The sequence below is a fragment of the Cibotium barometz genome, chromosome 58 (genome assembly GCF_041138505.1).
Source record: "Cibotium barometz isolate CiBa-2024 chromosome 58, ASM4113850v1, whole genome shotgun sequence".
In the NCBI taxonomy this organism is placed as follows: Eukaryota; Viridiplantae; Streptophyta; class Polypodiopsida; order Cyatheales; family Cibotiaceae; genus Cibotium; species Cibotium barometz.
Genome location: NC_141103.1, coordinates 18,430,437 through 18,502,525, shown reverse-complemented (window position 1 = coordinate 18,502,525; position 72,089 = coordinate 18,430,437). Strand labels below are relative to the sequence as shown.

General features: G+C 40.9%; 1 protein-coding gene across 3 annotated transcripts; it reads right to left on the bottom strand.

Annotated features, from left to right (window-relative positions):
- Positions 1-16,162: 16,162 nt before the first annotated feature.
- Positions 16,163-65,875, bottom strand: LOC147605992 (protein BONZAI 1-like). Of its 3 annotated transcripts, none has more exons than XM_086792377.1 (18): positions 65,525-65,871; positions 64,576-64,683; positions 64,253-64,493; positions 35,812-35,859; positions 35,540-35,688; positions 35,378-35,426; positions 30,867-30,923; positions 30,566-30,757; positions 30,334-30,474; positions 30,189-30,250; positions 29,993-30,092; positions 23,237-23,348; positions 18,697-18,773; positions 18,478-18,612; positions 18,136-18,300; positions 17,906-18,019; positions 16,947-17,043; positions 16,163-16,864 (listed from the first exon to the last, which is right to left on the bottom strand). In XM_086792377.1, exons 3-18 carry the CDS (start codon positions 64,388-64,390, stop codon positions 16,746-16,748), a joined length of 1,755 nt encoding a protein of 584 aa, XP_086648503.1. In that variant the 5' UTR covers positions 64,391-64,493; positions 64,576-64,683; positions 65,525-65,871; the 3' UTR covers positions 16,163-16,745. The 3 variants fall into 3 exon arrangements, 2 of the variants coding, with proteins under 2 accessions (XP_086648503.1, XP_086648504.1); XM_086792378.1 differs by lacking the exon at positions 65,525-65,871 and adding an exon at positions 65,462-65,480; XR_015265014.1 differs by having other exon boundaries at positions 17,906-18,003; positions 64,253-64,683; positions 65,525-65,875.
- Between the last annotated feature and the right edge of the window lie 6,214 nt (positions 65,876-72,089).

Below are 72,089 nucleotides of genomic sequence, written 5' to 3'. Positions count from 1 at the left end.
AAAAAACACTTTTAAATTAAAAATAGATTTCTTTATACATCTTTCTATGCATAAAATCAAAATTAATGAGAGTAACTCTTTTGAATTAAAAATAGATTTCTTTATGCATCTTTCTATGCATAAAATCAAAATTGATGAGAGTAACTCTTTTGAAATAAAAATAAATTTCTTTATGCATCTTTCTATGCATAAAATCAAAATTGATGAGAGTAGCACTTTTGGAATAAAAATAAATTTCTTTATGCATCTTTCTATGCATAAAATCAAAATTGATGAGAGTAACACTTTTGGAATAAAAATAAATTTCTTTATGCATCTTTCTATGCATAAAATCAAAATTTGATGAGAATAACACTTTTGGAATAAAAATAAATTCTTTACGCATCTTTCTATGCATAAAATCAAAATTTGATGAAAGTAACGCTTTTATAATTAAAAAAATCTTTTATGCATCTATTTATGCATAAATTTAATTTTAATGAAAGTGACACTTTTATAATAAAAAAATTCTTTTATGCATCTATTTATGCATAAAAATCTATTTTGATGAAAGTAACACTTTTATAATCAAAATATTCCCAATATGCATCTTTCTATGCATAGAAATTAATTCTAATGAAAATAACACTTTTATAATAAAAATATTTCTAATATGCACTAAAATAACACTTTTAGAATACACCAAGAGGTGGGGATTACTCTTTTTGAATAATAAAAAGATAAAACTTATTTCACCAAATTTAAGAAAATTTTGCCATAACCTCCTTTGTATGGTGGCTGACCATTTTTTAATTTTTTCACTCTAAAATTTACTAGAAACTATCCACCAAGATGATTTAAATCATTCTAATCTAATCAGTTTTCACTTTATTAAGAGTAAACAATATGAAAAGTTTAATTCCATCAATTTGATTACACATCTAGGATAAAGAAAGGCTGAATTCAATAATGAAGAGAAGGGGGAAAGCCTTTCCAGCAAGGCATAACATCCATTTTCATTTTAAAGAAAGCAAAAATCAGAAAACCATAACTTTGTATGGCTGACCATTTTTTAATTTTTTCACTCTAAAATTTACTAGAAATTATTCAAGATGATTTAAATCATTCTAATCTAATCAATTTCCACTTTATTAAGAGTAAACAATATGAAAAGTTTAATTCCATCGATTTGATTACACATCTAGGATAAAGAAAGCCTGAATTCAATAATGAAGAGAAGGGGGAAAGCCTTTCCAGCAAGGCATAACATCCATTTTCATTTTAAAGAAAGCAAAAAACAGAAAACCATAAAATAGAATAAGAAAAAGTAGAATTTCTAACTTACTAGGAGTTTTGTGAGCTTTCCTTTGGCTCGAAGGTTTGAGGGATCTACTCTTGTTTGCAACAAGAGTGGCCACCAATTCTTTTGAAGAGGAAATGGTCAAAAACAAATGAATTATCAATGAATTCAATGTTTTTTTCTCTGGGAGAGGAGGAGTAGAGTAATAGTGCATAAAACACTATTAACCATTTACAAAGGGGGAGGCTTCATTTATAGGAAAAAGTGAGCCTCTAACCAAGTAAATTTTCTAAAATTTTCCAGATCAGTTTGGTCAATTTTTGACCATTTTTAGGTCAGTTTAGCTTACTTTTTGGATCTAGTTGAAGCAGGAGAGAGAAGAGATGAAAATATCTCATTATTTGTGAGTTTAAAACTCAACCACACATGTGAAATAGGCACATCCTTCATGAGGGGAATTCCCCACACTACTGAGGTGTCAAAAATGCATCATTTCTTCTAAATATCTCTTCTTTTTTAGCTAATAACCTTGTCCTTAGTCAACTCTTCATCTTATGTGAGCATTTACTCAATTTTGGGGGATTTTCTTTTATTCTTCCATTTATCTCCTCCCTACATTTGGATTAATCTAATTCGTGTCCATAGGAACCTTAATTCAAAAATTTTAGAAAATCTGGACCCTTTGGCTAAGGTCCTTTTTACCTGATTTCAATTTGAATATCTGTTTCAAGGGAAACCATTTTAGACACTAGGAGGATTTTTATATCCAAAAATATCTCAATTTTGAATTACCTCCCTCTAGATATTTTCTCTCTCTAGGTCAAAACAGGGTAAAACATGATCTTTCTTTTATTTGAGAGAGGGGAATAATTATTATATCAAAAGGGGAGATTCTTACACCTGCACACCTCAAAAGCCAGAGGGAGGAATCTTACAACACTAGTTGGTGAGATAATTATTTTCTTCCTATGGGGATACTAATTGGCCATGTATCCTTAACTCCACTATCCCCTTACATGGACCCTTTTCAACCAAGGCCTTCTAAAAAGCATAGGATAAGAAGTTTGAGTCCTCTTTATAATTTGGAAATCTAAATAGGTTGATACTCCTATGATAGAAACCACCACATTAGTCACAACATCTTTAGGTTTCACACCTATTTTATTTGTTCCCTAAGGTGACATTATACTTGCCTGAGGAGAATAGATGTCCACTTCTTCCCCCACTAGATTAGCTACTAGCTAAGCTAGCACATCACTCTTTCTCCTTCTAGCATTTAAATGCCACTTCTTAACTCTCTCCTCGAGAAGAAGGGGCCGATGAATCAAGTTTCCCATAATTAATGTTTGCTTTCAGCAATCCCATATCTTCTTCCACAATGAAATAAGGCCCTTGACCCTTGAAGAGTGGTCAAAGCTAGAAACTCCCAAGTGCCTTCTTCTTCTTCAAACTTTGGAAAGAGGCTTGTTGCCTTCACCCTTTTCTTTCATTTGTTGCTCTTCAAAAAGGATTTTTATATTCTACATCTTTATCCTTCCTCTTGGGTCTCTTCGCTTGAGCACATACATCAACAATATCTTTACCTTTATCTTCAACAACACAATTCTCTTAGTGACATCTATTAAACATACAATATTGGAGGAAGAAGAAGCTCTCCTAGGACAATCTCTTTGAATGCCCTTTCTCTTGGGACGCATAGCATGTATAAGTCAATAAAGATTAGGATGGCCATGATTTCTTACTATGTTTCATGCATCTACTTTCTCAAAGTGAGGCCTTATTTCATAAGCTTATAGAAGGTCAAGATGCAAACAACTAATCCACCCTTTCTGTCGTGAGTTGAGACACCATCGCGTCAAGTGCATTAGAGGTAGACAAACTTTTTTATTATTCATCACTAGAGGCAAGAAGAAGACATACCATTGGTGTAGGAGCATAAGAGCTTAATGCATGTATTATTGGCTCACTTATACCTTGGTCTATTATCTAATAATTTACTCCTTATCTCCTAACACATCTATTATTGGCTTAAGCACATAACAATGTATACCCTAGTGTTGTCATATATTTTTAATATTATAAAATCCACTACCATGTAGATTGATACCCATTGAGAACCCATCCTTGGTTGTGTGTGACCTTCCAGCAATCCACCTTGAATTTCCATCATTGATGTTATGGAGGAACCTTATGTAGTGTGCATCCATCACTGGCACCAAACCATTAGTTTGGTGACATTGAAAAACCATCCTTGCTTGTATGGTCCTCCACTAATCCACCTTGAATTGCCATCTTTGACATGTTGGAGTAGTGTGCATCCATCATTGGACACCTAACAATTAGTTAGTTGATGCCTATGTTCTTAATATTGTTACCATGGCTGTAATTCTTAATATTGTTACCATAGTTAGTTGATGCCTATGTTCTTAATATTGTTACCATGGCTGTAATTCTTGATTCTAATCGTGTTGTTAACACTTTCACTGCTTCATCTTACATCCATGGCACTACTATCACCACTTTTCATTAAATTATTATTTGAAGAGGCAATTAAAAAATTCAGCAAACAACCAAAAGTGAGCATGACAAAAACCCATGTGGCTCCTTGTTCACAGTTGAGTTATGAAAGCAAAAGTGAGCATGACAAAAACCCATGTGGCTCCTTGTTCACAATTGAGTTATTAAACCAACTGAGTATAGTGTTGTTCCCTACTTGATTTTATGAAAGTAAACGCACACACGTTCCACTATCACATATGGGGTCAAAAAATCAAACTCAAACTCTCTCTTTTTAATATTCATAATTTTATTCATACTCTCAGCATGAGGCCTGGCCTTTAACCATGCAATGTGCCATATCCATGAGAGATATGTTCTTTCTCTCAGCCACACCATTTCGCTGAGGTATATAAGGTACTATGCATTGATGTTTTATATCTCTTTTAGCCATACATACATGAAACTCCTTTGATATATACTCCTTCACTTGTTCTATACGAAGGGTGCAAACTTTACATGCAAGTAAATTTTCAGCCATAGAAACAAATTTTTTAAAGCCTTTAAAAACCTCTAACTTTGTCTTTAACAATATACCTAGGTGTGCCTGGAGTAGTCATCAATAAAAGTCACAAAGTAGAGATATCCCTTGATCGATGGTGCCCTCATGGGATTGCATACATCACTATGTATACGCTATAATTTCTAGGACAGCCCTAATTGATCCATTTTTTGGGATGATTCTCATTTACATCTTGCCTAAGCTAGGGGCCTCAATATTTGGAAACTCTGATACCTTCTCTTACCTTGGTTGTTGAGAGGTAATGTGCTTGCTAGCACCACTATCAAAGTACTAAACATGCTGATCTATCACTGACGTACATACATAATGGATCAAAGGATCATAGATGTAGTGCACAATGTGTTATGACCCATGTTATTTGAATAATAATCATGGTCATTTAAATTTGTATATATTTTTTATGATGCCTATTTCTCATCATGAACACGTTAGGATTGATTGATGTGATGTCAATTGATTGTTACTACTGACGTGGTTTATGTTTATGAGTTTAGGTGATGAAGGGTACCGATTTAGGTGTTGCACAGTGCGAGGGTACCGATTTAGGTGTCGCACGGATGGTGGATTGAGTCATGGCGTGTGGACCGATTTCACAATATTTTGTGGCTGTATTATGGCATTTGATATTATTTTAACATCAGTGTGACGTGTGTGTGTGTGCATGCGTCAATTTATTGTACAGTGTGCGTACGAGCACTAGTTGATTTATTTTGTAATGTGCATATGTGCACAAGTTAGATTATTGCATTAGAAAAATAGTGCAAACCTTAGAAGGTTTGAGAACAAAGGTTAATTGAGGACAAAGGTTAATTGAGGACAAAGGCTAATTAAATGGCAAAGTCCAAATATGGATGTATACTTTATTTTTGGCTGAAAGCCTACTTTTTGGAATATATAAAAATACCCACGCGAGAAGAAGCCACTCACGTTGGGGGGGGAAGATTGCACCCAGTCTTGTGTTGCCTTTTGTTGATGGTGATGTATTTCTTACTCTTATCTTATGTTTTGTTTTATGCTTTAATGTTCAATTTAATTCAAGTAATTGTTTTGATATTTGATTTAATTTTTATGAGTCTTTTGATTATTCTCTTCAAGAAAATTAAAGGTCCGGTTGCAGTGGTATCAGAGCTTTGGTGAAATTTAATTTTCTTGAAGGCGGTGAAAAAGAGGTGAAAGAGACAAAAACAGAGGTGATTTTGGTAAATTTTTTGAATTTTAATTGAAGTAGAACACGTTTAGGGATTTTTGTTTATGTATGGATGAAATTAAGCTTGTTTTTGACCATTGGGTAATGAGTCTCCATCAAGCTATTGCCCAAAGGATAAAATAAAGGTGGTAAACCATTCTCAGAAACCATGAAACCTCTCTCAAAATTGAAAAGCGATTTTGCTAAATTCTTGACCAGATAGTCAATCCTACCTAGCTTTCCAATTGCTAAACCATTGAGGGAGGAAGCAATCTATAATGGACGGTATATAATTCACCAAGAGCTAATTAAAAGCTCTGTGAGAGAAAATTTCTGAAATTGATCTTTTTCTCTCTCTCTCTCTCTCTCTCTCCCTCCTTCATACCCGGGCGGCAAACACTGCAAGGAGAGGAAATTTTCAGGTTGCTCGAAAAAAAAACAGAAGGCACTGAATTTCTCTCCATCCCGCCGCGACGCCCTGGCGCTGCGAATTTCAATGGGCTAGGAATTTTTATTTGTGTTTATTTAAAAAAAAAGCTTAAAAGCTTTGTTATTACAAAGCTTATATTAGCTATTAGCTTAATATGCCTATTTTTATTATTTTTTTTTATGAGATGCTGTGCGAAATTCAGTAGGCGCTGAATTTTTTTTTTAATTTTTATTTCTCCCTCCATCTGGCCGACGGCCTGCGCCCTGCGCATCCTGAAGGGCCGGTTCATAGATTTTAAGATATATATATATATATATAAATTTTCAATTGATTATTTTTTCAATCTCTCTCTTCCTCCTTTATAATCGGGCGGCCAGCGTTGAGAATTGAGAAATTTTCAAAAGCCGATTATCTATTGTGCTTAAGGAGGCTTAAAAGCTTTGATTATTACAAAGCTTAAATTTAAAAAGCTTTATAAGTTTCCAATGTTTACTTTTATTTTTATTTTTATTTTTATAAGAGATGCCGTGAGAATTTTTCTTTAGTGGGCTGTTTCCTTTTTACGCTCCAGCCTTTGGCGTGCTAGGTTACAAGTTTTAGTAAAGCTTTCATAAGCTTTTTACTAAGTTTAATAAGTTTAATTAAAAGTTTATTAATCAGCATAAAAGCTATATATATATATATATAAGTTGCAAATATTGAAATCATTATGCACTAATTATAATTTCTTCCAAAGTTTTTTTTAAAACAAATTTGAGTTGATCTTCATGAATTCCAAGATGATTGAATCATTTCATTTGAGCTTTTATTAAGCTTGAGTTTAACTGTGTGTTGGATTTAAATTAATAGAAAATCATGTTAAGTAAAGCTTTTATTATTAAGCTTAATTAAGAAACTCTTTGAGCTTTAATTAATAAAGTTTTAATTTTAAAGAATACATGGATTATTTCTTGAAAAATTATGCATTTGTGTATTGAGCTAACTTGGCAGGATTCACATCTAGCTCGACGTTCCATATGAGATAAGAAACCCTATCTTTTCTTTTGTTTTAAATTTTTTCTATTTTTTTTTAATTGTCAAAAAATGGGTGAATATCCACAATATTATCGTACTATTCAGGAACAGCTTGATTCTCTCTATATTCTTTTGAATCAAGAACGAGAGCATCGGGACAAATTTCAAAGAAAGATTGAACGACGTCTATCTAGAATAAACAAATATATTAAGAAGAAAGTTAAAACTGTGGAAGCATCTGACATGCATAGTCTGACCAATGACATCGTATCCAAGCTGCCTATTGTCAAGTGTTTCAGGTGTAAGATGTTGGGACATTATGCTAAATCTTGCCCAACTAGAAAGAAGAACCAAATTGCACAAAAGGACATACTTGACACCGAAGAGGTTAACGCACTCGACACATTAACCAAAGGTGGAGGTATGTGTTCAAAATTATTTATTGTATACAATTTATTTTTTGCTTTTGTATCTGTTTTCTAAATATTCTTTGCTTCTAGACCTAGTTAGAAAACTTTAGTTCCTGAAAAGAATTTTAGATACAGTGACCTAACTAGAAAGATCGAGACAAGATTAGTAAAAGTTATCTTCAAGATCTAGTTGCCTAAATTCAAGTAAAAGTGATTGCTAGACATTTCATAGAAGATTAAGACCAATTTGAAGATTCAAGATCCAAGCAAGTTTCTCCAGTCTTTGATTCAAGTTATCAATTGCTTCACCAACGAATTTAGTGATGATGAGAAAAGTAAAGAAATAGCTCTCAAGTGATGAGAAAAGTAAAGAAATAGCTCTCAAGTGACAAGAAACCAAGCTTAAGTTGTATACCAATCACAATTACGAAGTTTCTACCAATTCAAGTAAAGTTTTGTCTTAATTTTCAAGTGTTCTAGTTTAAGATCTATCCAAGTATAAGATTCTTTCTAGACCAAGAATTGCTCTAAGTCAAAAATATATTCAAACACAAGATTTAAACCCCTTAAGAACAAGATTTATTCAAGAATTACAATTATGATTAATTAGTTGTAAGAACAAGATTTATTCAAGAATTACAATTATGATTAATTAAAGACTAATTTAATCTAAGCCAAGATTCATTACTAGTATATCAAGTTCTTGCTATCAACTAGGACGCAAGATGTCTAATTTTATTCAAGTTTTGATTTCAAGTATAAGATTAAACTTAAGATCAAGATCCCCTTTAGATTTCACAAGTAAGATTTACAAATTCAAGAATTATAGACCTATTCAAAGATTATAATTTTTAAAATTTAGTTAGACAATTACAAGATTAAGATTAAGATCAAAAACAAATCTCGAGAATTCATCAAGATTAAGATCAAGAACAAATCCCCAGAATTCATCAAGTTATTGACAGTAATGTAAATGATTATTTTTCAACTTTAAGTTGATAAGAATTTCCATTTCGACCTAATTTATTTTTGGAATAAGACTTGTAGACTAATTTTGAGGATAGAGAAAAGTTATGTCGGAATGAAAGTTTCAGAGGGAATTAGCTACTCCGTCTCAAACTTCTATTCTTAAGGTAGTGTCGTGTAGAATTAATCTATGGTATGGGACATTAGATTGGTTTTACATACCTACCCCAGACGTATCTATGTCTTCTATCTTTCACCAACGAGTGTTTGTATGTGGAAGGTACCTAAGTGGTATGGGACACTTAGATCCCTTTTACATGCGTTCACTTGTTTGGTTTTATTTTATTTTCAGAAATTGTTTGATGTGATGATCTTGTCTTCCACTTGTACCATGAAGCCATCCACTCATTGATTGCACAACTGAGGACAGTTGATTCCCAACAGGAGGGACTGTTATGACCCATGTTATTTGAATAATAATCATGGTCATTTAAATTTGTATATATTTTTTATGATGCCTATTTCTCATCATGAACACGTTAGGATTGATTGATGTGATGTCAATTGATTGTTACTACTGACGTGGTTTATGTTTATGAGTTTAGGTGATGAGGTGTGCAAGGGTACCGATTTAGGTGTTGCACAGTGCGAGGGTACCGATTTAGGTGTTGCACAGTGCGAGGGTACCGATTTAGGTGTCGCACGGATGGTGGATTGAGTCATGGCGTGTGGACCGATTTCACAATATTTTGTGACTGTATTATGGCATTTGATATTATTTTAACATCAGTGTGACGTGTGTGTGTGTGCATGCGTCAATTTATTGTACAGTGTGCGTACGAGCACTAGTTGATTTATTTTGTAATGTGCATATGTGCACAAGTTAGATTATTGCATTAGAAAAATAGTGCAAACCTTAGAAGGTTTGAGGAGGACAAAGGTTAATTGAGGACAAAGGCTAATTGAGGACAAAGGTTAATTGAGGACAAAGGTTAATTGAGGACAAAGGCTAATTAAATGGCAAAGTCCAAATATGGATGTATACTTTATTTTTGGCTGAAAGCCTACTTTTTGGAATATATAAAAATACCCATGCGAGAAGAATACCTACTTTTTGGAATATATAAAAATACCCACGCGAGAAGAAGCCACTCACGTTGGGGGGGAAGATTGCACCCAGTCTTGTGTTGCCTTTTGTTGATGGTGATGTATTTCTTACTCTTATCTTATGTTTTGTTTTATGCTTTAATGTTCAATTTAATTCAAGTAATTGTTTTGATATTTGATTTAATTTTTATGAGTCTTTTGGTTATTCTCTTCAAGAAAATTAAAGGTCCGGTTGCACAATGAATGCCTAATCATCTTGGGTATAGTTCATTATTTATTGGCTCCTTCTTTTCACCACTTGGTGTGCTGATGTATCGACCCACAACCATGCCTAACTTTTTCTTCTTCTCCTTCTCTAGCCATTTTTTACATTCATTGAGATAATAGTCTTACTTCCTATAGTAGTTGCATTTCCATTTCTTCTTAGGCTTATCACCCCTCTTCTTAGTAGCCTTTTCAGAAGACTGGGCTTAGTTAATCCCTCTGAGATCTTTATTCCTTGTGAGAAACTGATTCATTAAATCTCTCTCATCCATAAGCTCGGACTCCTAACTACTTATGCAAGTAGGCCACTTGTGTCTCTTACACACATGGTAAAGTGCAGCAAGTGAATCCTAAGCATGCTTTATAGTTTTACATGAGCAAATATGAGGAATAATGCTCCTTTTCTCACTGAAAGTGCCACTAATGCATGTGTGTGTGAATCTTGCCATCCCACTTGGCTTGTTCTGCTATATGTGAGGTGTGGAGGTGGATGCCACACTTACATCAGAGGCAATAACAACATTCCAAATCCCTTTGGCATTAAAACATGTATAGGACCATGATGGTAATCGGTCCCATTAATCTTATCCTCAATGGAAAGAATCCCAAATATATCATTGCTTTGTAAATAACTAATCTTTGATATATAATGCAAATTTTCCCAACTACTTACATGTACTGTCACAATGCCAACTAAATGCAATTAATATGGCTGCCAGTACATCACTAATGACAAAAGAAACCTACAAAGTGCATGAAAAATTATAGTGTAGAGTTTGGAAACGATACTTAGCAGGAATGCAAAAAATCCATGATAGTGTATGAAAAACTACAGTGTTTGTAGAGTGTGGAAATGATACTTAGCAGGAATGGAAAATTATAGAGTGTAGTGTTAAAATGATACTTAGTAGGAATGTAGAAATCAATGATAATACTGACATAATGCTATTAAAGCTGTTGAAGATGAGCTCAAAGATGCGATGTCAAAGATGATGATGGCCTTAACTGCACACCAAATGCTGTGAACAATACCCAAAATCAAACATATATAGTATAAACTAACACTCCCTTAGGATGCTTGTAAAGACAATACAGCATGTGAACGAGCCCTAAAATGCTCCAAAACGCTTTGAAATGCACAAAAAATAATGTTAATAATGCACTATATGGTATACCTTCTCCACCTAAGATGATAGCTCAAGCTAGACAATTAAAAAAGAGAAACTCAAGGAGAAGATGACAAGGGGGTGAGAGCTAGAGAACTTGTAAATTGTTGGAGTCGAGATCGATGTAGGAACATACACATAGATGCAGCAAGCAAGGAGAGATAGATGGAAGCACAACACTCAATGTAGATTGATGAGAATGAGTGAAATACAAGTGAAGTAACATGATAAGGTCATTTACACAAACTCATAAGAGTGCGTACAAATGCTCGGGGAGAAAGAACCTCTTAAAGAGGGCCCTAACACATTATTAGTCTACGTCTACACATCACTACTATGTAAATGGCTACAGATATAAAGCCTATAGAATGGATAAAATTAATACCTTCATTTTTATAGGGAAGGGCTCTTAAAAGTGGATAGAAGAGAAAGAGGAAGAAGTGTTGAGTGATTGGATTAAGTTAAGTGCAACCTTGTTGGATGAGTTCTTACGTGAGGAGAAGTGTGATCAACTACCAATTGAGGTCTCACATATTTCTCAAAGCATTGATTTTGTGAGGGTTATGGTGAATGGACCACTAAGTTGAGAGAGCATGTTAAAAATTATTTGCAAAGAGTGGGGTGAAGGAAGCCTCATTAGTCATAGTAGTGATTGATGGGTTGATCTTACAACAGTAATTCATCTTTGGGTTGAAGCCTAGGATATAGTAAATGGTCAAGTATGAAGGTGCAAAATACTTCATTGGGGCCTTGAAGGTAGCATACATTTGGAATCAATTCTTGAGGAGGAGGATGCAAATCAACCAAAGCCTTAGGTATTGCCGCTTTTACCTAAACCAAAGTGGTCATCTTCTTCTTAATGGTCCTAAAGTGGTCACTTCTAATGAACAACAATGGTTACAACTTCCTCTAACGATCCTAAAGTGGTCACCTCTAATGAACAATGGTTACACCTTCTTCTAATGATCCTAAAGTGATGCATTAGGAGATAAATAATAAATTATTAGAGAGTGAACTAAGGTATAACTGAGTTAGGAGCTAAGGATATTTATGGAAGGCCCTTATTATTATGGCCTAATATATAAGTTATTTTCTCTATGTTATAATGGACTTTGTATGCTTATCCTTCCTTTGTGAACTCTTCTCCTTTTTCACTCTTGTGGATGCTTCTTAGGACTCCCCCTTGTTAAAGCCTCTCTTCGAAATCTCTCTTATGATTTCATGTTCTATGGTTCTTCTTAGTATTTTAATTATCATACAAGCTACTCCATTTTGATTTTGTGAGAGGATTGTGGAATTTGTTACTTCAAATTTCTTGCTTGCATCAAGTGAAGTGTGATTATGAAAAGTAACTGAACCTAGTGAGATGAGCGAGAGATGATCATAGGAGAAAGAAGACAAGATAGCTTAAGGATTTTTTAAGATTGAGGACTAAGATTTTGAGAGAGAACTTGAACGTGTTTGAATGAAAAAATCATTTTCCATTGTGATTATACTTGTGTTGTTTGAATAAAGACTATTCATAAAGAGTCATTTTTGGACCATCGAAAGGGAGATGATCACTCATGCAAAAAGACTCCAAGAACAAACTACTTCTTAGTGGAGTAGGTAGGTCGAGAACAAAGGAAGTGTTGATAGTAAGAATATGAGTAAATAAGTTTCTAGTGTTTCTCACCATAACATTACTCAAGTTCTAGCTTTTCTAGGTGAAAGAAGAGGGAGAAAAGAGTGGGCCTAGGGTCACCTTAGGCCTTGTCTAGCCCACCATAATAATGTAGCCGAGCATGTGACTAGTTGACCATGAATGTCAAAATTTATATGTATGCCAATGTGAGTCTTAAGTGTAAGTGTTACTAGCTCCGCTTTGAAATGGTCTCATCCATAAAAATAACGTTTTCTCTTATAAAATGATTAAGGTGATGTGATTAGTGTTTAATGCAAACAAAAATAAAAGGATAGTTTGATACTCAAGTGAAGGAAAAATTAAAGATAGAGAGTAGTACATTGCTTAACTTAAAAACCTCAATGTAACTTTACAGTAGCCCCTAAGGCCCATATTAAACAATTATGCCATAAATGTCATCATTATGCTTATGCTTGTCTATTGAATAAAAAACTCGATGGTATGGAAAAATGTTGACAAGCTTAGTGGCGAGCAAATATAGGCAAGCCAATTTGAGCTCATTTGATTTAATCTAGAGATGGTCTTGGTAATCCCTTTGTTTCTAGCATTGATGTGGATGACTGGCTTAGACAAATTTTGAGCTACCTTTGTGGTTAATTGCTTGAAACAGCAACAAGAGATATTATAATTTACAAGAGAAATCATATGGAGTATGTAGGAGAGAGCATAATCCTATCCTTTAAAGAGACAGTCAGCTAGACTCATGGAAGAAGGCTAATTGGTTTACTTGAAAATTCTTATCTTCGAAATTAGTTTTTTCTCCAAGTGACCATTCATAAGATGATGTGCAATTCATGGGTAACAAAGGAACAAAGAGGCTGAAGTGAAAAAGAAGAGAAGAGGACAAGGTAGAGGAGATCTTTCAAAGCAACAAATGCAAAGCGAGGTATGAGACAGAAGTGGGTGCCTTTTTATACTAGACTTTTAACGTTTACAATTACAAGGAAACTTAACCATATACACGTGTCAAACTATTATAACCACACCACATTCCTTTACATGCATCTTTTGTGAAAAATTCCACTTTAAGGCTCTTCATGGCCTATGCACAAAACCCTTATATGATATATCATTGCCTCAACTCGAACACACACACCAAACTATGGCTCTCTCAACCATTTCGTGCCACATCACGAGCATGAAATCTCAGGCTCCACTATCAAATCCAATGTCAAAGACGTTGATGCGGCCTTCTTGAGAGGCCTTTCCAAGCAACATGGTTTTCATGACCCCAAAACACAAAGTATGCCTCCGCTTGGACACCTTCACACCAATTATACTTTGCATGTATGCTTCCATCACATGAATCATGTAGACGCACCACATATAGCCCACATGTGTTGCTTGTAAGCCCCATGTGAAGTGTGAGTCCCCTACCCCTCAATAACTCTATAAATCTACAGTGAAAGACTACTATGAGAGTAGAGTATCATACTTAAGACCTCCATGTATCAATATCCAACAACTTCTGGCGTGATTGAACTTGAATTGATCTTATACTAGGAAATGAGCATGATTCCTCCAGTAAGTGTTCTCTTCATAATTCCCACAAGTAGGACCCATCAACGGCTCCCATGATTCCTCAAGTAAGTGTCCTCTTCATAATTCCTATAAGTAAGACCCATCGGAAACTCCCGACAACTCCCGAAGGCTCAACACAATGTCGTAACTTTTCAATTATAAGGATGATAAAAATCCTACCAAGATCCGCTAACTCTCTAAATTTAAAACTATTCCTCTTCTTGTATGACACATGCACATAAGTAATACATCCAAATACTTTCAAGCGTTCAATGTCGAGCCTAAAACTTATCCCAATCTCAAGAATACTCTCATGTATGTTACTTTTCCTTAACTCCTTGTAAAGATCTCTAGTTGCCCCCTTATCCAATTTTATATCATTAGGCCCAATCTTTAACCCAATAGAATCCATCAAATACTGTAGATACCCAATCCTTATGTACCTCATCCAACACTTACCTAACCAATTGTCCTTCCCTTGGAGAAAGTCCAAATTCCTCTTCTAATTGCTCAAATTCTTTCCGTTCCACTATTTGACCAATCCCAACAATCTGCAAAACTTCTTAGTCCTTTATTATTCAATTTCTTAAGCCAAGCGATGTCCTCGAGAACTAAAGGAGGATTGAACTTGAAAGTCCACCATATCCCAAACTTAACAAAGAACATCCTAATACTCTGCAAGATTCATCCCAGACCATCAATCCCAAAGTCTTCCATTTGTTGCGTAACATCTTACAAAGAGGAAAGCCTGTATCTTGTAGGGGGGCATAAGAAAGCAACTTATTCCTCCATCCTAGTCCATGGCACCAACCTTTTGATCGAACATAAGAATCTTCCACTAGCTCCCTTACCAGCTTGGTCCATGCTGAAACTTTTCTAAACACTTGTTCTTTATAGCTCTTTTCTAAAGACTCATATTTTCTAAACTATATCATATTCAAGGTCACGGCAGAACATTTCATTATTTTGACATGAAACGTTTCTAAAACGAATTAAACGTTTAAAACACTGGTAAATGGATAATGAAATGATAGACCAAAATGATTATATACATACAATCTGAAATAAGAGGAACCAAAATCTGAAATTTTATATTTGGACCTTCAATTGGGAAGAAAAAGTGCAATTTTTCCCTATCCAATTAAGGGGCCTAAATGTAAAATTTCAAAATTGGACCTTCAACTAGAGACTGCAATTTCTCCCTCCAATTTGGGAGTCCAAATATGAAACTCTATATTTTCAAATTTGGACCTTCAATTAGAAAGCAAGTGTAATTTTTCCCTCCAATTGAGGACCCAAATCTGAAATTTCAAATTTACACCTTCAAACTCATTTACGATTTAGTTTAATATTTTACATTCAAGAAAACAAAAGTACCAAAATCCAATAGTGAATAACCAAACAAAGTTTAACACTACGATGCATTGTTGATTGCTACATGTTACATAAATAAAAACATAAAATGCCTCATAATTGTCGAAGCCACAAGCACAAATTGCAATAATGTTCGATACTAAACGTTTTTATTTCTTCCTTGTTGATTTTTCAACAGCCCTAAAACGTTGGACGAAACATTCATGATTGAAGCGTTTCAATGATAAACTCTGTTTCACGTTTCGATAGCTACGCAACACGTTTCATGGTGACCGATCTAGTCAAAATTATCATCCTATTATCATATTGTGAAAATTAATAATCCCACGACTTCAAGTCCTACCAATCAAAAGCTTATCTTTGCTATTTTCTCCACTTATCATTATTAAACATAACTTTTGAAAAAAAAAACTTGTTCATAGCAAAGGAGCACTCAAATCTCAATTAAAAATATAATTCACAAAAAGCAACTTGATGGTTTCACACAAGCACAATTTGTTAAAAATCATTAATAAGATTAGAAAACTATTAAAATGAAAAACACTCATTTACAAGTATATGCATGCAGGTACACATCTGCACATGCATGCAAACAATGCTCATCTACCTACTTCACCATCCCTTAATTCCGCATCCTACTTACATTGAGTGTAGGTCATTATAATGCACACACAACGCGATATTTCTTTTATACTCTTCATATAGTGTTTGTTTCCGATAATCAAAAATAGTACATACAGGAGGGTTAGGATTCGGACTAAGATACCTTGGTGACCAAAAAATGTTACATAAAACAGGCACCGGCAGCTCATTAGCGTTTTATCTCATTTCAATGCATTTATACATCCGCCCAATGATTCCAAGTCAGTGGTGGTAAGGCGTAATCAGGAGATTTCTTTCAAGTAAACAAAATAAGCGTTCACCCCTGACTTGAAGTAGGGATTCTAATCAGCTTCCAAGCCAATCTCATACCTCTTATCCAGCTCTAAAAGAGGGAAATGATGTACCTTCTCAATCAAATGCATCTAGCCGATGAAATCATACCAAAAGCAGCCAATGAGTTGATTACAAAACAGGTCTCCCGAGCAGCAGCCTCCATAAAGCTCGTATTCTTGAATATCACACTAATACACCCAACAAACCCCTCACTCAGCTCAAGCATGTGCTTCTCTCGATTGAGGGAGGTGGACATGCCATGCCAGCATCTGGGGCCGCATGGCTACAAAGCGATTTATGAAAAAACTCCCAAAAAAAAAAAACCGAACTCATTGCATGCTGGCTGCGGCCTCCTGCCTTGCGTTGGGAAGAATATTCATGCTTTGCATGTATTCCAAGAACTGTGTGGGAAGCTCTGCAAGTAACATGTGCGCGAGAGACACTGCACCTGCAGTGTATCATGCCCTTTCAGGGTTAGTGAACCTTGCAAAGAAGAACTCAACAAGCAAGCATGTTTAGGCAATACTAACCTGTAGCATTCCGCAGTGGCACAAACTGTACAATATCCCGCACTGCGACCCTGTTTCTATCTGACGACTGCAATCTCCCTCTATCTGCATCCAAGTACTGTACAAGGATGCCTGTTGTTAACTCTCTCTCTCTCTCTCTCTCTCTCTCTCTCTCTCTCTCTCATGTGGGCATGCTCGAGAATGCATAGCATGTGCATGTACATGAACATGTATGTGTGTACTCATAGCACGCACAGAGAGAGATATGGGTATAAGATATCTTCCACGAAGAATCAATTTGTAGGTGCAAAACTGACCATCGCAAATATATGGGTATAATATATCTTATCAATTTGTACTGACCATTGCAAATAAAGACATGAAAACAGAAGATTCACAGGCTGCATCGGAAGATGCCCAAAAGAAAAATTCAAGGTTGAATAAATGCATGCAGGATAATGTAAGCACAATGTCTCCAATAGCCACGCTTCAGGGAGAGAGAGAGCCAAGGAAAATCAACAAATTTAAGACATCTATGCAGGAGATGCAAGAACTAAACATAAGGATCTCAGAAGGGCTGCAAGAAACAAAAACAAGAATGTCAACATGTTTGGATGAGCAGCAACGTTGCTTGCCCAAGTCTTCGAAGGCTGCACCAATGGCCAAACAAATCCTCCATCACCCCTCTCCACATTTTGAGTTTGTGTGTGCTCTGGCTCTAGTTCACTACAACTTGAAGCTGGCAGGTTTAAGCTTGTACTCATAGACTTACACGAAGATCTCCCAAAGAAACCTGTGCATGTGTGCATGCATAAACTTCCATACTGAATCTTTGAAAGTGAGAAACACACTCAGCAATGATGGAAGCTCTTTATAGGCCAGGGATGTACTTTATGACATTTAACACCATATTCAACACATCTTTATGCAGAAAATTTATGCTTCTCCAGAAAACGAGATAGTACAAAAAACACTCATACCTCCATCTCTGTGAAGTCAGCCCCACCAACACCGACTATGAGCACCGACAAGGGGAGCCCAGATGCTTTAACCAATGCATTGATGCTCTCTTGCAGATCTGTAATAACACCATCCTGATAATGCAGGTTACTGTTAAGTTCACATCAACCATTGAAAATCCTACATGAGATATTTGCATATATGGACATTGGTAGCGTTAATAGAAGACAATTCAAAATGAGGGAATTACTGTGATTATCAGTAGCACAAAATACTTATGAAGATTGCTGGCTGCTGCCTGAGTAGCTATCAAAGCAGCCTGGTTTATAACCGGACCAAAGATTGTAGGGCCAGCCAAGTATATATGGCGTATTTCTTCTAGATATGCCTCCAAAATCCCTGCAACTCCAACCACCTGTACAATCAAGGGAAAACAAGTAGCAGTAAAGACGTGATACTAGCCCAGCTGTCTGCAAACAGGGAGGGGGGGGGGGGGGTGTTGGTTCTTTCCAACCATTTGGTTATTGAGAAATCACAAAATAAAAGCTCAAATACAACGCTTTAAAAATTTTCCCAGATTTTTTTCCCTTGCCTCTTCTGAGTGCTTGTTGAGATTGAAGCAGTGAGAAACTGGCGCATCTTGAATAGGTCTGCCTCCAAAACCCCAGACGGAAAATCGCTTATCTGAATCATAGTACTCCAACACTTCTCCCACTGCGCAAATAGCCTAAGCACACCAAGTAGAATCTATTCTAAACAAAGTGCACACCATAGATTCTTGCATGAGAAACGTGCAACTAATGGTCCTTACAGCTTGGTATGCATTTAAACGTCCTGTCGGATCGACATAATGCAACGAATCTCTTTGGTATGGGTTTCCATTTGAAGCTGCAGCAGCACAACTACAGAACTGTCAGCCATCTTATCTTCAAACACAATGACATTTAATACAGAGATCAGAGAGAGAGAGAGAGAGAGAGAGAGAGAGAGAGAGCGCTGTGTTGAAGCCTGTGGGAGAGAAGTAGAAGGGGTATTGACTGATTGGATCAAAGTAGATACAAAATGAGTGTGTAATAATGTGGTGGGAGCTGCATTTGGTATCTGCAAAGCTATACTAGAAAACATCTCAAAGGAAACGAAGCCACTAGAATCACTAATTTATGGCATAATCATCTGAAAATCTACGTTGAATTTAGAAGGGTCCCTCTTTCATTGGACGCATCTAACTCTGATCATCATATCTAACAGTGGGACTCACTAAGATCCTCCTTTCTGGGGTCTCAGGTCTCACGATGTGCTTTGCCAAGTCATATGCAGCTACTTGTACCCTGAGGTCGTGGTTGCTCTAGGTGCCCTGTAGTCATGCAACTTTGTAGTACTTCATCCTCAGCATTTGCTTCTCTAGCTAGCCAAGTGTTGACCTGCACTTTAAAAATAGCTCTTCATTATCTAGCAAATTATCTTCATCACCCAATTTTCTTCTTAAGCCCCTTACATATAACACTAGAAGTCCTTTATATCCCTCTTCTAGCTTAATTTGATTGGAGCGTCATCTATCTATCTAAGCACCATAAATGGACCACAATGCCTACAGGGCACTTGCCCATCTTCAAGGTTACGAAGAATTACGTGCCTTTTTGAAGACACTATCATCGTTAATTAACCGTACCCATCTTTTTGGTATGAGTCTACATATGCCTTGCTGCATCTAGAGACATCTTAATGATGTGTCCCAAGACAGCTTAACCATTTGGTCCTTATCCTCCAAAAAGTTTTAGCGAAGTGTACCAGTACAAAAAGTTTTAGCTAACTGTACCAGTACTTCCCACTACTGAAGCTCTAGGCTGAAAAGCCTATAGATGAATGCCTTGCATTGTTTTAGGCAAACTATAATATTGGTATATACTCTTTCCAATTAGTTTGCCACTTAATAACATATGCATGAAGCATATCCTCATTGATTTGATTGACCCTCTCTCTATCCGGCCATTCATCTATGGATGTCCGTTTATGCTAATATGTAACCTCACATCTAACCTCTAAAGATGACCCTCCAAAAAGACCACCAAATTTACTATCGTGGTCTCTGACTAGACTGGCTGGTAAGCCATAAGCTCAGACAAGCACTCCACGACTAGTCAAGCTAATTCAAGACCCTTCACATTCTTCCTTGTTGGAATAAAATAAGTCTCTTCTGTCAATCAATCAACTACCTTCCACACATAATCATGTCTCGTTATGTTACAACCCCAGGGATCTCCTAAACACAAAACACAAGTGATCAGAACAAATCCCCTGAGAGGGGTGGCAGGCTAGCCACCTCCCAACCGTAGGTTCTATGCTTCGAACCACCCCCAAGTCAAAGGCTAAGGTTTGACCCCCACAGATGCATGCCAGTCTGTCCCATGGAGGCCTTCGACATGCCGATCTATGCTCTCACGTACGTGGCCGGAGTCTTGATCGAATTCTGACCAATAGTGAGATTATGACAATAATAATCCATCTTCACTTATATAGTGCCCCTCTTGCTGCTATAAATAACCATCATGTTATAAATAGACACTACACATGGATTAATTAATAATAACCTTAGCCACCCGTATTAGCTTGCTTTCTCCTAATCCTAGGGCTCCCCTAATCTTACTAGATTAGGTCACTAATCTTGAGGATTAGCACTAGGTACATAACTATTTTCCCTCCTCATATGTTTCCACTCTTGGAAACAAAATTGATCTAAGAAAGAAAAATTTATGATGTAAACTAGCAAATGTCTCCCAAGTGGAGTCCTCCTCTGTCCTAATTTAATACTCATGAATCAACTTATTTCTAAGTTGCCTTTGAATCAATCCCTGGTTCATGTGGAACAGAAGACGAGTTCTCAACCTCAACAAGCTCCTGAGGTGTCACAATGTATCCTTATTCCCAGCATCTCTTTCAGTCTACTGACATGAAACACTGGACTTGCCCTCCTAAGATATTCCCACTCTTGGAAATAAACATGGAAAACTCAAACTACATCTAACAACTGACTGCATAATCTATTTCACCATGTATGCTCTTTCCACTCATAACTCTCCCATAGGAACTGACCAAATCTACAAGACATACCAACTCGAGCCAAAGTCATGAGGAACACAGCAATCCCTCGATCCAACTCTGAGGAATCAGATAATCTAACATCACAGAGAAAATTGTCGTAGCCAATCAAATTACCTATCCCATCAAGATTGGGTAATTCCTTATACCTAGGAGATATTTAAAATAATACCTTCCCTCTCTAAAAGCCACATAACTATCAAATATCCGAACACTCCTCATAAATGCCCTCTGAAAGAGTTCCTATCAAGACTGTGTCCAAACCAAAACACCCATCCATGACATAACTCTCCTTCTATACCATATCCTCTGCCCAATGCACAATTGTGGAATTGGTTGTCAAGCAAGTCAATTCTTTCTAGGGCTCTATTTGCACCTAGAACTACATCTTCAAGTTCTAATTCTCAAGGGAATCGCTGCTGAGGTGAATATGGCCTATGAGGCCCAATCATGCTAAGTACACATGTGTAGACAAGAAAATGAAAAAGGTAAATTAAAATGTCCTAGCATCAGACTTTGTGTGGATACCCTCTCCCCCAAGTACTTCATGGTGATAGAACCCCTCCTTGATAAAAGGGGCAATGGCATTAGTCTTCCTTTCAAAGACGTGTGAATGTCAAAACATCCCTCACGGACAAGATGGAAGCTTCTGCTAAAAGTAGCGAAAGTTGGATATTGACAGAAAAAGAAAGAAAGAAAGATCTATTAACGTCTACAAAAGACCCAAAGCACCTATGAGACCATGAATAGTACAATGATACCATGGGTGTACAGTGCCATGGAAAAACTAAAAAAGAACGTGAAAACCGAAAACTGAAACATGACTCTATAAGCCTCCTCATGGGAGATGTGGCTATGGTGAGGGCTCTGGGTCGGAGGTGCCTCACATGTAGGATGGAGTAGGCTGCCCACTTAAGACTTCCTCTAGGACGCGAATATGGCCCATGTGTACAGCTGGTATGAGCTGATCTCGATGTGGCAGTGTCAGTGTGGGTGGCTGATGTGGATGCTCGTGCCATGAAGAAATCAGTGATGGATCTTTGGGCAACATCTTGAATGGGCTGGGATTGTCTCTCAGCATGTCCTCTCAATACTCTGCCCCTATGTCATCTCTCAGCTCTATCAGGTACATCCCAAGAAATCTCCAGTCCTCATACTCCATCACCCATGCTAGTGACCCGAAACCCTCCTGTAAAAGAGGCAATGAGATCTCCCCCGTATCTCATAATACGCTGGGCATCTGAACATATAGTGAGCCTCGTCCTCTACCACCCCTATGGTGCATATTCTGCATATCCGCTTCTCTCGTGGGATGTCCTTGACTATCCCAATCTCTACTCCGAGGCTATGGGAGGATACTATAACATGACCGATCGCGACGCACAGCGTGTGACATCTGGATCTGCACATACCTCAGGATCCCCTGTAAAACTCACGTTTTGTCCCTCTCTCTGATGATGACACCGAAATCTAATGTATGTGTAGGCTGAGTAGATCCAACTGGATGATCCAGTTGATCTATCGTGAGAGATTGCAGTGTGGGAGTCTAGGCTGTAATGAAATGGGGGTAGATGACCCATCTGCGATCCATGTTCATGAAACCATTCAACTACCTTGGAGTACCATACCTGCTTTGATAAGGGTGGTGTCACTCTCATGCTCCCGCTCCCTCTGAGAGAGAGAGAGAGAGAGAGAGAGAGAGAGAGATTTACTGAAAATCCCAGCCTCATCCTGATCGCTTGAAGTCTCCACCCATCTCTCCAAGTCCAATTGCAACTAACCTTGGCTATTATAGAGCACAGAGCAGCCATAACATCTCCCCTTTGTGATGGGAGCTCGTCATGTAGCGGAAGAATATCCTGGATCTTCAGTTGACAGGTGAAGGGATGAAGCCTCTGAGATCTGGGGCATCTGGCTCTCAGAAGGGATCCCGTGTCCATGGGGCCAGAGCATCCCACATCTGCTACTCCGATCATCAACTTTTTTGCAAAAGCACAAACAGTCTTCAAAACTGTGAGCATCCTCGACGCATGGTGTGAACTAGGTGAACTAGATCCAAAGGCTGCAATTGCAGGCAGGCTGCCTAGTTAACTAATCAAAACATCAACTGGCACAATGGTAACATTGGGGGATTGAATCTTAATACTAAGATGCGTATTTCCAGCTTAAGCAGCAGCTAAATTCAAGTTCCCTACATGTTCACACCGCACTTCAATTTTAGAAAGCTTGCAAACAAAAAGGTAAATGGCACTCACCGGTAAAGTCAATGGCAACAAGAAAGCTCAACTCAAATCCTGAAAAAATATAGTCCAAAAAGCTATGCCGAAGTGATATGGCGCATTGCTGAATATGTAACTTTCCCCCAACCTGGCAACATGAAGAGGCAAGCTGTAGTCACACACACACACACATATACATACATACATGTAAAACCAGAACAAACTATTTTATGTTGATAGAGATATTAATGATCGAACTAAAAATCATATCAATACTTCGAAATATTTAAGCAATGCATATCTTCATAAGTTTAAATACTCATTCATAAGAAAAGTAAATTTGTCTTTTGAAAATCTTGTTATTTATACTGATAAAGAGATCAGAAGCCACCTCCCTCAGCTAGCACTGGAGTGCTGTATCATGAGAAGGAGAGGGAGCGGGAGAGAAAGGCCAGACTGCCCGCCATCTCGTGGAGAAGACGGTTGCCACCCTTACCAAAGCAAGTATGGTACTTGGAGGCAGTTGAATGGTTTCGAGCACATGGATTGCAGATGGATCGTCTCCCCCCATTTCGGTGCAACCTAGACTCCACACACCTCGGCCTCTCGACAAGAGATCAGCCGGATCATCCAGTTGGATCTACTCGCCCTACACATTTGCCACACTTTGGTGTCACCATCAGAGATAGGGACAAAATGTGAATTCTACAGAGAGCATTTTTGGAGACTCACCAGGGATGAATTCATTGATATCCCAAGGTACATGCATATCCACATGTCACATGCTATGCTCATCTTGATTCGTCGGTCAGAATAAACTCCCACCACCTCCGAGTAGAGACTGGGAGAGCTCAGAACATCTCACGAGAGGAGCAGATATACAAAAATAGCACTATAGGGGAGGTAGAAGACGAGGCCCACCATATGTTCACATGCCCAGCGTAATATGAGATACGGGGGAGATTTCAATGTCTCTTCCGGAAGGGGTTCGGGCCACTGGCACGGGTGATGCATAAGGACCAGAGATGTCTCGGGATGTACCTCATAGAGCTCCGACGACATAGGGATGAAGTATTTAGAGGACAACTGAGAGACATGGCCAGCCCACACAAGACGTTGCCCCGAGATCCATCACTGATTTTTTCAGTACACGAGCATCTTCGCCGCCACAGGGAGACCATGCTCAAGCAGCACCTAGGGAGTCAGAGCCAATGAGATGCATCTCACAAATCCATGACAAATTTCTTCATATCGCATTCACCCACCATCCAAGCTCATACACGTCAAAGACTACCCCACCCGCCCACAGGATCTACTGGCCCCATGCACCCGTGGTGACACTAGTGAGAGAGCATGATCCCACCTGAGAGCCTTCAACCTGTACGGGAATCTAGGCCTTCACCTATCAGCTGCAGATCCACGACATACTCCGCCACCATGGAGAGGCCACTCAACAAGCAAGGGACACCATCACAGCTCTACACTCGTTTACGGAGGATGGTACTATCATAATATCATTGGATGAGGAGATCCGGGCACATTCCATGAGTATCTTTGGCCACCTTGCTATGGGGTTTTCACTACCACATGTATATGGGAGGCCTGCAAAGTACCCGTGTCTTCTTTTCATTTTATTTTCACTACATTTTGTTTCCATGTTCACAATCTAAACATGGAACTTTTGTAACACATGTTGGTCTCATAGATCCATGGGGTCTTTTGTAGACGTTAATAAAATCTCTTTTTTTCTTTCTTTCTTTCTCTCTCTCTCCCCAGGGACAGACTTGTACACATTGCATCTTGCTAGTAGCTACTTTCCACGGAGGCATCCACTTATGCCCAACCCAATGGACAATCACCATACGTGCCTCTCGAGTCTCTATCAAGACATCATGGAATACTCTAGATGGGAGGACATTCTCCTACTAGGGGATTTCAATGCAAGGAAAGAGAGCCAAAACATTCACTCAATGGTGTCACGAGCACAACCATGGACATGGCTAATCCCATAGCTAATCCTTGATTAGGAAGCAATTTACAATACATAACAGAGGCTCCATCAGGCACAGTAGAAGTCCCCAAAAGGCAGCCCATCAGTCGACCAACTCGAGAGCATCAAACAGACACCTTCAACAGTATTTACTAATATTTTGTGAAATTTTTAGTCAGCTTGTCACACGGGTATTTCCCAAAGCCTATAAATAGGAAGCAAGTGTTCGTTCTTGGGGCAAGTCACAGTGAGTCTAGGTAGGGTCTTTGTTTACCATTTTGGATCTGTGCACCTTGCTTGGGATAACAGAGTTGTTTTAGTTTATTGTTGCTTTTTAACAAGAAAGCATGTCCATACCATTGGTTGTATTGATTAAGTTAGGTCGCTTCCATAAACTTATTCATTGAAACAGTCAGAGTGTTTTATAGTAACCTCGCATTGATATCATAGGAGTAGAATAGCAATCGAAAAAGCTTTATAGCACTCATTTCTCAACAAATACTACATAGCCTACATATCCGTATATCTCTCTCCTCTCCCTATCTCAATCCGAAGGTGATGTAGCGACACCCTCAGCTCACCAATGGCAATTCTAGTTCGCGCATCCCAACTGTAGCCCATTGCTCTTTGCTTCTTCTCCTCCACGCCTCCTCTTCGCTCCTTCACTTCTCCTCCTCCACGCCACCTCTTCCTTTTCCCTTCTCCTCTTTCTCTCTTCTCCTCCACAGTCCACCCCTCCTCTTCCCTCCTCCTCTTTCTCTCCTTTTCTTGCCTTCCAACTTTCTCTATTTTCTTCTCACCTCCTCTTTCTCCTCTTCCCTTCCCAACTTGTTTCTTTCCTCCTCTCTCTGTCCTATTCTTACCCAAATTTTAAAAATACCAAAAAATCTACTCCCAAAATCATGAATTTCATACCCAATCTCCCAATATCATGAATTTCACATTATCTTCCCCAATCTCTCATTAATTTGGGCATTTTCATGCTCAATTTTAGAAATTTCAGATTTCCCCTCAAATTTTCAGCCTTAAATTGCAAGTCACAACCCTTCCCCATCATGGCTCCTCGCAAATCCCCTAATACGCGTGACATTTGGGGGGATTCGGCACAAAATGTGTGGTTTGCGAGTTTTGTGGAGAAGTTCAACGAGGAGCCGCAACCCGTGTGAATGCACACTACACATCGGAAAAGTCACAAGGAACACATGGGTGTGCTCATGTTCCGAAAGGTGTCTTTCTTGCCTACGACGGTTCACCATCAATGTTTGCAGAAATATGCGCACTTCTCCATTTGCCTTTGCCTCCAACGGCCATCAATGCAAAGGTGGAAAAAGCCAAGCAAAAGGAGGCATCAAGAAGACCGAGTGTGGGAGCAGCAACATCGTCACAAATCTCTCAACAAGGGCCCCTTCATCCCAATCATGCATCTTCTTCTCAAGTTCCCGTCACTCTCGATTCATCTAATAGTGGTGAGTCCTTGCCTGATGTCAACTCAAGTGATGTGCCGCCCATTGCCATCCCTTCTCCAAGTTCATTGGGCTTTGTTAGTGGTGCTAGTCGGTATGAACGGATATCAATGTCCTCCCAAATGCACTCTAGGGCAGCCACAAGGAAAAGGAAAAGAGAGCCTCCAAGATGCCAACTGACGCTCGATGCGGGACATACTCCATAGTTAAAACAAGAGTCCAAATTACTAAGCATCGTTTCTTTTATCAATGCAGCCTTGCCTTTCATATAGCTCGTTGCCCAGCATACCACAAGTTTTATAATGCACTTGTGGGGCCACCAACGGCGAGAGCTATAGGCCTACATCCAGTGAATGCCGTGTCTTTGAGGACTACTCACTTGACAGATCAAGTGAGGAAGATTAAGGATGAGCTCGTCAGATTGAGAGCTTATTGGCAACGTCATATAGATGGAGTGACATGGTGAGTCACAAACTACCAAGGCTCGACTCTCCACCACTATGCTTCATGTCAATGTTCTATGAAAATATTTCATAAAGGTTTGAACTTTGTAAATTGATGATCTCTCCTCTTTCTTTAATGCATGGTTTTTCTATGGTCAACGACGCCGTCACATGATAAATATTTTGGTATCATCTTGAGCCGGCACCACATTGTTGCATGTCATTGATGCATATGCTCCTAGCTTGATTATTACTGAGTGGATTCATGGCCACATTAGGCAGGCCATTGAGAAGATGGAGCCACAAAATGTGATCCAAGTTATCAAACAATAGCTCCAATTGTGCCAAGATGGGTGAATTTGTGGAGAGGGATTATCATGCCATTATTTGAGTCCATGTGCATCACATTCTTTGGATTTGATGATAGAGAACATTGCAAAGCTAGAGTGGTGCACACTATACTTGATAAGGCTACACAAATCATTAGATTCATAACAAGAAAGACTCAAGCATTAGCTCTCTTTAGAGCTATATATACAAGTATGATCTCTAGGTCATTTTGGCCTTTTGAAGACATTAATAAAACTTTCTTTCTTCCTTATACACACCGAGGTGACACCCTGTCTCTCTCTCTCTATTAATCTATCTATTAAGGTTGCTAGTAGGAAGAGGTCTAGATTGGCTATAAGCTAATAATAATAAGTAGGAGCTATTTATGACTAAAAGCTTTTAAATAAAGCAAGAAAGCTTTATAAATAAATGCAAGCCACTTATACGAGGTTATTACTATATAAGTGACTTGGGGTCACTTATTGGACACGAGATCAAGGAGCCACTCAATAGCCTAGGGATACTATGGAGCGCGCATGATCTCTAGACCATGGAGCTGTCAACGAGCGGGTGGCTTAAGCTTGGTGGTAGGTGACTAGACAGACACGCGACAATCTAACGTCAGGCTCAAGGGTGATTCACGGTATCGAACCTATGATTGGGTGGAGAGTTGCTAGCCACGGTCTATCGTGTTCACGCAATGTAATCGACGATGAGTTCTATGGAAACCTCGCCATGGTTTCTCAAGTATGTCCTCTATCTTTTTCCACACTAGTTCTATGTCAAATAATCCATGGGCATGGTCCTATAAAGACTTCACATTTGTGACAGCCTAGAACATGCCATCTATGACGAGAGGGCTGATCCAAACTCGGTTAATACTATGGCATGTGACTCTGATGGCTTACTCCTGGTCATGAGTGAGGATTATAGCCTACAACCTCTCCACTCTCACCCAGTCCTCTTCTCCCAAGACTGGGCCCCAAAAAGATGCCTCATGCATCATTGCGGAGCGGACCAAAGTATCAAATAGTCACCATTTGGTAATAAGTTCTTGGAAGTGGGCCTAAAACACCATCTCTCTAAACGTGCAAGGGCAGCTTATCTCAGCACGACTGAATGCATGGTAAAAAATGGGCCAGTGAAAGTGATCCCCAAGATATACATATGATTTGACCAACTCAACCTTATATCCACTGTATGATAAGAATGTCTAGTTGCAACCTAATAGGAGGTGTTAAAAAGCATCATCTCGATCTTCCCAAAATTTACTATGAGATCCCGCTCATTACAAAATGTCTGCAATGCATCCAGATGTCATTGCAATCCTTCAGCTAAGTCCAAAATGAGGACACTCATCTCCGTATAAGAGAATGGGTATCCTCGTCTGCGCTAGCCATGAGCCCTTGATCGATGGATCCGGAGATCTCATCTACGTATAGCGCAACGAGTGTAGGAGAGAGTATAACTCCACCCCTCCCCGAATCATCTCAGGTGCAAAGTGGATCTCCTTTTAAGTGCCCAAGAAGTCGTGATCTGGGGACTGAGTCAAAAAGCCTTGCAGAAATCCACAAAGCAACAATAACCCTGCTGCCGGTATGCCCTAGCCTCCTCAATGATGGCCCCGAGGGTAAAGATATGAGCCAATGTCAAATCATACCTCCTAAAGCCGGGTGCTGTTTGCCTCTGCCTCTCTGGCAAAGTGCCTATCTTTGCCTCCAATACAGCCCCATAGATCTTGGCCAAGGTAGTAAGACTGCATTTGGCAGTAATTCTTTGGCTGCAAGAGCACAAAGCGATTAGGCGACCAGCTTTAGAATGGAGAGGACCTTGCTTGCAACCAGCAGTGCTTTGCAACTAGATGAGGGAGAAGACTTGCACATGTGCATGGCATAAAGACTGAGGATAATTATTTTCTAGAGAAAAAAGTTGGCCAACATCAATGTACTCTCAAGGGAAGATGGCAATTCTCAGATTTGATTCCAAGACATCCCAATGCATTTAAGGCAGTTGTTTCTAAATGTCAAATACAGTACGAATGAAACGGCCATGCGAGTCATGGGCAGTACAAATTCACATGCAGTTTTTGCTTAAGGTTGAGACAGCTCTTCAATGCATGTTGCAACCCATGAGAGAGAGAGAGAGAGAGAGAGAGAGAGAGAGAGAGAGAGAGAGAGTTAAGAAGATAAAATCAATAAAGATATCTATATAAATATATAGAAAACTATATATTTATTTGAATGTTTATAATTTAAATATAAAGAAATAATAATTTTATATGTATGTGTTGTTTACAAGGTTATATACATAGAAATTACACAATGTTAGGTGGAAGTAAAATAAAAAGGAGAATGTTAACGAGAAGAAACAAGTTATGAAGTGTTGCACATGCTCCTGTGCGCGAATGTGGGACAGAGAAAGAGAGAAATTTGTTTAGAAGCGGTCCCTACTGAAAATATGCTATTGCTTAGACGTACTACCTTTTACAAAAGCCTTGCACTCAAAGCTTACCATAATACATGCAACAATGCAGCATGGCCATATTTTGCCTCACAGGAGCACAAACCTTCATTGATGGATACCCAGAAGAGTGTCGTTCCAGGTTTATTCCAGTTGGTTCATGCTTTACAATGTTTTGAAGTTGATTCAATGATGTCTGGAATGCCCTGATACAAATAAACAAAATCTCATGAGCAGGCAGTCTATGTGGATGCTCCTTTGCATTGTCCAACACAATAAGCAGCAGCTATGCTTAGCCTCACCCAATCAAGTCGTGCCTTCCATTGCCATTGAAGTTTAAGCACTCAATCTTAAGGGGACAGTCCTGCAAAATTCCAGGAAAAAATCAGCTTTATAGACCCTCAATATGGATCATTTGAAACATTGCATGCAAAAGTAAGCTTCTACCATGTCACCATTGCACAGCTGCTGAAGAGTAATTCTGATCCGTTTCCATGTCGGATTCAAGCTATTTTTCTTCACTTCCGTCTTGTAGACCGGTATGAAAGACCCATCCTCGCTTCTCTTGCTTATTGACAAAAAAGGATCCTAGCCACACCACCACAAGTCAAAGCATGGGCTACCTCTTAAGAGCAAGGCCTCCTATTACATAGGTAAAACCATCCAAGAGAAAACTTACACTCTTTGAAAATACATCTTTATTGTCTAGTTCAGAGCAATGAACACTGATCTCAACAACAGATTTCGAATTGACCATCTCCTCGGCCCTCACAGTGAGTACACCGAGGTCTGGCATTCCAGCCACTTCTAACCCGTGCTCTTTCAAGGGTTGTAATGCTCTTGTTACACTCTGACCAGGTGTGGTAACAATCTGCAAGAATAGAAAATCATGAAAAAAGATCGTTTGTAGTATGGGAAAGTGTCAACAACATGGGTTAATTGCACCTGAATATTCAAGTCAAAACATATCCCATAAATACCTGTGACAAAATGCATTCCATCTCCCCAAGAAATTGCTGCTGCTGTAGTGGAATGTTCTGAAAAAGAAACACATTTTAAATGCAATTCACGAGCTCAAAAAATACTATTGGAGCTAAACAAACTCGATCGCAGAATGAAACCCCTTTCTTTCTCTACCCTTCTTGACCTGAGAGCTCACCACCACATGTTCAAGCAAGCCAATTCAACCATGATCCTGATTCATATACATGTTGAACAAGCTCTTGTATGTACTGTGAAACCATCACATGACCTGTCATGTGAAGCACCTTCCCCTTACCAGTGATCTATCCATGCACAAAGATTACATGATTCAAATGATAAATGCACGACATAGTTTCTTTTAGCACTAAAACTATAACCAAGTATGCCACAAGAGGCAAGTGGCTAAAGCTAAAGCCACTAAGAGGAGTTACTTCTGACAGGTATGACTTATGACCCATATGAAAAGTTATTAGCAAGAGAGTGATAGATTCAATGGTAACCCCTAGATCAGAAGTAGACATGCTCTCTAAAGCGTCAAAGCGACTACTTTTGTATGGTGTGATGCTACCAAAAAAAACATGTGTCCAAGATTCATGGAGAACAAAGAACAGTGAGGCAGTGAGGCTGCTGCCAAAGCCAGCGTAATAGGTAGATCATAGTTGGCCTCCAAGCTGTTTGCATCCCAAAAGTGTACCCAACGTTTATAAACAACAATATGTCCTGTATTCTGGAATGAATTCTTGCCCTCCTGCTCCTCACGCTACCATGTGGCAGTGCATTATCCCACAGTGGGTTGGGGTCTAATTGACTCCTGTATATAGGGCTGGTCTCCCCTTGTCCCCCACCTTTATTAGTGGTCTCATGGGATGTTTGGGTTGGTGGAGACCCGGCCAAAAAAACATGTTGTGTCAAAGATTCATGGAGAACAAAGAACAATGAGGTTGCTACCGAAGCCAGCGTAATAGGTAGATCATAGTTGGCCTCCAAGCTGTTTGCATCCCAAAAGCGCACCCAACTTTCATCAACAACTGTTATATGTCCTGTATGTTGGGATGAATTCTTGCCACCCTGCTCCTCACGTTGCCATGTGGCAGTGCATTATCCCACATAGTGGGTTGGGGTCTAATTGACTCCTCTATATAGGAGGCTAAATAGCCCTTGGTCTCCCCTAATTCTCCCACCTTTATGGTGGTTCACGGGAACTTCAAGTGGGGGGGGGACCCAACCGGTTGTTGGCCTCCGTCTGCGTGCTACACCTCCACTCTGCACATGGTACTCTGTGGATCCGCATTCTTTCATGGTATCAGACCGTCGTCAACTCCTGCTCGCATCTAAGGGCGTGTTGGAATGAATTCTCGACCTCCCACTCCTCACGCTGTACTCCACTAGCCTCCATCCGCGTGCTACACCTCCACTCTGTGCGTGGTACTCTACAATTCTGTGTTCTTTCACTGTATTGACAGGATTCCCATAGGGACAGGTGCATAGCCAATGCTTTTCCTCTTCGAAGCTGTTGATTGGTCTTCTCTTGTCACTTTTCCCACGCGATGTAGTTCTTTTTTAAAAAAACTCTTAAGAAAAAAAAAATAAGCTTTTAATACTACTAAGGTTTTGTACCTTACACATTTTTAGTTTATATATCTTTAGTCTTTTTTCTTTAAGTTGGCTTTCATACTGTGAGCCTTCTCTATGTCAACATTCATAAAACTCTTCAAAAATATTTTTTAAGCTTTTAACACTACTGCCGTTTTGTACCTTATACATTTTTAGTTTACAAGATTGGTCGGTACGTCAACCTAGTATACTGTGAGCCTTCTCTATGTCAACATTCATAAAATAGGCATCGCCTACACCAGTATACGCCAGCTAGTCTGTTTTTCCTGCATCTTTGTGAAGAAGACTCTGCTGCGCACCACTTTGAAGGCAGCTTCATTGAAAAATCACGCCTACTCCCAAAAGCAAGCTTTCCAAAAAACCAGAAAGTACACTATTTAATTTCAGCTTGTCAGACACGAGATCTCAGAACAGGATTTTCCAAGTTTCATATGCAAGTGCATTGCTCATGTTTGCATGTGCTAACTAGATGATTTACTAAAAGTATGCCTTTTTCGTGTGCTACCTGTGGTGTCATGGGTTACCAGTGTGACTAGAGCCCTAGGATGGACACAAGTTTTGAGAACAGAGATTTCCAAGTCTCATATGCAAGTGCATTGCTCATGTTTGCATGTGCTATCTAGATGATTTACTAAACGTATGCCTTTTTCATGTGCTGCATGTGGTGCCGCGGGTCAGTCTTGTAGCACAAGGGACGGCCATAACTACTAGCTGCAAGACCATGTGTGTGCCATTTTATGTGTTCTAGAGGACGTAAACATTTCTTAGGGGGAGGAAGTGTTACATGACTTGTATTGACAGGATTCTCCTAGGGACGGGTGCGTAATTGGGAGTCTTTTTTTTCAAGTAAAATTTTAAATTAGGTATATTCTAAATACATGTCTATTCGTGCGTGGCTATATGGGTTTTTATTGAGTGACCGACCCAAGGAAAAAACTATGTCCCTCTATAATCACAAGAAGGTTCAAAGTGTATGCTGCAGAGGGTTTCCACCAATTATCCTACATTAAGAAACGGGGTGTGTGGCTTCTTGCATAAATTGAGCTCAAATTCATGAAATTCCAATCGTAGCTTCAAGGAAAGTGTCATGCATAATATACACAATCTGTAAAAACTGGAAGAGATGTAAGTGTGAGGTGAGATGAGCATGAAAATGTCACATGGTGGATAAAAGACCTGGCTGAATTTTTTCCATGTCTTCCTTTTAGAGGGCTGTGAGCTCATCCTTTGCAAAGGCGAAGGGGTTACAAAGAACCATGAGAATCTCGCCTTTCAAGGGGCTGTGTGCTGATCCCTCTGTGCATCTAGTAAGCACGTGTTTAATTTCCACTTGGAATTTCTGGATAAGGCCCAGAAATCCTTTACTTGTGGATTTTGGTTCAGGAAGCTTAGAGGCAGCTAGTTGTTTGGAGCTTGTTACGAGAAATCCCTGTGGTGGAAGTCTCTCAAGTTGTACTCCCCTATATCTCCTCCTCATCAGCTCGCTCTCTAACTAGGCAATGGCCAATGCTATGGAAGAACAATGTAAGCAATGTCTCACTTTAACTTCCTTGTCTTCCAGACCTCTCATGAGTCTATCTCTATGCCTTTGTATCTCATGCAAGAATATTGCAAAGCATCTTTGGTCCTTACATTTTACAAAATGTTAGAGGGCCAAAATCATCTCTGAAAAGGAGATGGAAACAGCCTCTGGTTTGTGGTATATTGGGCATCGAAGGATGGCATCTCGACCTCATGCAGATCACAAATCTGGCATACTCGCAGCTCTCAATTCTCTCATGCAAGTGCCTTCTCTCTCCCAGCTTCGATGAACATGCTCGCAGCTCTCAATTCTCAAATGCAAGTGCCTTCTATATCCCAGCTTTGATGTGAAGTATGTGTTGCGTAACGCTCCAATGAACCATCGAGATTAGAATTGCATGCTGAATGTGAGTTCCCAAGTATCCTGGCATCTAGAGAAGCACCCCTCCTGTGAGCATAAGAAATCGATATCAATATAGGGTCAATGTGGAGGGGTAGGGTCTCTGGCTGTATCCATGTCCTCTGGATGTATTTCTGTCAACAAATGAACATTCAACAGTACTAAGGGTTCTTAGCAGGAAGATAAAGAAGAGAGTATCATACACAAATAAAGCAACACAGAAAGATTGAAAGACAACTTTTTAAATGCGCACACACACACACACAAAGCACAAAGCACATTGGCAAAACCCTACATTATGTTATTGAGGCTTTACAAGGAGTGAATTATTTTGTGTACATCTCAGACCAAAAAAGAGTCCAAGGACTAAGGTTAATCTACCACAACAAATGAACATTCAACAGTACTAAGGGTTCTTAGCAGGAAGATAAAGAAGAGACTATCATACACAAATAAAGCAAGACAGAAAGATTGAAAGGCAACTTTTTGAATGCACACACACACACACACACAAAGCACAAAGCACATTGACAAAACCCCACATTATGCTATTGAGGTTTTACGAGAAGTGCACACACACACACACACACACACACACACACACTGCACACACAAAGCACATTGGCAAAACCCTACATTATGTTATTGAGACTTTACAAGGAATGAATGATTTTGTGCACATCTCAGACCAAAAAAGAGTCTAAGGACTAAGTTTAATCTATCTATCACAAAAAAGAAAATTGCACAAATTTTCTATATAGCCAGAAATCCAAGATGAGGTAGGCCAGAGAGAGAACAACAGGGAAAAGTGTGTGTGTGTGTTTCTTTTTCCTTTTTCTTTGTTTTTTTTTTGGGGGGGAGGGAGAGAGGAAGGAGGGGGGATGTGGAGGGTTCGATCTACAAGACAATCTGGTCACTTTCCAAACCAGCTATCATTGTTTCTTGTTCAAATAAGTAAAAGCCATACATTACCTTAGTTGAAACATTTTTGAAACTTGTATCCACGTCGTACACTCTAAACCTGTGGTCACAACGGACAAAATTTCCAAATTTGATGGGGGAGAAGAAAAGTAACACACAATTCATTCCCAGGTGATATAATATGAAAGTCTTAAGCATTTTCTTGTCACTTACAGCAAAACCTGGACCTCCTCAAAACTGTACAAAACAAGCAACTTTGTAACCCATTTAGGGCTCAAAGAGTTCAAGAAAACTTCAGTTCGCCCCAGCTCCTCCAAGGTTCCATCTTTTCTCTTGATGTAGAGAACCGCCATAGGATCGCTCTGGACATAAGACAAATAATCTTTCAATGATTCAAGGATGCAAAAACATTGTGTATGAGTGTATATACGCCCACGTGTGTCAGCCAGTGTGAGCACACGCACGTGCTTTCTTGATGCACGTACCTTTGACATTACATCTCTATCTCGCAACTTTGAAGCTGACAATGATAGCTGTCAACAAAGAGTAAGTAATTAGAAAAGTTTATCTAAAAAAGTCAATGCAATATTCGCTATGCAAGAAAATGGCAAGGTCTCTGAAGCATTATCATGAATTGATGAGCTAAGAATCTTAAGAAAACCCCAAAAAAAATACTTCAAGTAATTTCAAGAACATAAGAATTCACAATTTATCCTTGGTAGTATGTTAGTTACAAATATAGCAATTTCCATAATCCAAAATTACCCCTCTTGAAGTTACACATGTTCTCAGCATGCATTGTCACCTTGTCAAACACCATCTAAAGCAAATTGTGTTCCAATAGAATGCTTTGGCTTGAGGTATACTAGAATGTTATGCTATTTCCAAAAATTAACCATGAATATTTTTATAGACTGCATAGCTAGTCACAAAAAACAATAAATCAGAAGGAAAATACAACTATTCAAATTGTACATAGTGATATAAGCCACCTTTACATTTTCTAAGACCCAAGAAAAGATCCACCGAACAACTTGAGAGCGTGTCCTTAATAAAGGTCTACATATAAACAAAGTTAATGCCTAAACCATTGAAAGGTGGCCAATGTGGTGATAGCTCAAGTGGTGAAGGTGTTTGCCTAGGACCAAGAGGTCTTGGGTTCAAAAACCCCTTTGGTGCTTCCTCGGCGGCATCGCCTACAGGTGGATAAATAAGCGCCTACGGGCAGCTGTCTACAGACGGCTAAATTTGGTAACTATGGGAGGATCTTGGGCCAAAAGGCCAGTTCAAAAAAAAACCATTGAAAGGTGGGCCAGAATTTGCCCAGCTGTAAATCAGTCCGAGCCAGAAGAACGCGACCAGCCCTGTAGCAGCATGGGAATCAGTCCACCAGCTGAGATGCACCTCCAAGAGCAGTCAACCAGCTCTGTAGTGTCCCACAATCTAATTCCCAAATTGGAATTAGGGTTTTCCAATTGGGAAACTCATTTTTGGGTCTTATCCTGCCAAATCAGGCTGTTTAGCAGCCACCAAGCAAATAGGCACCCCCCTCCTCCAAGCATCTACATATTTTCTTAAATTTCGTGTTAACAGTTTGAAAGTTGTATGGCCTTATTTTAATGGTGTACTTGCCATCTTAAACTGTTACGACCCTATGTTTTTCTCTGGACAACAAGCGGGTGGGCACGGGTACAAGATGGACAGTGTGAACGGCATCCTTTTGGATATGAAAAAGAAACCCATGTGTGGCTAGCCCAAGTGTGAAGGGGACAAAAGGTTTTAAAGAAAGGGACAAAAGGATTTTGAGTTTATAAGGTTTTAAAACATTACATGATTAAAAATAATAATATATTTGGAAGCATGCGTTTTGCTTTTAGTTATTGGCTTTTTTGAAGAAAAGTGATTTGAATAGTTATAAAGCGAAGGGTGGTGGAAATTCGTGGGGATGGTCGTGGGTCGTCGTCGTGTGGAGTGTGGCGCTTCTCTCCTTGAGTGGCTGGTCGCCAGAGAGCATACGCGATCCCCAAGGTTATGGCAAGAAGCGTTGGCTGGCTGCAGGAATCGCACCCAGGTACCACATGCACACGTGGGCCGAGCTGGTGGCGTACAGGTCTGCAGGACAAGAAGCACGGGCGAGCTGGGTTGCAGGGAGTCTCGGGCTATATTGCAAGGTGGCGCAATGATTGGACTATGTCTCTCTCTCTCGATCCCTCGCCTTTGCCCTCCAGAACATGGAGCTCTCCAGATCGCATCAGCAAGCCTCCAACCTCCGTCACATAGTCTTCAAAGGTGAGCGCATCCACCAAGATCTCAGGCTGCGCACCCATAATGACAGATTTTCCCCAAACCTTTTTGGTGGAGGAGACTAGAGATAGGCTGTTCTCTTTCTCTCTCATCATGGATTGCAGGCCCGGTTTAAGAGATTGGGATACAAAGGATCCAGTTAAGATGCACGGGATGATGTTCGTGGAAGAGGTGTTGTTCCTCTTCGTCTTGGACTTATGTGTATTCAGGGATTGCTTGACACGTCCTCTATCTTTCTCTCTCTGGGTTATGGTATGCCGTGCTTGGATGGATCATGGTATATCTGTCATGGAAACAAGACTTTGGTTTCGAGGAAACAGACCTATGGTTTATGGGATACAGGTCTTTGGTTTATCGGATACAGGTCTTTGGTTTCATGTGGAAAACATGTCTTTGGATTCATGTAAACAGGTTGTAGTCTTCTCGAGGTTACATGCAAGTTGTGACTATAGTGAAGGACACATGGTTTGGTAACAGCCCTACCGCTGTTTGGGAAAGGGTTTGAGGGTTCCATGGTAGAGATGGACAAGACCTTTTCAAGCAGGGAGGTGTTGTACAGGTGTGCCTTCTCTATGGTATGCTGTGCTGCAATAACGAGAGTTCTCTTTTGGAAGTCTTGGGTGAAACTATAAGGGATCCTATTGGTGGTGGATTCTACAAATTGTACTTTGTACTCAAATTTGATCAAGTAAAGAAATACCATAGGGGACGCCCCTGCGTTTTGGAGCCAATTGGTGTCCGTGTAATGTTTGTATCACCACTCTAGCTCCCCCTGTTTGTTTTCCTTTTCCAGGTCCTCAAGGGTGTTGAAGTGTTTGTGCGAGTGTTTGTTTCACCGCCCGTCAAATTTCTGAAGGCCGGTTTCATGGTTCCATTGCCAAGATATCGTCGACTTTCTCAAGGAGGCGAGCCCTTGGTTGTCACATCAAAAGCTTCAACATGTGGAAAGTGAAAAGGAAGTGCAGGATTGTGTGTCTTTGCCTATATGAGGTGAAGAGCAAAAGCTAAAGATGAAGCTCAGGAGAAAAGACACCAAGAACAGGAAGTAGTCAGCCAGGAACAAGAAGCAGTTGAAGTGTTATGGTGCAAGAGATGGGTTGAAGGTTATGGCTTTTGACACTTTGTCACCAGTGGTATCTTCACAGAGGCTTCATGGGTTCGGAAGGCAGCTTCTTTCTATGTTTAGCAGTGGTGATCTACTATGCTTCATTAGGGACTTGTGCTTACCACTTGGGTGGAGTGCAAGCAAGTTTTGGGTGCTTGTGAATGTATCAGATGAGGCTCAAACGGAAGCGGAGGGACTTGATGAGATTCTTATTCCCAAGCAGATACTGGCACACAAGGAAAGAAAGGTACAAGGTAAAGTTTCCCGTCACTATCTTGTGAAGTTCAAGAACTATTCACTGACTTAGCAGATTCACCTCAAGAATTGCAGCTTTATCTTGATGCCTTTGAGTTGGACCGACTCTTGTTAAGGCTCATTCATGTTCAGTAGAGCATGGGTCTGGAGCATTGCCTGATGCTCGAGGGAGGTAGCACCTCCACTCCCTTGTTACAGACAGACTCAGTTTTCATCTAGGAGTCGCTTGGTGACATCTTTGTATTCACCCGAAGGTATTGAAGGCTAACAGTACATCTGCTTATGGGACTTCTATGATATTGTGTACTAGTCACATGAGATGGTAAAGTTGAATATGGTTCACAGTTGGCCGCACCTTGAACTATAACTGCAACTATGGAAAAATCTGTCTACACTTATGGTTAACAGAGATGGTTTTGCCTTTGGAACTAAGGTATGATTCAGGAAGATTGGAACATTGATCTTTGACCATAGGCTCGATCAATTGGATATTGAGATGATGTTATTTGTGGAGCTGGTCTCCTTTGGAATGGCATGGTTTTGGTTGAGCTCAAGTTTGCAGAAACCTGAGCTAACGCTTCAAGACTCTATGAAGGGAATAAGTCTTGCGAGCAGTCCTAGAGTTGGTTTGGTTCATAGATATATGGATCGAACTCTATTTGTGCATGTATTGATACACTTTCTGAGGTATTATTGTATTCTGGTGCCATGGCCATCAGACATGTGGGAAGTACTTAGTGGATGTATTGTTTGGATGCATTGAGTGCTTTCATATGCTCATGTTGTACCACCAATCGTGGGTCCTGCGGGATATCCATGGGTGTAAGGCTTGCGAGTAGCCCTTAGACTGTTATTTTGGGAGTAGGTAGAGCATCTTGAACAGCATATTGTTTGCGAATGCATATGTGTGTCATGCATATGTTTGTCATATGTAGAATGATGTATGGTTTTCTTTTCGGCTAAAACAGGTTACGTGTTTCCACTTGGTTTTAGACTTTTGCTGCAGATTCTGTAGGAACAAGCAAGGGTTGTTTGTCACTCTGATGTGACAGTGTGGCCTTATTGTCCAAGATGATTGTTTCATCACCCAAATGCACTAGAGGAGCATTGCTTTTGTCATATGGGGAATCTTTGCTCATACGATGCCTTACTATGTTATTGAGCGCAATCGAGGACGCTTGTTTTTTTTCAAGAGGGATTACGACCCTGTGTTTTTCTCTGGACAACAAGCAGGTGGGCACGGGCACATGATGGACACTGTGAATGGCATCCTTTTGGATATGAAAAAGAAACACATGTGTGGCTAGCCCAAGTGTGAAGGGGACAAAAGGTTTTAAAGAAAGGGACAAAAGGATGTTGAGTTTATAAGGTTTTAAAACCTTAGATGATTAAAAATAATAATATATTTGGAAGCATGCGTTTTGCTTTTAGTTATTGGCTTTTTTGAAGAAAAGCGATTTGAATCACATCCTAGTTATAAAGCGAAGGGTGGCGGAGATTCATGGGGATGGTCGTGGGTCGTCGCCGTGTGGTGTGTAGTGAGTGGCGCTTCTCTCCTTGAGTGGCTGGTCGCCAAAGAGCATAGGCGATCCCCAAGGTTATGGCAAGAAGCTGCAGGAATCGCACCCAAGCACCACATGGACACGTGGGCTAAGCTGGTGGCGTACAGGTCAGCAGGACAAGAAGCACAGGTGGGCTGGGCTGCAGGGAGTCTCAGGCTGTATTGCTGAATGGCACAATGATTGGATTGACTCTCTCTCTCTCTCTCTCTCTCTCTCTCTCTCTCTCTCTCTCTCTCTCTCCCAATGATCGATCCCTAGCCTTTGCCCTACAGAACATGGAGCTCTCCAGATCGCATCACTAAGCCTCCGACCTCCGTCACATAGTCTTCGAAGGTGAGCGCATCCACCGGGATCTCAGGCTGCGCACCCATAACGACAGATTTTTCCCAAACCTTTTTGGTGCAGGAGACTAGAGATAGGCTGTTCTCTTTCTCTCTCTCATCATGGAGAGCAGGCCCTGTTTAAGAGATTGGGATACAGAGGATCCAATTAAGATGCACGGGATGATGTTCATGGAAGAGATGTGTTGTTCCTCTTCGTCTTGGACTTATGTGTATTCAAGGATTGCTTGACACGTCCTCTATCTTTCTCTCTCTGGGTTATGGTATGCCGTGCTTGGATGGTATATCTGTCATGGAAACAGGACTTTGGTTTTGAGGAAACAGACCTATGGTTTATGGGATACAGGTCTTTGGTTTATGAGGTCTGGCAGTGCCCACAAGGGATATTTCTCTCTCAGCAAAAGTAGGCTTCTCAGATTTTGGAGTGGTTTGGTATGAAGGATTATCGCTAATTATCTTGCCCTAAGGACCCGAATCAAAAGTTGAGTAAAAATGATGACTCTCCACCCTATCATGATCCTACTCAGTATAGAGAGCTTGTCGGCTCGCTTATTCATCTCACCATTACTACATGACACCTTGACACATGGGATTTCATATGGCTCTAGTCTTGATTTGGTTGGATATTTAGATTCCAACTAGGCAAGTGATCAAGATACCCGAAGGTCTACTATGGGCTATTGTTACTTACTTGGTACCGGACTTATTTCTTGGCAAACAAAGAAGCAGCCTATAGATGTCGATTCTTCAACAGAAGCAAAGTATCGTACTTACTTTGAAACAATCAAAGAGCTTTTGTGGCTTCATTAGCTGCTTGATCGTCTTCATGTCCCTCCTCCGCAACCTACCATTGTCTACTCTGCCAGTCACAGAAGCAAAGTATCATACTTACTTTGAAACAATCAAAGAGCTTATGTGGCTTCATCAGCTGCTTGATCATCTTCATGTCCCACTTCTACTCCTTACCGTCGTCTACTCCGGCAATCAAAGTGCCATGGCTCTTGCACGAAACCCAATCTTCCATTCGAAGTCCAAGCACGTTGCCATTCATTATCATATGGTTCGTGATTACTTGGCGCTCAGTACCTTAACACTCGAGTACTGTCCTACTAGGGACAATGTGGCGGACATCTTCACCAAGGCACTTTCCAGGCCAACTTTGGATCACTTATTTCCACGCGTCGGTATCCATCCTCTTCAGTGGAGTTGAAGAGAAGATGTTGGAGAAATCATCTCCACTGTTTGGGGTGCTTCCCCGCTGTTTCTGCACCTCTCGAGGACCTCCCCCAACCTAGGAAATTTTTTGATATTTTTAAAGATTTTTTCCATATTTTTTGACACCTTTTCTGACACGCTCCACATTATGCCCCAATCGGCCTGCTTTATGCTATCCAACTGGGCTCTCTAGGTGCTATATAAGCATGGACATTGCCCTCACTGTTTCATCTCATTTTTCTCCATATTCTCGGATATTGACTGCAACTACGGTGTGCCTCGTGCTACCTACTCCAGCTTTGTAACCACCTTTTGGTGTATATGATCTTCCTTCAGTTCCTGTGCATCCTATATTTATGAACTTCAGTTCTCTTTCATTGTATGGCACTTTCACAACTTTGGGCATCGCTTGCCCACCTATTTCAAACTCTTTCATAATCTTGAAATATACCTAATCCCCTTCCGAGAATCCTTCTATCCTTGTTGGACTACCAAGAATAGGCCTCTTGTGCTTTGCCCAACATGTCCTTCACAAACTCTAAAATCTCATAGTAAGACTCCATCCCATGGTATGCCACCAATTGGGTATCAATTTCAGATAAACAGTTTTGTAACATCTTCGTCAGTAACATTAGCCTTCAAGAAATAAGCATAACAAACACTTGCTAAAACGATCCACAATCGTCAAACACTGTGTTTCGCTCACTTGGACTGGGAAATAAATTTGTCACAAAATCCATAGATATATCTTGGAAAGGACCATCAAGAATCAACAACAATTGTAACAAACGTGCATCCTTCCCATGCGACGCTTCCACCTTTTGACAAGTGAGACAATGTCACACATGCGTGAAACCACCTTGGCTCCACTCTACCTCTCTAAGGTATAATCAATGATGCATTGGGAGCTTACTCTTGTCTGTTAGCTTATTCAGAGCACGATAATACACAATAAGTCTAGAAGATCCATCCTTTTTCTTCACAAAAAGATTTGGTACTACAAAAGGAGACACATTGAAACCTCCTTGCAACAACAACTCTTGAAGTTGGCAATCCACTTTTGATTCCATAGCCTTGCTCAAGTGATGCAAAAACTTACTACTTGGTTTCGATCCTGGGAGGAGATCCATCATGTGCTCCTCTGATCTAGACGCGGGGAGCTTGGGAGGGAGATTGTCCTGAAGAAAAATCTTTTGAAATCGGTCATGTACAGCCTAGTACTTTGATAACTGTCTAGGTAGTCTGAACATAGCTCACCGCACAGTGTGCGATTTTGCATTTCTTGTTTCACCAACATGACTTATGAGAGGAAAGTTAGGTATCCCTAGCTCACCCTTGATGTGATTACAAGAGCCTTGGACACATTCCGGAGAATCCAAAAGTACACCGCTCCTAGTCAATGTCTGGGTGGAACTTGTGAAACCAACGAATTACTAGGATTATATATGCTCCTACAAGACGAGCAACCATGAAACCCTGCACAAATTATGTGCCTTGGATGACTAGTTTAGCACTAAAAGCCTCAAACTTGATACTTGTGATCTTACTTATGCTAAATCCCTCTACTTGCTTGTCTATCAAAATCAATGGGAAAACTGACCCACCAAGTGCCCTATTTTGTAATCACATCCTCTGTTTTGCCAAGCACCTTGTTCTATAATCATATCTGCTACTACAAGAGAAACAACCATAAAATCCCGCACAAATTATGTGCCTCAGATGACTAATTTAGCATTACAAGCATCAAACTTGATACTCGTGGTCTTTACCTGTGCTAAATCCCTCTACCTACTTGTCTATCGAAGTCAATGGAAAAACTGACCCGCCGAGCGCCCTGTTCTATAATAACATCCTTTGTACTGCCGCTGTCAAGCAAGACAGCTCTCTAACCCACCGATGTAGCCAAATGTCTTGCGCAACTCGATGAGCTCATACTTCGGGTCATGGATGCCCTTCTTCTCTTCAAGCTCCTAGCAGACAATGGCGCCAACCGTGGAACTGGGAGCCAAAGAACTAGAGGCATCCTAAAGCATCTATGTGGGAGCCTAGCTCACCATTGAAGCTGTTGAAGTTGGGATTGAGGCCTAGGTAGGGAGTTTCTTCGGACATGCCCTAGAAGTATGACAATAGAAACATAACCACTCCTTTTTATACCAGGTTTACTCATCCTTGTTGAGCTTACCTTCGACTTTACCTGCCTGAGCCGTCTGATCTCAAGTACGTTTCGACGCATTGGTCGAATTCTTGGAGACAAAGACTCTCGTGCTCTGTCTTGAGATAGACTCCGATTGGTTCTAGCCCTTGTCACTTGCAGTATAGCTACTTTGGTAAATGTGGGTCGAGAAGTCTTGGGCTTCCCACCTGTCATGTGCACCGTGGGTATCTACCGTGTGCTATACGCATGCTAGACTAGTTTCGAGGCTTGGGGAAGCTTGGAACTAGGCAGGCTGATTGACGAGCTGAGTTAGGGAAATACTAACGGGCGGGCACCCAAGTATGGACGGGCGGGCGGCTAAGTGTGGACGCCCGATGACCGGCCAAGAGCCTATAAAAGGGTGGCCAAGGTTAGTTATTGAATATAGAGAGTCTCGCGAGTTTGTGAGAGCTCTATGGTCTGGCAAGTACTAACGTTGTCCATCGACGGCTGTGTGACGGGTATTATTATGCAGTCGCTTGCAGGTTGTTTAATATGCTCTGGCGCACGTATCCAGGCGCTTGTGCGCAGGCTGACTTGTACGCAGGCAGGGAAGCAAGCGGCCAGGCCTCCATGACCAGGCGGCCAGGCCTGCCAAGGGAAGCGCCCAGGCCAGGCAGCGTAGCCAGCCAGGCCTGCCAAGCGAAGCGCCCAGGCCAGTCCTGCGTAGCCAGCCCAGGCCCACGCAGCCTAGTGGTGGCAAGACCTACGCGAGGCTGGCGCAGACGTTGGAAAGCAGGCCGGCAGCAAAGATGGCGAGCGACCCCTGCACGTGTGACGCCTGCAAACAGCCGACGGGTTAATCAAGGAGAGAAAAAAAAAACAGAAGTAAAGCTTACGTTTTTTTTACAAGCTTTCGTTTTTTTTGAAAGTTTAAATTTTTTATAAAAATTTAAAAGACATCTCTCCTCCAAGGTTTCAAAGGTTTCAACATGTTTATTTTTTTTAGAAAAGAGAATATATATATATATATATATATATATATTCATGAAAAAAAAAACACAAAAGCTAAAGCAAAAGCTAAGCATAGCTTTTCGAGATTTTTTTTGGCTTTTGGGAAACCTTTATAAACCCCCTCAAGTGGGCTTCTTGCCACACATCTCTCGACTTCTCAAGTTCTCAAGTTCTCGAGTTCTCAAGTTTTCAAGCTCTCAAGCTCTCGAGTTCGCTCGCACTTTTGTTGTGCAAAGACCAAATTTTCTCTCCGCGTACCCTCTTCACGATGTCGACCCAAGAATCAGAGTTGGAGCCCCTCGTGGAACGCGAAGGCTTGCCGGCTACGGAAGGCACTGATGCCGATCTTTTTGACGAGTTTGTGTCAAAATCAGATTTCCAAGAGTTCAAAGTAGCTCTCGAAGCTTCTTCAGCGGAACGTCAGGCACAAATCGCAGCCCAGATGCAGGCTTTGCAGAACTCCATCGCTCTCTTAACCACTACCCTCTCTACTTTCTCGGGAATGGATACCTTGGCTTCAGCTTTAGGCCCCAATATTACTCCGGAACCGTTCGGGGGCGAGCAAAAGCAGAGAACCAAGGAGATCGTGGACACTTGGCTACATAAGTGGCAAGTTCACTTTCAGTTTCATCCATATGATGATGGAAAGAAGATACAGTTAGCAGCAGGTTTCCTGTCCGGCAAAGCTTTGCTTTGGTGGAAGGAACTGAACCCAAAGCCAACGACTTGGGCACAATTTGAAGATATTTTCAAGAAGCAATTCCTCAAGAAAGAGGATGACTACGATGTTGTTGCCCGGTTTTCAGCTTTGACCATGACCTCGCAGCACCTCACTTATGAGGTCTACCTCCAGAAGTTTCGTGACTTGCAGATGAAGGCTACAAAGATGGATCCCACTACTCTTTTGGGATTTTTCGTAACTGGTTTACCCGACTCGTACCGTTTACAGGTTAAAAATAACAAATGTAAAACTTTGGACGAGGCCATTCATTCAGCTCGTATCTATGATGATACGATGGTCTCTTCCAAGTCAAAACCCGTTACCGAGCAGGGGAACAAGCATAAAAGAAAGTTCTCTGCACCTATGGCTAACACGACTGAAGGCAAGTCTTCGGACCAACCTTCGAAGAATACAAGTTCGACACCAGCGAAGAAGAAACGACTCCTTAGGGCTTTGAAGCTCAAGAAGGAAGGACGTTGTTTTATCTGCGAAGAAAAAGGACACATGCGTAACGAGTGCCCAAAGAAAAAGGGTACCAAGTCAAACGCAGGACCCAAGCCAAAGGCAGCTAACCAGTTGTCTTTGACAGGTACGTCAATTACTGTAATTTCTCGCCCTAGTACTTGTTCTGATTGTCTGTTCAATTCTAAGGTATTTGGCATGCATGATCTTCTCCGAGTTTATGGAGAAGTGAATGGCCATAAAATTCACATTCTTTTAGACCCTGGCAGTTCGCATAACTTTGTTAACTACAAACTTGTGCAGAAATTGAGTCTTGACACGACACTCAGCGACCATACCTATGAGGTACGTCTACCTGCGGGCAGACAAGTTTGGGATCGCAAAGTGGAGATGCTTCCAATCCAGATTCAGGACTACAAAGATACTCTGGAATGCTATATTATGCATCTGGAAAATGTAGACTTGTTATTAGGGATTGAGTGGTTTAAGACTCTTGATGTCCAGGTAGATTGGTCTAGTCATATTTTTTCTTTTCAGCATAGGGACACCAAGTATAGTATTTTAGGTGATTGTATTCATCCCTCTCAGGGACCTCTTGTAAATACAATTGATTTTGGAAATATAATGAATTCTTCTTTGTACACCGCTTTCCATTGTGTCTTGATTCCACTTTCTTCTTTTCTCATCCCTTCCATGGATGTGAATGAATTAAGTGTGTTTGAAAGCAAAGAATTACAGAAGATACTTGATTCATTTCAAGATGTATTTCCTAAGGAATTGCCATCGGGTTTACCACCTGAACGGGCAGTAGATCATCGTATTGACTTGATCCCTGGTGCTCATCCTGTGAGTATTCCACCTTATAGGATGAGCCAAGCTGAGGAAGATGAGTTGGCTAAACAACTCGAAGATTATTTGAGGATGGGCCAGATCCGTCCAAGTAAATCACCTTGGGGTGCACCTGTGTTGCTTAGGAGAAAGAAGGACAATACTTGGAGAATGTGTATAGATTACAAAAGATTGAACAAGCTAACTATTAAGAACCGTTATCCTCTCCCTAGATCAGATGACCTAATTGACCGGTTAGCAGGAGCGAAATATTTCACGAAGATAGATTTGCGTACTGGCTATCACCAGATACGTATTCATGAAAGGCATGTCGAAAGAACCGCCTTTCGGACTAGGTATGGCCATTACGAGTTTCTCGTATTACCTTTTGGGTTAACCAATGCTCCAGCCACTTTCCAGCAAATGATGAACGATCTTTTTCGTGAACATTTGGGAAAATTTGTGGTGGTGTTCCTGGATGATATTTTGATATATAGTCGTACTCTTGAGGATCATGTCAGACACCTCACGATTGTCTTATTTATTTTAAGACAGAATCGACTATATGCTAAATTGAGTAAATGTGAGTTCTTTATGACCGACATCATTTACTTGGGACACAAGATCACTAGAGATGGATTGAGCATTGACTATGACCGAGTTCAGAAGGTTTTGGACTGGCCTATACCGCGAACAGTGAAACAACTTCGTTCTTTTCTCGGTTTTGTTGTTTTTCTTAGGAAATCTGTACGGGAGTACTCTCAGCTCACACTACCGATGACCGACTTATTGAAAGGTCGTGGACGTAAGTCCAATCAGCCTATCACTTGGAATAACGATTTGGATATGGCCTTCAGACTTTTGAAAGATAAAGTCAAGGAAGCACCTATCTTAGCATTGCCTGATCCTAGTCGGCCTTATGTTCTTGAAACTGATGCCAGTGACTATGCTATTGGGGCTGCTTTATTTCAAGATGGTAGACCGGTTGCTTTTGAAAGTAAAAAGCTAGACGACACTCAATCTCGTTGGCCAACCCTTGAGAAGGAGCTTTATGCTGTGATTCATGCTCTCAAGGTTTGGAGACATTATTTATATGGCTCCAAGTTTGTGGTATTGACTGATCATCAGTCAATCAAGTATGTGTGTGATGCGGATGATTTGAGAGGCAGGAAAGCTCGTTGGGCAGAGTTAATGCAAGATTTTGATTTTGAGATCCGTTATCGGAAAGGGTCCATGAATAATATTGCAGATGCGCTTAGTCGAATTAGAGAGGTGAATACTTTGTCGTTCACCGAGATTTCTACTGACTTATTTCAGTCATTGAGAGGGCTTTGCAGGACTGATAGTTATTTTGGTCCATTTTGGCAGAAGATCCAGGACGGGAGCTCATTGATTGACCAAGACTCGGTGACTGCGCAGTCTACCATTCAGGCTGCAGGAGGTCAGTGGATGATTCGGAATGGTTTACTATTCCGTAATGACAAAATTTGTGTACCACAGATCCCGGACATTAGGTCCAAGATTCTGAGGGAGTGTCATGACGCCCTTCTGCTGGACACCCTGGGGTACACAGGACACTATCTTTAGTGAAACACACTTTTTATTAGCCGAAGATGAAAGGGTATGTAGAAGATTATGTTCTCAAGTGTCAGATTTGTCAAGCAAATAAAGCTGAACACTTTAGACAGGCTGGGTTGTTGCATCCTTTGCAAATCCCAAGTAATAAATGGGAAAGTATTTCCATGGATTTTATTACCGGATTGCCAAGAACACATCAAGGCCACGATTCTATTTGGGTTGTGGTAGATCGCTTGACAAAGATGGCTAGATTTTTACCGACCCGGAAGAATATTACAGCTACGCAATTAGCTCGGCAGTTTATCGAGCAATTGTTTAGACTGTACGGGTTACCGCAGGACATAGTCAGTGATAGGGACTCTAAGTTTACGAGTGACTTTTGGAAACTTGTTTTCGAGAAGTTGGAAACAACTTTGAATTTGAGTTCCTCAGATCATCCTCAATCTGATGGCCAGACTGAAAGAGTGAATCAGATTTTGGAGGATATGCTTCGAGCATATGTATCCAAAAGACAGAGTTCATGGGAGGATTATCTTCCTATGTTAGAATTTGCATATAACAGTACTAAGCATACGAGTACAGGGTTTAGTCCTTTCATGCTTATGTATGGTTTTCAACCAAGATCACCTGTTACAGTAGGATTCTCAGGACTTCAGCATGATGCAGCACGTAATTTTTTGCAAGATATGCAAGAAATGTTACAAGTTGCAAAGGAATCTATTAGAAGTGCTCAAGACCGAGACAGGTTTTATTCTAATAGACATCGTTCACCTAGAGAGTTCTCTGAAGGAACGATGGTGTATTTGCGAGTTCCGAAAGATTCCGAGACTTTACGGACAGGTAGATCTCCGAAATTATCCCCTAGATACTGTGGACCATTTCGTGTTACACGACGGATTGGTTCAGTTGCATATGAATTGGATTTGCCTTCTCATGTGAAAGTTCATCCTGTATTTCATGTCAATAGACTTAAGGAAGTACTGGGTGGAGCAGATCAGTTAGTTACTCCTCAAGAAATTATAGATGTCCAGGACATGACATTTGTTCCGCACGAACCTGAAAAGATTCTTGGATTTCGTGAACGAAGATTGCGTCATACGCTTATCACGGAATACAAGATCAAGTGGAAGAATCGTGTTGAGGAGGACGCTACATGGGAGACATTGACTTCTCTTCAGAGAGATTACCCTGGCTTTTTAGTGAGCTCAGGAGTGAGCTCTTAGAGGAAGGGGAGTATGTCATGTGCACAGTGGGTATCTACCGTGTGCTATACGCATGCTAGACTAGTTTCGAGGCTTGGGGAAGCTTGGAACTAGGCAGGCTGATTGACGAGCTGAGTTAGGGAAATACTAACGGGCGGGCACCCAAGTATGGACGGGCGGGCGGCTAAGTGTGGACGCCCGATGACCGGCCAAGAGCCTATAAAAGGGTGGCCAAGGTTAGTTATTGAATATAGAGAGTCTCGCGAGTTTGTGAGAGCTCTATGGTCTTGGAGCCTGGATCTAGTGCAGACGTGCACCTGCTTTGTGCAACCGAGGCCGGCAGCAATCTCGAGGCCCGCGAGGGCAGCTTCGTGGCGGTATGGGACGTCGCGAGGAGGAGATTGGTCGGTACGTCAACCTAGTTAGCTCAGCTCGTGGCTCGGTGGGGACAGCCAAGACTGTGGGCTTGCCCACGGCTGTCATGGTTGGGAGGTGAGTCAGGCCTGCACCCCCTTGCTTGTTTGTTGTTCGTTTGTTTGGAGGATTCGAGTTTCGAACCAAGATCGATCACGAGGGGATCCGTGGGGATTTGACACCACCGTTAACTTCATTTTTGCACTTTGTGCAAGCGGCAATTCAAACATACACTGTCTAAACCACAAAGGAACTGCTCCCTTGTCCTCCTCAGATTTGCTCAACTATAGAACCAAGAAAGTGGCTATTAGCAAACCGGAGAACCGACTGCGCGTTCTGATGCAATCCCTGAACTCATTCTCAATAATGCAGCAATAAAACCCGCTTCTTGAGGTCAATAATGAACTTGTCCATTCATAGGCGGCAACTTCGTAACGAGCATTGACATATAGCAACTACCTTACACTACTTTATCCACATCCAACTTTCTACCCGCAACAAAATAAGCTTCATATTGATGAATCCAAGAATTCAAAGCACTAGGATCACTTTATCATTATACTTACTAAAGTTCACCTTATCGTGAAGATGAGTTGAGACAGTCATCAGTACCACCCTTGCATCCAGAGCTGCAAGGAATTCCTCGTGTTGTGTGTCATCTTTGGTCTTCATGTGCGACCGTGCAAGCTATTGCCTCACGATCTGCCTCCATTCGAAGCTCTAGCTCTTGTATCTTCAACTCAAGTGGAGAATAGGCATGCTACGTTAATGGACAAGAAGAAAAGACTGAAAGAGGTACTGGCTTCTCCAAGACCTGGATCATAGCTGTCACAAGCGGGCACGTGTAATACAAAAAACTAGTGGCCCAAATCACAGCATACATTCAACATCCATCACAACATGAGCGTGAATCAATATATCTATCGTCACAAACACCATAACCATATACATACTGAAACCACATGAAATAATCTTGCACATGACAACACTACGGACTGAATTTGGCCACTAGTTTTCTGTATTACACGTGCCCGCTTGTGACACTGGTATCACAGCAAAGGTTTCTTTCTCTCCTTGAGAAAGGACGATTTTTGGACATAGAATTTTTCTTGGCTAATCATACAAAAGAGATAACATGAGCACTGAAGCTAAGTCTCTTGGACATGAGAGGGCACCTGTCGAGGGATATATTGGAATTGCTTATACTCCTCCTAAGCAAGAGAGGGCAAATGCAGGAGAGACTGTTGATACTGCACATATCGATCTTTTTGATATAATCTCTGAGTTGGAGCCCTTAAGGCGCCAAGTTAGAAGATACCATGATGAGACTATGCAATGGAGATATTTGAGAAAGGATCCAAATATCGAAAAAGTCTCTTGCAGCTGTGTGTGTCTGTGTGCAAGCTTCTTCCCCCATACCCAACATTGGTATCAGAGCATTAGGGTTAAGGTTTCTGATCATTAGGGTTAGGGTTTTTAAGCATTAGGGTTAGGGTTTCTGAGCATTAGGGTTAGGATTTCTTCCTGCATCCACTTAGATCTGCCGCCACTCCTTCGCCCTGCCGCCACCTTGTGCATCCCTGTGTCGCATGTATCGTACAACGCCGCTTGTCTACACTCCACCACCTCAGATCTACCGTCGCCCCTGCATCGCCCTACGTCATCCCTGTGCCTCAGATCTGCGCCGCCTGTAAGTAACTACACCATATCCACTATAGCACGACGCCGCCGCCCAGTTCAGCATCACCCGTATTGCGCCACCTTGTGTACCTACCCGTATTGCGCCGCCTTACACATGTATACACATGTACTGCTATACCCGCCGACTGTACTACTATACCTGCTTGATTGAACTGCTCCACAACACTGGTATTTTTGCAATTTTTTCAAATACTCAAAAATTGCTAAATACACTATTAATTTTGGGGCTTTTCATCATTGAGCTCAAAATTGCAACATTGGCATACATTGGCATTGATTTTGCCTGATTCGATGCGTAATTGCACTAGAAATTTGGCGATTTTGCAAAAATTAACACCATTTGCAGGTCTTTTATAGACATTTGCAAGCATTTTGGGTGTTAGAAGCAGATTCAGTTAACATTGGGGCATTTCCCCCAAATTTTTGGGGGTTACAACATTACTACTTGTTTGTACACTTGTGACAGCCATGTCTAGGAACACTAGTGATTTATTTGGAATGCTCTCCGTTGAGGATAAGTTGGATCGTACCGACTATCCTATGCAGGCATACATGATGAAACATATACTTGTTGCAAAGAATTTATAGGTTTATGTATCAGGGACTGATGTCAGTCCTATTGCACTTGCACGAGTAGCAAGTACTTCAGGAACCATTGATGCAAGTGATGATGTATCTTCAGGTGGTGCTACATCTTCTGCACCTTTGCCACCCACTCCAAAACAGCTCAAATGGGATGCCAAGGATGCTCAAGCACATGCTTTGATTGCCCTTTCATGCAAAAGGCAGGTTTTACTGCACATTTGTTCATGCACTTCTTCTAAGGGTGCATGGGATGTACTTGCTTCTTTGTATCAGGTTCACAATGAGGCTCGTGTTGCCTATCTTCGCAAGAAGATCGAATCTGAGCATATGGATGAGGGTGATTCAATGGACAAGTTCCTTACCCGCATCAAGGATTTGCAAGAGCAGCTCATCAACATTGATGAGGTCAATCCAAATGGTTCACTTGCATCTACAGTGCTTCAGGGTTTGCCAAAATCCTATCAAGGTTTCTTTACTGCTCTTCGTCTACTCATTAAGGGTAATCCAAACTTGTATACCTTTGATGAGTTGGTGACTCTCTTATTGCAAGAGCAGCAGTCTCGTTCTAATAGGACCACTATGCTTTCTGCTCAGCACGCATTTGGTGCCTTTGATCGAAACAAAGGTAAATTTGGGGCTGCATCTAGTGGTAAACCTAAGAGAAAACCACATGCCCATTCAGATTCTACCTCGTCTAAAGAGAGTGACAATAAGAAAAAGAAGAGATGCAACTATTGCAGAAAACCTGGCCATCTTATTGAGGAATGTAGAAAGCGCATTGAGAGTAAAAAGAAAAAGAAGCAACAAGGTTTGGCTTTTACTGTGGACACTAAAGAAGAGGCTAACTTTGCTCATGAGGGATATGCATCAGTGGTTACATGCAATTTGCCTGCTTCTTGTATGTCTATCTCAACTGGAGATTGCTACTTTGACAGTGGTGCCTCTAAGCACATCACTTCTTGCAAAGATCTATTTGCAAATTTGCAGGATTCACCTGCAGCAGGTGGCATAGTTATGTGTGCCAATGATGCCTCTTACTCCATCAAAGGCATTGGCAATGTGGAGCTAACAGCATGTAATGGGGATAGTTTCTCTTTGTACACTTTATATGTACCAGGCATTAAGAAGAATCTCATTTCTGTTTCAGCCCTTGCATTATCTAGGTTTGAGGTTCAATTTTTTGACCATTGTTGCTCAGTGTATGACAACAAAGATTCAGCTTCTCTTATGCTTTTTGGGACATTATGCAATGGCTTGTATAAGCTTGATATGTATGACAGGAGTACTTATTCTCATGATGCTATGCTTGCATCCATCTCTCGTGTGTTGAGTGACGCTGAATTATGGCATGCTCAGTTTGGTCACTTGAATTTCCCATCTCTTGTACGTTTGTAGAAACAAGGTATGGTGCATGAGCTTTCTCCTATGCAGGTTCCCTTCAAGCATGTATGTGAGGGATGCATTCTTGGAAAGATGCACAAGAATTCCTTTCATAAAGATGGTGCTATGATGGCTGTCCGTCCATTACAGCTCATTCATAGTGATCTTTGTGGCCCCATGACAGCTCCATCTTTTGGAGGACACTTGTACTTCATCACGTTCATTGATGACTACACTCGGTTTTGTTAGATGTATGGTTTAAAAATGAGTCACGTGCCTTTGCAGCTTTCAGAGACTTCCGTCCCATGGCTGAAAATGCTTGTGGACACGAGCTTGTCACATTGCGTATGGATCGAGGGGGGGAATATTTGTCAAAGGAGTTCACAGCTTACATGCAGTTACATGGTATTTCTCATCAGTGTACTATCCCCTATACTCCTCAGCAAAATGGAGTTGCAGAGACGTAATCGTACACTTATGGAGATGGCACATTGCATGCTCAAGAGCAAGGATCTACCCATTAAATTTTGGCTTGAGGCGGTTGTGTGTGCCAATTATGTGCTTAACCGTTGCCCCATTAAAGCCTTGAAATCTATGACTGCCTATGAGGCTTGGAATGGCAGGATTCCAGTGGTGACTCATATGAGAGTCTTTGGGTGTTTGACATATATGCATGTGCCCACACAGCAAAGACATAAGCTTGATGCAAAGGCAATCAAATGCATTTTCATTGGTTATAGTATTGAGAGTAAGGGATACAGACTCTATGTGCCTAATACAGGCAAGATCATTGTGTCAAGAGATGTTATCTTTGATGAATATGCATCTCAACCACTTGTCTCATGTACCAGACAACCATCTATTGGGCCGGAAGATGTGTTTGATACTTTGTTGCCTTTATTCAATTCAAATGTGGATAATGTAGAGCTAGTTTCAGCTCATTTACAGCCACCTACGCCTGCTGAAAACCAGCAAAATCAACAGCTGAACTTGCCCCAAATTGATCCTGAAATGCCTCAGATTGATCAGGATACCTCGGGTGATGCATTGGCAGAGGAAGATGTACTCGGCCTCAGTAGTAGAAAGTGCTACTATCCTCTGGAGTCTAGAGCACCAAGAAACAGCACCACCTGCAAGAGTATAGATGTACCCACTAGTAGACTTGCGGGTATCAGAATCACCTGCCATGTCTGAATCACAATAACCCTGCACCTCAAGTGGACCTTTACCATACATAAGGCATTTCTTCTGTGTCCCCTTCAAGTACCTCAAAATAGACTTTATAGCATCCCAATGTGCTTTGCCAGGGTTGGACATAAAACGACTGACTACTCCCACTGAATGAGCAATGTCTGGCCGTGTAGCAACCATAGCATACATAAGAGATCCACAAGCAGAAGCATAAGGGATCCCACGCATAGTACTGGCTGCATCATCATCTTTTGGGCAATCATCCTTGGATAGTTTAACATAGGGCTGCAATGGAGCACCCAAAGGCTTAGAATCAGCCATGTTAAATCTATCAAGGACTTTCTGGATATACTTCTCCTGTGAGAGGAAAAGCAACTTCTGTGCTCTGTCCCGTCTAATCCGAAGACCCAAAATATGTTCAGCTGAACCCAAGTCCTTCATAGCAAAAGCTGACTTCAGCTGGTCCTTAAGAGCTTCCAAAATGCTCTTATTCTTCCCTGCAAGAAGCATGTCATCAACATACAGCACAAGTATCACTGGGCTGCCATCTGCATCAGTTTTAGTATACAAGCAATGATCTGCATGGCTACGATTAAACTTTTGGTTAAGCATGAAAGCATCAAACTTTTTGTACCACTGCCTCGGGGCTTGTTTCAGCCCATAGAGACTACGCTTCAGCTTACAAACCAGATGTTCTTTGCCAGGAATGACAAAGCCTTCAGGCTGCTTCATATACAGCTCTTCATCTAAATCACCATGTAAGAAAGCTGTCTTTACATCCATCTGATACAGTTCTAAATCCAAAACAGCAGTGAGAGCAAACAAAACACGAAGGGTGGTCATTTTGACCACAGGAGAGAAGACCTCCTGAAAATCAATCCCTTCCTTCTGAGCATAGCCCTTAGCAACAAGGCGGGCTTTATACTTAGGCTGGCCGTCAACTGTCTTGACTTTGTACACCCACTTGTTAGGAATAGCCTTCCTTCCTTTGGGCAACTCAACCAAGTCCCAAGTGTCATTTGCATGTAGAGACTTAATCTCCTCCTGCATAGCATGCTCCCACTTGTTTCGGAGTTCACAAGACTTAGCCTCTTTGAAAGTAAGAGGCTCACCCTCATCTGTAAGCAAAACATGTTGCAAAGAGGGATCAAAACGCTGAGGTTCCCTCCGAAAGCGAGTAGACCTCCGTACCCAATGATCATTGGCTGGTTGGGGGTCAATATCGGGAGGAATCATAATTTCAGCATCAAAAGGCTGCGGGTTTTCACGAACAGCCTGATTTTCAGCATATAGGGGTTGCTGCCCTACACCTCCAGGAGCATGAAGCGGCTGTCCAACCTCTTCTGGCTCAAATATCACGGACTCATTATCTTCAGCCCTTTGTGAAGCATCCTGGGGCTCATTTTCAGCATCAATGGGTGGCTGCCCTTGCTGAAATTTGACCTTTTTCTGATCACCATGAGAGGCACAAACATTACGGAGCAGCTTTGCCTCATAAAATACAACATCCCGGCTGCGAACCACTTTGTTGGTTGATGGCAACCACACACGGTAGCCCATCTCACCTTCATCACCGTAGCCAACGAAGGTGCCCTTCTCGGACTTAGCATCAAGCTTGTTCCGGTCTTCCTTGCGGATATGCACATATGCATCACAACCAAAGATGCGTAAGTGGGCATATGAGGACGGTTTGCCAGACCAAACCTCCTCAGGGATTCCACCTTTCAAAGCTGTGTGTGGAGATCGATTGCAAACATGAACTGCAGTTTTCAAGGCTTCTCCCCAAAAATCCTGAGAGAGATTAGCTGTGGACAGCATGCATCGAATTCTTTCACACAGTGTACGATTATACCTTTCAGCCACACCATTTGAAGAGGGGCTATAGGGGGGTGTAAGTTCCCTCTTAATGCCATTATCATCACAAAATTTCTGAAATTTAGTACTAACAAACTCACCCCCATTGTCAGTGCGTAAGCATTTAATCTTCACTCCTGTTTGAGTATGAACAAATGCATAAAACTTTTGAAATGCAACAAAAGCATCATCCTTAGATTTCAACAAAGTGATCCATACTTTTCGTGAGTGATCATCCACAAAAGACACAAAGTACTTTGAACCACCTTTAGATTTAATGGGCATGCTGCACACATCAGAGTGGACCAAGTCCAACTTTTCAGCCTTGCGAGAGGTACGAGAGGAGTAAGAACTCCTATTCTGTTTCCCATACAAGCAATCATTACAAAAATCAAGCTTGCTTCCTTTTGCATCAAATTTGTTCAAAGAGGACAAAATGGAGAGACCCTTTTGGCTCATGTGGCCAAGTCTCTTATGCCAAAGCTCCATGTGGGAGCGTACCTCTGCAAAAGCAATAAACTTACCAGACAAAGCCTGACCATGAAGGCTATATAATGTTCCTTTCTTGCATCCTTTTGAAATCAGCCTTGTGCCTTTGGTCAATTTCCATGTGCCATTTCCAAATATGACCGTGTATCCCAAGGCATCAAGCTGGCCCACAGACAGGAGACTGGTTTTCAAACCAGGCACATACCTCACATTTGGCAGCACAAACTCACTACCATCCTGCAAAGTCAAATTCACGGTGCCCATACCTTCAATATTGCAAGCATGATCATTCCCCAAGAACACCTTTCCTCGGGAGCCTGCAGTGAAAGTTGCAAAACACTCCTTGATAGGAGTTACATGAAAAGAGGCACCCGTGTCAATAATCCAAGTCTGTGAAAGCACATCAGATTCATACATCAAGGCATGAATAACATCTGGTTCTGTGACATGCAAGTTATGAACATCAAGTGCATTAGCAGAAAAAACACATAGCACATTATCTGAGTCAGACAGTTCCTCTATGACAACACCAGAGGCCACATTGGCCTTGCTCTTGTCCTTTTCGAACTCTTCTGCTTTGCTGGAATTACTCTCTTTTTCCTTCTTTTTGTCATTTGAATGACTGGATTTCTTCTTCCGGTCTTGCTCCATCTTGTAAAACTTGCAATCTGGCTTCTTGTGGCCTTTACGACCACACTGGTAGCATGTAACATCAGATTGCTGGCCCTTGCTCTTGCTTCTACCCTTTGAATTGGTAGTAGTATTTCCCCGCTTGGTCGTCCTCCCTCGTGAGACATTTGCAGAACCGCTAGTCTCTGAGGTCTTCCTCCGGATATCTTCATTGAGAATAGCACCCCTGACTCCATCAAAAGTTAGGTTGGGATTTGTCCCAAGTGACACCACAAGTGTTTCCCAAGAGTCAGGCAAAGTAGTGAGCAAAAAGATAGCTTTCAACTTATCATCAAAAGCAGGCAATCCAGAATCCTGCATCTGATTAAGCACCCCTGTGAAAGTAGTAATATGCTCTACTGCATTCTTAGAATCATCAAGTTGCATATTCATGAGTTTCCTGATGAGATGTACCTGGTTCACTGGCGTGGTGATCTCATAGGTGCTTCTCAGCTTCTCCCAAACGGCATAGGCTGTTGTCAGCCCTTTGAGGTCTACAAGAACCTCATCAGCAACAGCCATCTGGAGATAGGCAACGGCCTTTCTGTTCAGGATTCCCCATTCATCATCTGTCATAGCAGCGGGTTTGAACTGCTCAAGTGCAGTATCACATTCCCGCAGATAGAGGATATTCTGAATCCTCACCTTCCAAAGATCAAAACCAGTGCCTGCAAACTTCTTAATCTCTAGTAGACCCTTAAGATCACTTGTAGACGCCATGACTTATCAAACTGACACTTCAGAAAGTAAGTAATAGCAAGATGTTATGTACCAGATATGGGTTGACTTGTAGGATGCTTGTAGATTGATGAAACAACTTCAAGTGAAGGTGACGGCGGAAGAGAATCACCGGATGTCGATGTAAACCCGCCGAGGGGCAGAATGCTTGCTGTCTTTGGTGTTGCTCGTAGATCCTGTCTGCTGGAGGCAAAGTCGGCTGCTGCTAGTGGCCGTGGGACTGCTGGCTGCAGCCCGGACTGCTTGCTGGTGGCCTTGGGGCTGCTGGCTGCAGCGTTGGCTGCTGCTGGTGGTCGTGGGGCTGCTGGCTGCAGCCCTAGCTGCTGCTGGTAGTCGTGGGGCTGCTGGCAGCAGCGTTAGCTGCTGCTGATGGCAGCCGTACAGCAGGCAGAGAACAAGGCAACAAAAACGCTGCTGATTGCAGCAGCGCAGCACCAGAAACACAGCACAGGGGCAGCAATGGAGAGGAAAAACGCAGCAAAGGGGGCAGCAAGGGAGAGGAAAAACGCAGCAGAAGGGTAGCAGGGGTGGAGCAGAAAACGCAGGAGAAAGGGAAAGCAAGGAAAAACCACAAAAGAGGCTCCTGCGTTAAAAAGAAAAGAGCAGCACTCTAGAAAAAAAACGCACCATCTTGATGATAGAAGGGAGGTGTTTGACGATCCCATAGTCAAGTGGTGGAAGACACCTCTAACTCCATAGCTTCTGCATACAGCTTCCCTCCATAGCTCTGATACCAGTTGTTGGAGGAGAATGACTCAAACACAAGAGCCTTAGCCAAGGAAGTGCAGAGGAGATAGAGAAGAGTGAGAGTGAGAGAGAGAGAGAGAACTCACACAATGCTCAAGAATATCTTGAATGTCTTATTGAGGCTCAAGGGAGACCTCGTATTTATAGTGATACAAGGGTATGGGCGGGCGCCCAACTTATGGGGCGCCCGGCAGACCAAATACAAAGAATGCCGTTACAAGGCCCAAATGGGGGCCAAATGTACAAGTAAATATATGGCCGCGAAGCTCTCGAAAAGAGCTACGCGATGATCAAGGTCCGGAGGCGAAACTGGAACTTTATACCCAACAAGATTGTCATGTGCATGATAAATGCCATGGACATTCTCGGGTGCTGATCCAGAAGAGGCAGCCAGATAAAGAGTATGAACCAGGTAGAACCAGGATGATAGAGCACAGAGCACTTTAGGCAGTGTAGACTGGAGAAAGGAGTGGAGAGCTAACTGAAGATCAGATGGCTGTCGGTTGCAGGTCGGGTGTTGCTAGCTGCACACAAGGCTGTCGGCTGCTCACAGTACTGGTCGGCTGAACCAAAGGACAGGGGCAGCAGCCGGCCACGTTCAATCAAATGATGGACAAGATTTTCAAAAAGCATAGACATCTTATTGATGATATCATTGTGTTTTCCAAAGATGAACAACACCGCGAGCACTTGGCTATTGTGTTCGAAGAGCTTCGTAGTCACAAGCTCTACATAAATGGTAAGAGTGAATTTTTCTTATCAAAAATTCACTATCTTGGACACATTGTACCAAAGGATGGTGTATGCATGGACCCGGTCAAATTGCAGGCAATCAAGGATTAGCCAGAGTTGCGTACGATACACGAAATTCAAAGTTTTTTGGGATTATGCTCGTATTGCCAACACTTCATTAAGCACTTTACTGAAATTGCTTCGCCATTACATGATCTCACCAAGAAAAAGATAATTTTTTCATAAGGTGATGTACAAAAGAAGGCTTTTCATGGTTTAAAACAAGCCATCATGTCTAGACCGGTTTTGATTGTGCCAAATTTGCACAAACCATTCTCTATTCAATGCGATGCTTCTGGAAAAAATATTGATGTCTTATTAAACCAAGAAGAACATATTGCATACGAAAGCCATCGATTGCAACATGCAGAACTTCACTTACAAGTTTATGAGAAAGAGCTTCTAGCAATCAGTCATGCTCTCACGATATGAAAGCATTATTTGTTGTGAGCTGAATTTACTATTAAGACGAATCATCAAAGTCTTCGATACTTTCTTACTCAAACTGAAAAGCATATGAGATGAATAAGTTTCCTCTCTATGTTTCATTTTCAGATTCTTCACACTCCCGAAAAGAAGAATGTAGTAGCTAATAAGCTTTCCCTAAGGGCTAAGTTCATGCCATTACTGTGACCTATCATCAAGGCCTCTCAAATATGCGAGATACTTATCAGACAGATGATTTTCAACATATATGGACTGATTTTCAGCAGGGTAATTCAGTCCCGAATTATTCCATACGTGATGGGTATTTGATGATGCACAACCGCCTTTGTGTGCATAAAAACTTAAGGCAAAATGTGTTGGAAAAATATCATGTACCACCTTATGCAAGACAGAGACATTCTTACCACTACTCAAGCTTTAGAAAAGTATTTCTTTTGGCCTCACATGCGTAAAGACATTGATGATTATGTTCGACAGCATTTGGTTTGTTGGTCATGTCCATCCGGCCCTTCCCGGCTGGCTCAGGTGTGAACCCAGCTTACTCACGGGCACTTTTTCCCTGTGGCTTGACACAGATTTTTCCCCCGTGTCAACACACTTATGTGTGTTGAGCACCTTGCCCTAGGCTTTTATGTACTCATTGCACTTTCTACCTTATTCTAGCCAACTGCCTCCCTTAGCACATATATAAGCATAAATCACAATTTAACATAAAAGTCATATTCATCATTGTTTCATCATGACATGTAGTAGAGCATAAGCAGAAGGGCTAAGGATCAACCCATAGGCTGACCACAAGTCCTAAAGCATATACAAGCATCAATGACCTTTTTGTACCATAGTAATACAAGAAAACTTGAACACTAATCTCTCTTCTTCTCTCTTCTTTGTATCTTAATCATATGATAATTAGCATCAATGTTCTTAAGTATGCTTAGGGCTATGGATCAATACAACAAGGCTTTCACACATGCAACAAATACATGAGTACATGTATATACGTGTACGTGTATACATCAATCACTAGGGACACAGGGGACGAGAGGCTGGGACGCAAGACAAAAACGAGGACGGACGGACGTCCCTCTTGGAGACATCTCTCACAAGGGACGGGGAGCTCCGAGCCGGGACGATGTGGCACGGTTTCTGTGCGGGACGACAGCTAGCCGTTGTGCATTCCAACAATCAGTTTTGTCACCGTTTTCTAGCCGTTTGAGGAGCGCCGTCTAGGGGACATGTTTAGGCCATTTTAGCCCATGGTCACAAGGACCCATAGTGGCCCTCTTGCCTTAGCCCTTGGCCCTTGCCTCTTCTCTTGAGTCTTGCGGCTTACCGCTCTCTTCCCTATCTTGCAGTGGCCCTCTTGCCTTAGCCCTTGGTCCTTGCCTCTTCTCTTGAGTCTTGCGGCTTGCCTCTCTCTTCCCTCTCTTCCCTATATAAGAACAAGCACACACACACACCTTAAGCCTTCAAAGAAGTTCAAGTCTCTTCAGTCTTTGCTCAAGCCTCAAGCCTCAAGCCTCAAGCCTCAAGCTTCAAGCGGCGAGCCACACACAAGCACTCTAGTCTCTCTCCCTCAAGCCTCACACAAGCACACTCGTCTCTACTCTCTAGTCTCTCTCCCTCAAGCCTCTTCCAACTTCCAAGCCTCTCACACAAGCACTCTAGTCTCTACTCTCTACTATCTAGTCTCTCTCCTTCAAGCCCCTTCCAACTTCCAAGCCTCACACAAGCACTCGTCTCTAGTCTTGCTCCCTCAAGGCTCTCCCTCTCTCAAGCCATCTTCAACCATGGCATCCTCCTCACGTGCCGAGGCTTCCCGTAGAAGAACGATGGGATGGACATGGTGGAAAGAGGTTAACTACACCCCATCCGCTCATGAAGGCGGTTCTCAGCCATGGGCATGCAAGCTTTGTCCGTACCAACGAATGGGTGGTACCGACAAAGTGCGAGTCCACCTCTTGCATGAGAGTGGGCATGAGGTGCGGTTTTGCACAAATGTCACACCCAAAAAGAGACCAGAACTTCTTGACAAGCTTGCTGTCTACGAGACGATCGAGGCGGCAAGGACCACCACAAGTGGCCGTGGATCCTGCGACGATGAGGAGAGGAACTCAACCCTCTACGATGGAGTCATGTGGTGGATCGGAATCATGCATGGCATCACCTTTACCATCGAGTCAGAATGTTGCTCCATCCATCACGCTGGCACCCTCCATCTCCACAGCCTCTCAACCCTTGCGCAGCCCACAACGACAATCTACACTTGGAGAAATTGAAACCCCAAGTTGAAGGAGGTGGTCGATATGGTGGTGACCTCCTTCTTCTTCCACGACCACATTGCCTTTCAAGCGGCTAGGTAAGTGCGATCGATCATCGCCAATTCATCATTCATGTTTTCATCATACTAGTCCCCTTCTCATTAGTAAATTGCTTTCTTGAATAGGTCGAAATACTTCAAGGCCATGGTTAAGAAGATTAGGGAGTATGACTCAACCTATACGTCCCTCTCATCTAAGAGCTTGGGCACTACATTGCTCGAGAAGGAGAAGCGCATTGTAGGGCAAGCGACCAACAACACAAAGCGACAATGGGGGAGGAACAGAGTCTCCCTCATTGTGGATGAATGGAGCGACACCCGCAAGAGGAGTATTCATGGCGTGGTTGCATATTTCCACGGAGAGATGTACTTCATCTCATCTCATTATGCATCCGGTATCGGGGAGAGCGCGGATGTGCTTGCAACTCGCAAACTCGTCAAGTTTTAGATGAGTTTCCTTGGCCATTGGGACACGATTCACCTATGTATGTATATCTATGTGCTTGACGAGCTAATTGCATTCTAAAAACAATTTAGAGCATCAAATACTTGTTTGAGAATAATCACTTCCAACCAAGTATTGGCACTTACACATAAAGCTAAAAAAATCTTTAATTTTTAGTTTATCTAGCAAGATATAAAATGCATTCGATTGAGAGAATCAAATCAATCTCTCTCTCTCTCTCTCTCTCTCTCTCTCTCTCTCTCTCTCTCTCTCTCACACACACACACACACACACACACGAGTACAATTTTTTTTTCTAGAGAGGGGATCTGTGTGCAGGCGCACATGTACATTCCTCTATCCATCCTAGAGAGAGAGAGAGAGAGAGAGAGAGAGAGAGAAATAAAACAACAAAAGAGACAAAGGTACTAACCTCCATTTGAGATGACAAACCACGGGTTCCATGAAGTACACGTACGGCCTCTAGAGCATCCCCTCCATTAAACTTTTGCTCATTAAACCCCCCAACCGAACCCCTTCCTCCCATTGTACTAGAAAAGCATGAACCCATCTTCTCTTTCTGGCAAAGCTACAACTTAAGTTCTTCCACATAAACTTTAAAAGAGCACATAAGATGCAAACCAAATCTTCCAGCAACAGCAACAGCAACAGGTCTGAGGAGAAGAAGATGCCAATATAAGAGGCTTCCAGAAATAGAACTGAACTTTTGATGATCAAATAGATGGCAATACCGACAATTATCAACTGAAGCTTTTGGAGAGCATTGAACTTGTTCCAGGCAAAGTCTAAAATATCAGCAATACGCGGAGATCAAATGTATGAAACCAATGCTTAAAGTTTTCCCTGCAAAGAAGCCAATGACTGAAGAGAATGAGAGGAATGACTTATAGAGGTTGAAAAAGATGCGCTGCAAAGATAACAAAGCCCTAGCTTGTGTGGGCCTTCAATGACTTCACGACACATTTATACTCCTTTCAGGAATGCTCCTAGAATGAAAATTTGGATTGATTGTAAACTTTTAAAAGAAAGATGCCAATATAGGATAAATAGCTGCGCAATGTCATCAGATTCATTTAAACATTGGGAAACAAAGATCTAAATCATAGGACCTGTAGGTGCAGGATGGCAAAAGCACATAGACCTGGCAATAATGACAACAAAAGCCATGATAATAGAGAGCAAACATCTCTCTATTTGTGATGGGGATGCAAGTATCATGTCGCCATCAATGCCCAGGCCACGATCTATGACAAAGCAAAGAAGACATTTAGCTATTTACCAGGAGATGATTGCACCTGGATTATGTGGAGACGATGCAAAGCAAAGCAATGGGGCCGACTACACATGGAACATGTCAAATAGATGTGTAGATGCTGGGACCATGAGCAAAGCAAACATCTAGCTATTCGCAACGGGGCTGACGACACATAGATAATGTGATCTCATGCATTGATTCTTGCGTCACGATCTATGACGATGCATAGCAAACAATTTTACAAATCGTGTTAAATAGATGAGGCTGTGAGCGATGCAAAAATGTAGCTACTTGCAATGGGGATGATGAGGTTATACAATATACTCCAGCAACATGAATGAAAAAAAAATATGTGCATTTTCCAACCTTTGCAGAAAAGCAAGAGGCAAGATTGCAAAGCATCAAAAGCAAAGAGAGGGAAGCGAGTACCTGCACTGGCAAGTCCCAACGAAGAGAGGTGAGCAAAGCTGCACTAAGAACTGCGAGGGGAAGGTTATAAAGACAGGTTCATATACCCTGTTTACTGTTGCATGTGAAGTAACCGTGCTGCAGCTGCAGACCCCGTCGCCGTTGTGCTGATCATGAGCAAAAAAAGAGAACGCTTTGTCAAAAGGAAAGAGGGAGAAGGCTGCAGCCTCCTGCAGGCCATGCCAGTCAGGCGTGGCGACTCTGGCAACGCTGAAGAAAAATAAATTGACCTAGCCCAGGCCCCAGACTAGACTACGTGCCCTGGTAAGAAGAACTAACCCTTTCAATGACCTGACCTTACCTACCTAGATTGGAGTATGTGTCAAGATATATGCCTTCATCACTTTAGAAAAGACAAAAGACACGTGTGTGTGTTTTTTTTTTTTGACATGCTCATCACAATTGCATAACTACACACGAGTCAGGGGTGTGTTCACATATGCTAGCCTTCACATCTGCATTGGAATCTTGGGTAGCCTCCAAATACATATGGGCCTACTTCTCCCTTTGTCACCTAGTAGTTGTCTCTCATAGTGGGCGAAGGCCAATTTTGGGGTTGTGTTATGGTGCCTTTACAATCAACGATAGGCCATTGTCTCTCCCAATCGGCTAGTCAAATGAGCAATTTTTGAGCGGGCAGACACTGTTTCACACAACTATGGATGAACACACTATAGGGACAACTTGGCTATACAAGTTTGGAGCGGAATTCAGCCTAGTTGAAATGTAAGAGCCAATCAATGCCCAAAACTTGGTTATACAAGTGTGGAGAAGAATTCAGCCTAGTTGAAATGTAAGAGCTAGTCAATGCCCAACCATTATACATTTTGCTTAACTCTATCATATGCACTAAGCATGCTTCATGAGAATTTGAAAAAGTTGAGCGTGCATCTTTGGATTTTCACATGCATGTGAGATATTAATGTCTGTATTGCTTAGATTATGGCAGTCATTCATATGGTGAAGGCAAAATTGATGCCTGTACTACTTAGATTATGGCACTTTTGACAATTTGGCTTCATCATACATATGGTGTAAAGCCACCAACTAGCTTCACAATGCTTCAATAAAAAAGGTCATGGAACATTTATAGACCTTCCTTGCTCAACAAGCATCTTCATCCACCACAATGCATCTCATGGCAAGTGAGGTAAGACTATACACATCCCAACTTTTCTTGGACATGATAAATAATCTCCCCCATATTCATATATGGCTCATGGCGAAGCAACATAAGATTGTAATGGCCTAGCTTCTCTTGGACATGACTATGCTAACTCTCTACTTCTATGCGATTCCGCCACTTTGAGAGAGTGTTCGGCTACTTGGGGTTGCTCCATTAACTCATAATTATCTCATTTTAGCTTGAGGATCTCCTCCTAGAGGCAGGAAACCCATTTAGTCTAGAATGTGGTGGGAGACTCCTTTAGTGAAGAAATTGTGCACACAAATGAAAGCTTATCGCCCTCGTTCATGGTGCTCCCTAATGTGCTAGTGTTTGCATCATAGCAACGCCCTCCTACTAGGGGGGGAAATGAGAGAGAGAGAGAGAGAGAGAGAGAGAGAGAGAGAGAAAGAGAGATTCTCACTGAAAAGCATCTTAAATAAAAGGGTCTCTCCTCCCTCTAAGTATAGTCTACTTATAAACAAACAATAAGGAACCCCTCCCCCCACCTCGCCCCAAAAAAAAAAACATATATACAATTATGGCATGTGCTTTGCTAAAATCATCTTTTCATATCATACTTCCACTTACTTTTTCCTATATATTTACTAAGTTTTTTGAGTGGGCATGCTTATGTTGAAAAAGTGTGCCTTGATCTTATCAAAAAGGCATTTCTCATGAATGATTGTGCCCTTGTGCCCACACCTAAGCCACTTCTAGTGGTTTGATAGGGTTATTGTGCCACTTTTTCATGTTGTATAAGTAAGGATTGTGAAGTATATTAACTTTTTAAATTCATTTAAAAAAAACAAGACTATTTGTTAATGTAAGTAAATCTAGTCACTTCAATGATTTGAGATCAGTAATAACACTATATCCCATATTATAAGTAATGAGACTTAACAAAGCAACCTACATTTATTCCATGTGAATAAAGTTGATTCCCAACTTAAACGTAAAAATACCACGTGTGCTGGGAGTAAAAAACTAGTGCAAGGCAAGTAAACAATACAATCTACACATGAAACTAGTGCTTTTTTCACGACATAAAGACTGCATCGTAAATGGTTTTGGCATTCTCAATGACTTTAGGGTGTTTTTAGTTATGTCAAATGCTAGTTGCTTGAAAAACACCATGATAGTATTATGTGTGTCATATTAAACTCTTGATATGATGTATATTTATTAGAGAGTCAATTATCCCATTTAATAAGGGCATGGAGCCTATATACATAATCAAGGGACTAGTTTCTCAGTGTAGGTGAAGGACATTAGTGAGTCCATGAGCTTGGTTCTGAATTATGGAACTTTATAGTCACTATCATTTATTATGAGGATTAAAACTAGTATCAGATCATGTGTAAGGTGGTATAGAAATCTAAAGCCTTACACTCAAGTGTTCACTCAAGCCACCTTCCATGTGTTTAGGGGGTATTCCCAATCTATTAGGCATGTTTAACTAGTGAGTTATTGACCATTATCACTTTCAAAGGTAAAACAAAGTGCATTTGTAATTTTCTTAGAGCCCCTTTGTTAAAACTATTTTAACCTTAATAAGGTTTGAAACTTATAATTTTTTTAAATCTTAGTGAGGTCTAAATTATTATTATTATTTATGAAGTACTCTTGAAATGGTACTATTCCTTAAAGGAATTTCTTAAGTACAAATTGTTGTGAGAAAATCAAGGTGGGTCATCCCCTGGTTGCACTTTGCAAAAGACATATGAGCCATTAGTCAAGCTGGCATTAGAAAAAATAGGTAAAAAGAGATGTATGTACAAGTCGCCTACCTTATAGGTGCCTCGTCACAAAACAACCAAAAAGTTTAATTGTTTGCACATAAACATACTTGTAGAATACCAAAATGACAATGCCAAATATAATCCCATTAGTTACGGTCTAAGCGAATGTCTCCTCCCACCATGATGACAAAGTCAGTGTATTTTTCTGCTTGGCTCAAATGAGAGAGATGCTAATGCAACTCGGTTTGTTGGCACTAGATTGCAAAGTCCAATTCAAAACATTGAATTTGAAAATGTTATGAACAATCGCAACTTGGGTAGGGTAGTAGACTCGCATATGACATAGTGGCTAGAGCTTCAAGAGGGTCCTTTTACACTTTGATATTCTTCAACTTTTTAGAGTCCTCCTTAAATTGCAATTAGATCACCTGTAGGTGACACTCCACTCCAAATAAAAGGGATTAGTATCTTTTTAAAACAACTTTGTTGTTTCTAACAAACCAAATTCACCAAAAAGCTTTTGCTAACAATACATTCCACATGGCAAATGTTATGCCCCCATAAGCATCACCCAACAAAAAATCATTTTGATGTAGCTAGTAGTTATGAACTACCTTAATTAGTACATGCTTGAGATCTTAAACTCTTTTTTTTCAGGGATAGTTTAAAAATAAGTGAAAGATATCTTCTATTTGTGCTTGTTACATCACAAACAAGTATCATTGCCAAAACCAACATTGGTTGCTCTGTGCCCAATCCACACAACCTATTATGGGATAGCTTAAAAATAAGTGAAAGATGTCTTCTATTTGCTTGCTAGTTACATTGCATATAATTACCATTGTATGCGATGGAACTAGTAATCAAATCAACTACTGGTGACTTTAAGAGGAACTAGATGGAATAGGATGGAGTGAGGTGGAAGATTCTTCCAGGTCTTGTGGTATTTGATTTTAAAAAAAAGACTCTAATCTTCTTCAATTTTCCCAAATGCCCATTATCCATTTTATTGACATTCTCTAGGCCATAATAGTAATATCAAGGATACTCAGTCTTGTAACATCCTTTAGAGTGCAACAAATGTCCCATTTAACCTTGGGCATCTTGTGATTGTAGATATATCCTCTCCATAGGAAGTTCTTGCACATGGCTTTAAGAGCCTTAAGGTCTTATTATGATGGTTACCAACATATAAATAGTAGATGATGGCCCAAATCAGGAAGAATACGAGCATCATGCATCTTCCTATAAGGTGGTTTTGGCTCATAGATTTATGCTTTAAAATGTGAATACCCATCGAAAATGCACAGATGTGCCACCACACTTATACAAAAATTAAGGTTATAATGCCAACGAATCAGTCATGTCAACCATGGAAATTAACACTCTTTGGCATATTTCATACCCTCAATCAAAGTATTAATGGAATGTAGAATGTATCTCCTCTTCATGAAACCGTTATACTAATCGATAGGTTTATATATTTTCACATCCTCTTAGATAACCCTTTGCAAATATCTTATGCAGTGAACTGAGCATATTTTCACACCCTTTGTAAATATCTTATACAATGAAATGAGCATAGTAAGTGGTCTCACCATTAAAGAGGGCATCCTTTTCTCCTTTCTCATAAAATAATGCAATGATTACAATGTTGATATTCATGGGTAAAGTGCCAAATTCAACTAATAACTTCAAAAACATCAATACTTATTTCTTAACATCCTTCCAAAACACTTTATAGGCCTCTAACGAGTAGACCATCAATTTCAAGGCTCCTCCCATCTTTCATGCTAAAAACCGGCTTTTGAAAATTCCTCTTTACTGAAAGAGAGGCATAAAGAGAAGCTAGGGTACTAGATATTAGCCTTTCTTCAAGGTAGGTGAGGAGTTAGTATTTCCAAAACCTTCTTTATGAGCATAAGTATCCCCTTAGTTTAGCCTTTCTTCAAGGTAGGTGAGGAGTTAGTATTTAGAGTCCCTTTTATCACATTATTTCTAAAAAACTTCTTTCTAATCTTAATTAGAATCCATTATGTATCTTCATGGATAGCTATATGATAGCTCTATGTTTATACTAAAGTGTTTTTTGGAGATGAAAAAACAACTCATTGTGTATCTTTGGTGATAACACAATTCCAGCTATATGGTAGGGTAGATGTTATACTAAAGTGTTTTTTTTAGATGAAAGAGAAGAAGATGGCTTGTTGGACAAAGAGAATTATTTAAAAAATGATGGATTTGTGTGAAATTAGGAGAACTGAAACTTGGTGGGCTTAGTAGAGGATTGCTAAAAAATGATGGATTTGTGAAAAACTAGGAGGAGTGGACCTTGGTGGCTTAGTAGAGAGGGTACGCAAGATCACATAGTAGTATGAATAAGTAATAGAGTCTAAAGTGTAGAGTTTGAGAACTAACATCGGTGAATGCATGAGTAATAAAGTGTAGAGTATAGAGTTTGAGCACTAACATCGACCTAGGGAAATTTGGTTTAACACTAGATCCTATCTAAGCAATATTTCCTTAGATGAGGGGGGAGCTTATTTATTAGACTAAATGTGGTCCCTAGAATAGGAGGTATCTTAAAGGGCTTGAATCCTTGTGAGCCTAACTAGGCTTTCTTTTCATCGCCTTTGATTGCTTGGCCCAAAATTTGAAAACGGTCTCAGTGGCTTTCAACCATGTGGAAAATCCCAACAAGAATGAGAGTGAAGGATAACTCTTACTTATTTATTGCCTAGGACATTCTTATTTGTTAAGGTGTTAGAACATAATGGTTCATAGACTAAGGTTTATTATGAATAGTTATCTCCAGGGCGAAGGCCTTTCACATTCATTTTGAGGGCTATTTATCAAAGCCCAAAGCCTGTGACATCATAATCAAAGTTCTTCTTTAGTGGTAATGCAATTTGTGATTCTTTCTGATACAAATTGTTCACTGTATAGATTAACTAATGCACTAATTCTATAAAATTGACATTATAGATGGTATTAGAGCTTAGTGTTCTCCTCCTGTGAGCTTGGGTGAAGTAAGCTTTCCTTTTCCACGTGATCAATTGCCTTCATAAGGAATTGGTATCATCATCACAAGAGAAACAATCCCAAACCTATTTTATACACTAATATTAGCTAGCCATCTCACTTGTAACTATCCATCTCTCTCTAATATTAGCTCACCATCTCAATTGCAATTGTCCCTCCACTTGTAGCCTTTTAGTGGCTTATCCACCACCTTAAGTGATCAAAGTTGCATCCTACCTCATGCTGAAGGTGCACCATGTTAACCTTGAGTAGTAAGGCATTGATAACAACACCTTGCCCCAAACCATGGCACTTCATTGAACACTCTCCATTAGCAGGTGCAACTCTCAAAGCACCAATTAATTAATCAATGCACTAATTCCATTAAAATTTTATTATAGCTGGTATTAGAGCTTAGTGTTTTCCTCCTATGAGCTTGGGTGAAGTAAGCTCTCCTTTTCCAAGCAGTCGATTACCTTCATAAAAGCAATTAGTATCATCATTACTAGGGAAACAATCCCAAACCTATTTTATGCTCTAATATTAGCTCACCATCTCACTTGTGATTGCCCATGTTGCTCTAATATTAGCTCACCAT

What these genes read in the sequence shown, in the direction of transcription:
- LOC147605992 (XM_086792377.1), bottom strand. Translation starts at nt 64,390, where the DNA reads ATGGGTTCATGCTTTTCTAGTACAATGGGAGGAAGGGGTTCGGTTGGG. An exon ending in AGCTGTGCAATGGTGACATG is followed by an intron (nt 30,251 to 30,333) that starts GTAGAAGCTTAC and finishes GGAATTTTGCAG; the next exon opens with GACTGTCCCCTTAAGATTGA. An exon ending in CTGACTTCACAGAGATGGAG is followed by an intron (nt 17,044 to 17,905) that starts GTATGAGTGTTT and finishes ATCCTTGTACAG; the next exon opens with TACTTGGATGCAGATAGAGG.